The 60,948-nt window shown below is 42.4% G+C and overlaps 1 protein-coding gene across 1 annotated transcript; it reads left to right on the top strand.

Moving 5' to 3' along the window:
• Positions 1-16,552: 16,552 nt before the first annotated feature.
• LOC306919563 (uncharacterized protein) lies at positions 16,553-51,952 on the top strand (the record flags this gene model as incomplete). The annotated part of the gene is made up of 6 exons (XM_079532325.1): positions 16,553-16,789; positions 16,885-17,034; positions 19,054-19,149; positions 20,124-20,459; positions 51,721-51,816; positions 51,945-51,952. The coding sequence occupies exons 1-6, from the start codon at positions 16,609-16,611 to the stop codon at positions 51,950-51,952; spliced, it is 867 nt and encodes a 288-aa protein (XP_079388451.1). The 5' UTR covers positions 16,553-16,608.
• Between the last annotated feature and the right edge of the window lie 8,996 nt (positions 51,953-60,948).

Here is a 60,948-nt window from a genome sequence, read left to right as displayed (position 1 = left end):
ATGGGGCATTCCCGCATAACTTCCAGGTATGAAGATGTCACGCGATACCCTCTAGTCTATATAATGTAATGAAAATGGAATGCCTGAAAACAAACTCCACTCGCCCAAATGTGTTATTTACTTGCCACGGGCAGTGGGGCAACCATTAGTGTCAACCCCCATACAGTGTCCCTTTAGCCATTTTGTGTAAATTAAGCATGCCATTTCTGTTTGCAGGTTGCCTAATCCAGTTTAAATGGTATTTAATGCATGTACAACACTTGAAGATCCGGTCTGTGTGTGTGTGATGATCAGCAGATGTGAATGAGGAATAGGAAGATAAGCTTTTGTGCTTCATTTCATCTGTGTATGTTTAAAGTTATTGTAAAAAAGAGACATTTCATGTTACATTATTTAATTTTTTTGCAGTGAATTGATGTTACATAAATAACTAGTCTCACAGAGAAGCTAGTTCAGGTTTTGTATTTTGCATTGACGTCAGTTCATTAATTGTATATCATATTTGTCAGATAAGATTATGACATGATTATTTTTCTGTATTCACACTTTCAGTTTGTGTTCAAATTAAGAGGATGAGTGTTTGTGCTGTCTGGTGATGCGTACACATACACTTACTCAGGTGCCAGAATGATTATAAATGATCTGCAGCTATTCTTATCACACCATATCACAAGATGCCACTATTATACATATGCTACTGTATAGGCTATTTCTCAGGCATTCCACGTTTCATATTTTTTACTTTCTTTATGTTTAAGTCCTCCAATTCAATTCCTTCATTCCAGACCAGTGTGTGGAGTCCAGCCTGCAGGTGAACATGAGTTCTCCACAACCAGCCTGCACTGTACAGAAACAGGAACCTGACGACCACCTGGAAACCAGTACGTTTTATTTTATTCTGCTATGTTGTAGGCCGAGTGGAATAGTAAGAGAGTGGAAACACTAGCGTTGACTCCCATTGTAACAATGGAATGCGGAAGTGCTCATTCTATCTCAATGGAATACCGGTAGTTCCAATGCGTGGAACTATAGCCAAAAGGCACCCGCTTTGCGGCGAGATCAAAGTGTGTCGCCACTCTCTTACTATTCCACTCGGGTTGTAGGTGTAGGACTAGATCCTTGCCTGGTTCTGCACTTGAAATATGATGTACTTTATAACAAAGGTATTTGTGTTTATAACTATTGGAATGGTGCGTTTAGACAGATAAAGAGTATTTTACTCTTTACAGTTACTGTACTGATTTCTATTGACTGTATTGTATGACAGACAGCTGGAAGTAGTATTCAGATCAGTGCAGTAAAATAAATGTAAATGTGTTGCACCACATTGAAGTACCTCCTTCATTACTTAATATGTGTAACAGATGTAATCAAAGATGACCTCTCTATCTCTATCTGATCATGTAAAGTTAAAATGTTGTTTTTGGTGCCGTGTCCCGCACCGAAAAGAGCCGATCTACAAGGTCACAATGCGTCCGATCACGATGCCTTGTGAGTTTGTAAGTTGGCTCCATATTTTAAATCCTTATCGATTGGATAGTGGCTGCAAAACATGCACATTGCGTTCACATTCAACAGTGTAACTTTAGTCATTTAGAAGCCAGGCTACATTTTCCTAGAGTTTGGCACACAATGTTGGATGTTTGTCGCAGTACCTGTGGACAGACACTGTCTGCAGATCAGCACCTCATCTTTCTATGGTTTTATTACTGTACCCATAATATTTTCACACATCATTTCATCCTTTGTGGGAAGGATATGGCTGCCGCGTTCATTCTATGTCTTCTGACATCTTGATTCATGTTGAAAGCCTGGCTTCACTTTTGTTTTTATCCTGTTGTACGCTGTAATGTGGATGAGTCAACAACTTCATATGAATGTGACTTCACTGAAAATCAGCAGCTCAACATAACAATGTCAACACAGCCCGTTTTTTTGTGATTTCATTTACAGCTTATTTACAGCTTAGCTAAACCATGAATCTGATGGGACTCCTCGGGGTCCCGCCTTGGCTCCCGGGACCCGCGAAGGACCCCCTGGTGGCAAATCAACAAATAGGAGAATACTGTACATGTCATACATTTAGAAAAGCACTTGTAGTTGTGCTGATGCCATAGCTCTTCTCTCCTCCTTGTGTCTGTGTGTAAAGAGGTTTCTTCTCTCCTCCTTGTGTCTGTGTGTAAAGAGGTTTCCCCTGAACATGAGGAGAGGCGGTCCAGTCTGGTCAAGGAGGAACCACAACCCTCACAACATGAGGAGAGGAGGTCCAGTCTGGTCAAGGAGGAACCACAACCCTCACAACATGAGGAGAGGTGGTCCAGTCTGGTCAAGGAGGAACCACAACATGAGGAGAGGAGGTCCAGTCTGGTCAAGGAGGAACCACAACCTACACACATTAAAGACGAGAACATGGAAGAGGAGGCTGATGTGTCAACGTTGACATTACTACATGGGAAGACAAGGTGCCACACTCTCTCAGGTAAAAATAAATACATAAAAATAAGCATCACTAATTAATTTGAGTCTAAGGCCTCAATTACACCTATACATCTAGCATACAACAATGTTGCATGGTAGATGTAAGCAAGTTATGTGTCATGGCCGCCCCAATGCATTTCCAATGGAAGTCACATGGTTTGATACAACATTTTTGCCTACAAGCTGATCTATGTATGTTGTATGTGTTTTGACTGCCCCCCTCCCCCTCATACAACACGTTTGTCTCTTCAAACCACGTGACTCCCATTGGAAATTAATTGCGAGCTTGCAACAGTCAACATGCATCAGCTATACAACATTCTGTTGTGACAGTGTGAGTGAAGCCTTAAAGTCATACTATAGCAGCCCATACATTCTTCTAGGTCAGATGGGGGTAGGCATTCCCGCATAACGACCAGGTATGATGATGATGATGTCACGCGATACCCTCTAGAGCGTCGCAGTCCCGCCCCCTACCATGGCCCAGGAAATGATTCTCCATTCATTTTCCTCATAGACATTTCAAAAAGTATTTATTTAAAGACGGTTACGCCGCGGACAAAGCCACCTCGAGTCGTGACAACTCATGACAACAAACACAATATTTTGGACCAAACAAATAATTACAAAGATGAAAAACAACAAAAAATGAACGGAGAATCATTTCCTGGGCCATGGTAGGGGGCGGGACTGCGACGCTCTATAGCCAATAATGTTTAATGAAGATGGAATGCACTTGCTTTGCAGTCGGGCTACCGGGCAACCTGAAAACAAACTCCACTCGCCCAAATGTGTTATTTACTTGCCACGGGCAGTGGGGCAACCGTAAAGTGTCCCTTTAGCCATTTTGTGTAAATTAAGCATGCCATTTCTGTTTGTAGGTTGCCTAATCCAGTTTAAATGCACAACAAATGTACAACACTTGAAGATCCGATCATCAATACAGAATATGTCATGCATTAACGAGAGACAATACAAGTATTTACAGTAAAATTAGAGGTACTCTGATCAGGTTTTTTGGGACAAAGACGCTTATAATAAGCAGACATGGCATTGGCAACAGATTTAGCACACAGGATTAACTTTAAAGGAGAATTCCAAGCTAGAATGCTTTCTTACCTTTCTTTGTAGTTGTTACGTCCCCACCAAAGAGGTCCAGGTGTGTTTTGTGCAAAAACTCCTTATTGGCTATTTCCCCTACCATAAGCCCTCAATGAATTGCATTGCATTGAATGGGAATTGAATGGGGCTATGGGGTGTTATGCTAATTCGCTTATTTCCATCGAAATAAGTAGTAAAGTGTGCCGCTTGGGATATTATTTACATTATGAATTGAGGATATATACAAAAAAATAATCATTTTGAGCGATGGAAATAAGCGAATTAGCACAACACCCCATAGCTCCATTCAATTCCCATTCAATTCATTGAGGGCTTATGGTAGGGGAAATAGCCAATAAGGAGGTTTTGCACAAAATAACACCTGGACCTCTTTGGTGAGGACGTACCAACTACAAATAAAGGTAAGCAAGCCTTCTAGCATGGAATTCTCCTTTAACTTTAAAAGGATGGCTGTGTTGAAACCATAAGTTTTCACTGTCAGTGGACCAACACCATGCAGATAACATGGCCTAAATCATCACTGTGTTGTTTTGGCTCTGTGGGCAGGTGCCAAGTGCTGCTGGAAAAGGTAAATCAGCATCAACATAAACTTGTCTATGTACGGAGGCACACAGTGCTGTAAAATATCATAACACGGTTGTGTTGAGACTCTGGACATGACAAAACACAGTGATGATTTAGGTCATGTTTAAACATAACCGCAAGCACGGGAGCAGTGCATGTTCGCCAACCTTAATGCATGTTCGGACTAACGGGACTCTGTGGGCAGTTCCCGAAAACTTAACAATGGTTTCAACACAGCCATCTTTTAGAGTACATTGTGCTTCAGTATGTTGACATCATGGGAGATGCTAATTTTCCTTTCCAGCTCGATTTGGCACCTGCCCAGTGCCCACAGAGCCAAAACTACTAGTAACTGGTGTACTGACCATGGTATTACTGTGCTTAACTGACCAGCCAACTTGCCTGACCTGAACCCCACAGAGAATCTAGGTTGTATTGTCAGGAAGGTGTGAGACATGAGACTGAACAATTCAAATTAATTTACGGCTGTTATCAATTATCAAAGCAAACCTGGAACATGAGACTGAACAATTCAAATTAATGTACGGCTGTTATCAATTATCAAAGCAAACCTGGACTTCCATAACACTTCAACAGTGCCACAGGCTGATCACCTCCATGCCACGCCCCATTGATGAAATAATTTGTTCAAAAGTAGCCCAGACCAAGTATTAACTGCATACATTAATATACTTTTCAGATGGTCGACATTAGTCTCGTAAATTATCCTAATTCATTGAGATAGGATTTTCTTGATTTTCATGAGCTGTACGCCATAATCATCAAGATTAAAACAAAAAAAGGTTTTAAATACTTCACTTCATGCACAATGAATTGAGAATATATGAAAGTTTCACTTTTTGAATTATATTACGGAAGAAAATTCATTGAGATGGCGCTGTATATCTATGGAACTCGTGACATGAAATCCACATTGCTTTGTTGAACAGAAGCTGCACTTTGATCGTGGCTGTCGGTGGTAACCTCAAGTTGAACATGAAATGTTTGCAATTGATGGCACATTTGTCTTTTCTGCTTTAAAGTGATAGTTCGGATTTTTGGATTTAATATAGTCTATGAAATACTTACCATTAAATGGAAACTACACCCATTTTGCAAAAAAAATGTTAATGACGTTTAGAAGATTTAGAACACTTTTCTGGGGGTCTTTATGTGTGTAATATGTGGTTTTAGATATTTTAGATTTGAACAGTGAGCCCAGTGTCTGTTGTGGACATGACAGTGTAACTTTAGTCATTTAGAAGCCAGGCTACATTTTCCTGGAGTTTGGCACCCAATGTTGGATGTTTGTCGCAGTACCTGTGGACAGACACTGTCTGTAGATCGGCACCTCATCTTTCTATGTTTTATTTACTGTACCCATAATATTTTCACACACATCATTTCATCCTTTGTGGGAAGGATATGGCTGCCGCGTTAATTGTATGTCTTCTGACATCTTGATTAATGTTTTTAGGCCTAACAAAATAATAGTTTGGTCTCTGGTTGGCTGTCATTTCTGGGCTGAGTCGGTAGGGAATTTATTTTATATATATATTTATTTTTTCGCGGGAAGGATGCGTAGCAAGGATTCTCTCAACATTCCGAGAGACCTGACCCAGCCAGGCAGACATACATGTGGTCTATATAGAAATAATATAACGTATTGACCAATTACCATTAAAGAGAGAGAGAGAGAGAGAGAGAGAGAGAGCCTTCCTGCAGGCTGTGCGCTGCAGTAGTGGGTGAGAGAAAAAAAAGCTCCTACTTTGCTCTCTTCTTTATCCATGTGTGGGGAATGGGATACACAGGAGAGTTGTCATGGTTGCTTTCATTCAAGTCAGCGCAAGACAAACCAGTACACAGTAACATCAACTGAACTTACAGTCAGCAGATGGGATCCACCCGTCGTGCTCTCCGGGACGGAGAAGCTGACTTTTCTCTCTCGTAGTAAGTCGAGTACGTCGTTAAACAACTCCTCCTTTTTGTTCTGGGCTACTTTGGCTTTGGGCAGGTGTACGTTTTGTTGGGCTGCATCCATATATACCTTTTTGGTCTGACTCGGTCGGATTCAGATTTTATTTTTATGTTTTCACCAAATGCCAATAAAATCATCTGGGTCATGCATATTTAATAGAGTCGGTCAGCAACCGGAGACGAAAGTATTATTTTGTTATGCCTTATACTGTTGTACGCTGTAATGTGGATGAGTCAACAACTTCATATGAATGTGACTTCACTGAAAATTAGCAGCTCAACATAAGAACACAACCTGTTTTTTACAGCTTATTTACAGCTTAGCTAAACCGTGAATCTGACGGGACTCCTCGGGGTCCCGCCTCGGCTCCCGGGACCCGCAAAGGACGGTTAGCACAAAACGCTAACATTTCCACTAACCATGTCTTCATCTTGTCTCTGCCGTTTACATCCGTAATCCATTATTCAGCCACTCCAGCAACATTCCTATTTCACTACAGAGCACAGTACAGAGTACAGTCCAATACAGAGTACAGTAGAATACATATCGTGGATGAATGAGTGACGTTACTGTTATGACGCTACTGCAGCCTGTTTTGGGCACCTTGCTACATTTACAACATTTAAATCTACATAAACATTCAGATTTCAAATATAAAGTGCTCACCCCGGGGCCACAGATGTTAGAATTTTGCTCGGGTGGATTTGCATTATGCGTTGTTCAATAAAAATGTTTTTAAGTGACTATGTGGGTGGGTGGCTGGCTGGCTGGGTGGGTGGGTGGCTGCGTCTGAGCACGAAAACAGTATGGTTGTTTTTCACCACCTGTGCGCAACCTAAAGCACACACAAACACACTGTATATATGGTGATTTTGGGTGTGCCAGTGTAGTACAGTACAGTGGAGGGTACTAGAGGGACCCCCACACGGTAACTCTGTCATTTCTGGAACCCCCTCCCCCCCGGGGACCCCCACACGGAGTTGCACTACTTACTTCACACGGGTGTTTTTTTTTATCCCACCGCCAGCCAGTTTCTCAGTCTTTCACCATGCTTTCAACTACGCACCCCTATCGGTTGGGAGGTGTATTGCACAAGCCATCATGCTTGTTAAGAACGAGCATCACCATGGCTAACATCTCCCGTGGTAGTTGGAGGAAATGTTTGTCTGAAGTGTTTACTTCCTTGTAGTACAACAGAGGAAACACTGCATGGAAAATGTTAAGTTCAACATTTAATGGATTTCTTTCATTTTATCTTTTTCCTAAAGAAGAGCTTTCCCCTGAACATCAGGAGAGGAGGTCCAGTCTGGTCCAGGAGGAACCAGAGTCTTTACAGATTAAACGGAAGCTACTTCAAAGATCAGTGGAGGATGACGGGTCAACATTGACATTACTTGCAGTGCAAAGTGATGATGATGATGATGAAGGCAGAGAGACAGAGCCTCTAGCCAGCACTTCAACTAAACACATGAATACACAAGCTGATGTAGAGGACTGTGGAACATCACAACCAACTGGTGATAACCAGCTCCTCTCTTTACACTCTTCTGAATCAGACAATGCATCTGACAGTGATGAGTGGGAGCCAACTAGTGATAACCAGCTCCTGTCTTTAAACTCTTCTGAATCAGACAATAAATCTGACACTGAAGACAGTGATGAGACCAGGGAAGGTCCATCAGATTTAAACACACCGACATCACACAAGACACAAAATGTGAAAGGTCAAGCCTGGTCGTTGAGCAACAAGCTGTCCCAGGATCTGAAAACAACAAAAAAAACTGATTCCATTAGGAGTCACACAGGGAAGAAAAGGTTTAGTTGTACAGAGTGTGGCATAATGTGTAATTCGAATTCACATCTTAACCAGCACATGAGGACTCATACAGGGGAAAAGCCATTTACTTGTAAAGTTTGTAGCAAAAGCTTTGCTGCAGGGAGTACTCTTAAAGGACCACTTCACCACTTTTCAACATCTCTTCATATAATTGGTCCTCACTAATGTTCATGATAAAACACCACCATTTTTTCCTACTCAGTCTGTGTCTCATAGGGCTTTGGGCAGTTCGGACACCCGTCCACCAGTGACATCATCATTAGGCAGATTTTTTTTAAACAAGATTTGTTTTAAAATATATTTAGATTTTTATTATCGTGAGAACGATGGCTTCAACTTTTGCATTGCAACTTTTCAGGAAAAGAAAGCCTGCCGTTTCTATTAGCTTGGATTCACCATCGATGATGTCACTGGTGGACGGGTTTCTGAACTGCCCACAGCCTTCCTATGAGACACAGACTGAGTAGGAAAAAATGGTGGTATTTTATCATGAACATTAGTTAGGACCAATTATAGGAAGAGAAGTTGAAAAGTGGTGAAGTGGTCCTTTAAGAGACACATGCGGATGCATACAGGGGAAAAGCCTTTTGCTTGTAATGTTTGTAGCAAAGGCTTTGGTCTTAAGCATTGTCTAACTTACCACATGACCACTCATACGGGGGGAAAACCACATACCACTCATACAGGAGAAAAGCCCTTTACATGTGATGTTTGTGGGAAAAGTATGTCTCAAATGGGTAGTCTAAAAGCTCACATGAGGACTCATACAGGGGAAAAACCATTTACTTGTAAAGTTTGTAGCAAAGGCTTTAGTCATAATAGTTATCTAAAAATTCACATGAGAAGTCATACAGGGGAAAAGCCCTTTACTTGTAATGTTTGTAGCAAAGTCTTTGGTTTTAAAGCTTCTCTAATGGAGCACATGAGGACTCATACAGGGGAAAAGCCCTTTACTTGTAAAGTTTGTAGCAAAGGCTTTGGTACTAAGCGTGGTCTAACTTACCACATGCCCACTCATATAGGGGACATGGAAAAACCATTTACTTGTAAAGTTTGTAGCAGAGGCTTTGATCGTAAATATTTACTAAAATTGCACTTGAGGACTCATACAGGAGAAAAGCCCTTTACATGTGATGTTTGTGGGAAAAGTATGTCTCAAATGGGTAGTCTAAAAGCTCACATGAGGACTCATACAGGGGAAAAGCCCTTTGCTTGTAAAGTTTGTAGCAAAGGCTTTCGTTATAAGAATAATCTAACTTACCACATGAGGACTCATACAGGGGAAAAGCCCTTTACTTGTAAAGTTTGTAGCAAAGGCTTTGGTACTAAGCGTGGTCTAACTTACCACATGCCCACTCATATAGGGGACATGGAAAAACCATTTACTTGTAAAGTTTGTAGCAGAGGCTTTGATCGTAAATATTTACTAAAATTGCACTTGAGGACTCATACAGGAGAAAAGCCCTTTACATGTGATGTTTGTGGGAAAAGTATGTCTCAAATGGGTAGTCTAAAAGCTCACATGAGGACTCATACAGGGGAAAAGCCATTTACTTGTAAAGTTTGTAGCAAAGGCTTTCGTTTAAAAGCTCATCTATTACAGCACATGAGGACTCATACAGGAGAAAAGCCCTTTACCTGTAAGGTTTGTAGCAAAGGCTATGCTAGTAAGACTGGTCTAAATTACCACATGCCCACTCATATGGAGGAAATGGAAAAAACATTTACTTGTAAAGTTTGTAGCAGTGGCTTTGATCGTAAAAGTTATCTAAAAGTGCACATGAGGACTCATACAGGAGAAAATCCCTTTACATGTGATGTTTGTGGGAAAGCTATGTCTACAATTAGTAGTCTAAACGTTCACATGAGGAGTCATACAGGGGAAACCCCCTTTGCTTGTAAAGTTTTGCAGAAAAAGCTATAGTTATAGGAATAATCTAATTTACCACATGAGGACTCATGCAGGGGCAAAGCCATTTACTTGTGAAGTTTGTAACAAAAGCTTTGCTGCAGTGGGTACTCTTAAAACACACATGAGGATGCATACAGGGGAAGAACCACTTTAGTTAGAGCTTTTTGCAAATGTATTGGTCAATTTCACCTCTGATACGAGGATTTATTTTCCTCTTCCTTTCAAGTAATCCACACATTTATTATTTTCCTTATTCTGGTCACTTCATGTAGGCTGTGTTTTGATTTTCTTTTTTGCAGTGTTATATTGTGTTTGGTTGCAGTAAATCAGTCTTTCTGTACCTCAGTCTGTACCACCTTACCCTTGACTTTTATATATTATAACTTTCTATTCTTGGCTTGACACTACTCAGCCTGACTTCATAGACGTGGTGGGTGTGTCAGTGTAATTATCGTCATTGCAAACAGTGGCTTGTTCAGTGTTAAACTTGCCCCTATCTGTATATAACACGCCTACGTTGTTGTACTCATGCCTGACGAAGACCCATAAGGGGTCAAAACGTCATCCTTAAATAAATACATTTCCTGTGGGAGCTACGAAACCGTGTGCGGACTACTTCTCCTTCTACACATTTATGACAAATCATAGATATAAGCATATAGTCACACAATCACACAATATGACAATTACCACATGTTAAACTTTGTCAATTTACAATTGTAATTTACCAATTAGACTTTTAGCAGACAATCTTACCCAGAGCTAATTAAAATAAGCAAGGTAAATAATCATCAGGCCCAATCCCAATTGCCTCCCTCAAGCCCTGAGTCCTGAACCCTCATTGACTTTAGTGACGTCAGCTGTAAGTACAAATTGTTGTGAAAGGAACTGCACTTTGAAGATGAGTCCGCCATTCATGACACTTTGCATCACTTTATAAGAACTGTCCTTATTCACAGCCAGTGCCTACATGCTTGGCCTATTTATACATGTCTATCATGTCTATTTTAGTATTAGTTTAATAAATACACTGTGATAGGGGTTGTAATAATATTCATATATAATACATTTATATTCATTATAAATTGCATTTACATATTCTTTTACTTTGCTCTTTTACTTTGCTCATTACTCATGTTTCCCTTATTATTATTGTTATTAAATATATATCCTATCCTTCCATTCCGTCTCCCTTTGAGAACAGTGTTTGTTGACATTCTAACCACGATACACTAACTAATTTGCATAGGGTTTTTAGAGGTTTGGGTTGTTTTCTTACCTTATTATGGGCAAACTATTCCATTCCATGAGTTATTTCGCTCCGTTGTGTTGTTTATTAGCAATTTAAGAAGAAAAAATAGGGTCCATTGACTTCCATTGTACCGGATTAACAGCTCTCAAAGTCACTATTTTAGCACATAAATGAACGCAACAAAAGCTGATTCTGACAGTTTATGACATGAGGAAAACTCATGCGGTTTTATTTTTAATAAAAAATGTCAACTTTGTCTTGTTTTGACTAATTTGTGTAGAAAGAAGATCCGGTAGGTATGCCTACGCCGACCGAATCACTGCTGTGAAAAACGATCTGATTGGACCAAAACTGTACACCACTTCCTTATTGGAAATGACGGGGATCCATGTGTTTACACACATGGATTTGATCTCGTCCGCTTGTCACTAAAAACATACACAGTGGACGTGTTTGAGGGAGACACTTTAGAAGACACTTTAGAAGAAGTGTGTAAAGTGTCTGTGTCTGGGACTGCTCATATGCGAGGCTGCAGCTGGATGCATCTCAAACAGCGTGGAGACTTCCGTTTACAAACAACCTCGCAAGACGACCCGCGAGAGTTGGGAACGCCGTAGCACTGCTTCAGTCTATCTCCGACTAAAATAGTAACTTTATAAATCTATCTTAAAAGACGAAAATAAAACCGCATGAGTTTTCCTGGTGTCATAAACTGTCAGAATCAGCTTTTGTTGCGTTGATTCATGTGCTAAAAGACTGACTTTGAGAGCTGTTTCCCCGTTACAATGGAAGTCAATGAGCGACTTTTTTTATTTCTCAAATTTCTAATAAACAACACAACGGAGCGAAATAACTCATGGAATGGACTAGTTTGCCCATAATAAGGTAAGAAAACAACCCAAACCTCTAAAAAAGTGGTCTTACCCTTTAAATGAGTGACGTTCGGAGGATCCCCTCATGAATGCTATGAACTGTGGGTAATTTCTTTGCCAAAGTCAGCCAAATTCGGCATCAATGCTGACTTTCGCAAAGGGCACATAAAGGGGCGGGGCTGAGCCCTTACTGACTTACCGATTTCAAATGGGACATCCCTCAAGCCCTCGCAGATTTCACATGAACGTGCAGCTAAGTCAGTGAGGGCTCATTGAGTCAGCAAGGGAGCGGATTGGGATTGGGGCCTTAGAATGCAGAGAGATGGTGTAGGTAGGGCCTCAATGAACTCGGACACCATGTGAACCATGAACCTGGCATCTGTCTAAATAACACTGTTGGGCCTCAAGAAAATCAGGTAATAGTGGTCCTCCACTGGTGACCTGATCAATGTGCCTAAAAAGTGGCAACTAAAAAACAAGGTGAAGCAGCTTTCTGCTTCTACGGACCGACGGCGTGAAACAAACTCCCACTATACGTTCGACAGGCAGCCTCTGTAGACATTATTGCTCAAGACCTACTTCTACACTCTTGCTTTCAGTTGAGCTTTTAACATTAAAAGTTGTTATTCATGTCCTCACTGTATTGCATAACTGCTATTATTTTAATGTTTTGTCTTTACTTTTCTTTATTTCTCTTGCTTTGTAAAGCACTTTGAGCTGCATTTCATGTCATGAAAAGATGCTCAAATATACAAATAAAGTTTATTATTATCTTTATTTTATTGTTATATTATATTTGTATAATTTGTGGTCAGGACAAAACTATCTAAGAAACAAACATGGCTATGAGTGACGTCTAAGTGAATGTTGGTCAATCACTTGCAACAATGAACTTAAGACCTAATTTAAACTTTAACAGAGTATGCATGGTGGAAATAGCCGATATTAGCTTATTTCCTTCATAAATTCCCATATAACATCAACCTGCTCTGAAGGTGGACTTGGGATGCACGCCAAAACAGCAGACTTAAACTCTGACTGAAATGAGGTCGAGGGAGTGGGACCTGCATGACCAAAATCTGTTGCCAAAATGTTCAGTGAAAGGAGAGGGAGGCGGTCGACGAGATTGTGATCTCAAGGAGATGAGGAATGTACCGACGACATGCATTGTTTTTTTTTTCTGTTACCCATTAACCCCCACCCCTTCAACCTCTCTCAGAACAATTAACTGTTATTAAAGACGTCATGAAATGGCTTCTTCCCCCCAGCGTCCTTTATTGTGAAAATTCCAGTCAAACAGAGGCTGCTTGTATCTCAGCCAATTACAGTCTACCATCCTCCCTCGATACGGTCACGGCCACACAGCCAACTCAAGGTACGGCCACGGAGCCGACTTGGAGACCCAACCAGCTCCTCCAAGGAAAACAAACAAATGAACGGAGCTGAATGTGAATCCCCCCCACCGCCCACCCCTTTTTTCCCTCACTGTATATGTTTCTTTTCCCTTTTTACCTCCATTATGATGAATTCCTGTTCTGTTCTTTGTCTATATAGAAGTGTCTATTTGTACGTCTCTAAATGTTTTTGATGAATTGAACATGGTGGACCCTATTGGAAACAAGTTTAATGCTTAATTGGGTCGTCCACTCACAGTTAACAGCCTTTGTATTGAGTTTGTGCTTGAAATGTACTGTAATTCTGCAAACTGTTAATAAATATTTCAATCAATCAATCAAAAAAAACCTCGGGCTATGGGATGTAAAACGACACTATTGTGCCTCGCGCTCGCTCTGCGAGGCAGAGAGAGAGAGAGAGAGAGGCACTGTTGTCTATGTTACTGCGTTGGCGCCTCAGATTTGTCACCTCAGATGTTACATGACGATTCATATTATAGCTCACGTTCATGTTCCTGTTGTAAACTTAAATAGCACGCTATAAGTGGTTTTCAACCAGTGGTCCAGGTAGTGGGAAAACCAGTGGTCCTTGAGAGGGTTCCAGGTGGTCCCCAGCTGACCGATGAAGAGTTTATAACCAAATGGACTCTTATAGATTTGTAACTCTTGAGAATGTAAAATTAAACCAAATGGTCCATTTTGTGTCACTTTACGCTCTCAAGAGTTACATTACCCCTTTTGGACGACTGGGTCAAATTTGGCACATACCAGTTAATGGCCAAATATAGGCGATGTAGAAAAAGAAGGGTCAGTTTTGGCACATGCCAAGGTAGGACTGGAAGCATTTTGGCGCCATCAAGTGGTTTGGAGAATAAATTACATTCATTTGAAAAAGATGACAGCACATGGCTCTATAGCTGGTGTAAGACTTACTGCCCAAATCTGAGTTTAGTTGTGCTAAAATAAAAATACACACCAGCTAACTCGATGATTCAACTATAGAAATATTGAAGTAGATTACATTTGACCTTACTTTTGTCTGAGATATTTGGCAATGTCTGTTTGGGACAAATTTGACCCATCAGGCACTAGGACTACTGTCTGTTTGGGACAAATTTGACCCATCAGGCACTAGGACATGGCATCACATCATAGAGATAGTAGTAACTGTAATAGTGTAATAAGTGTAATAGTGTAATAAGTGCAATAGTGTAATACATGTAATAGTGTAATGGGGTAATAGTGTAATAGTGCAATAAGTGTAATAGTGTAATACGTATAATAAGTGTAATACGTGTACTAGTGTAATAGGTGTAATAAGAGTAATAGTGTAATTAGTATAATTAGTATAATAGTGTAATTGTGAAAATAGTGTAATAGTATAATAACCCTAATAGCCTAATGTGCCAAATTTGGCACATACCTACATTTATATTATTGTTTGTGCTAAATTCAAATTGAGTATCTCAACTTAATATAGCATCTGATTGATGGCAGAAACACAAATAAATTATTTTTTTCATCATTAGAAATTAATTCAGTCCAAAAGGGGTTAAACATCTGCATTGCTTCATTTACAAGAAGTCTACACAATTGTATATGTAGAATGTAGAAGAATTGTTATTTTGATAAACGTTTGCCAAAAGCATGGAATTGTAGACCAAATCTAATCCAACGACAACAACATATTCTTTAGTTTTGGGTCTGAGAGGCTAAATGTCATCAAATGGTGGGCGGTGGCTCAAAAGCCAAATAAATAATGGCCCTTGAAATGAAACGGGTTGAAAACAACTGACACAGGTGAATGAAACCACGATTGATTCATGAATTTATCCATATAAATGTGGCATCTATTGTTAATTATATCTCCCTGTTAGATATATGCTCTTAAGTCTGCCTGTGCTATTAACTCATTTTGCATTAAACAATCACACCTGTGTGAAGTGAGTGGTGCAACTCCGTGTGGGGGTCCCCCGGGGGTCCGCGGAAGTTCCAGACCCACAGGAACGCGGCCACGGTGCCGGCCCGGTTCCGGCGAGCCGCCACGCGTCCGAAGTGGTCGGTCAAGAACTGACAGAGTTACCATGTGGAGGTCCCTGGGGGTCCCCGGGGGGTACCCGGAACATCCAGACCACCAGGAACATGCCCAGGGGACTGGCCCGGTTCCGCACCGCGTCCGAAACGGTCGAGAAATGACAGATATCATGTGGGGGTCCCCGGGGGGGGGGGGGGGGGGTCCCTGGGGGTCCCTGGGACATCCAGACCACCAGGAACGTGCCTAGGGGGCTGGCCCGGTTCCGGAGAGCCGCCCCGCGTCCGAAATGGTTGAGAAATTACAGAGTTACCGTGTGGGGTCCCTGGGACAAATAAATAGGGTTTATTTGTGACCACCATTGACATCCTATATAAAGGCAAAAATGTCAAAGTTTCATTATTCTGAATCCATTAGTTTTGCACAAAAAACACTCTTGGGCTAAAAACGGCAATGTGGTTATACATACCAACAGTCCTATGCAGTCAAGTCCGAGACCCTACCCAAAACCCTAACCTAACCCTAACCGCACGCTGGCGGCACGGTGATATTTAACCCACCACGGGTTACTTTTAACCCGCAACACATGTCGGGAGCCACGGGTGATTTTAAACCCGCAGCACGGGTTACTTTTAACCTGCAGCGCATGTCGGGGTGCAACATTGTTGTCGGACTAATGACTGTAGGACTGTTGGTATGTCTAATCAACGTATGCACCCCACGGGCAAGTGGCACGCGGGTGTTTAGCTGAGGGGTGATTTCACCCAACACCGGGCAAGCGCCTCTGACACCAGACTGATTAATCAGGCCTACACCTCAAAATACATACATCAATAATAGGATCTATTACATCGCTGTACCCACACTGTACATAATTTGGTGTTCATATATTTGAACGTGTAAGGACTAGTTATCATATTTTTTTAGCAGTGCCACATAACCACGTATTGGTTGGAAGAGGGATTTGATATAGTAGTAAAGGTAGATTTTAGGTTGATCCAAGATTTGGGTCACAAGGTGGCGGTAATGCACCAAAAACTGGTTGCCATGGTTGCCATCTTCCGTAAAGCAAAGAAGACGCTGCTGCTAGTGCGCATGCGTGAACCACGTTGTTGTGCATGTGTGTTGTTTTTCATGGCGGCGAGGAACAAATCAGCGTGGTGAAAAATGTCTTACAAACGAGGTAGAATGCTTGTCGGAGTGTTTGTGTTGGAGCGCCTCAGCACTGCTGCAGGATTCATGTTCAGCCTCTTCCAGAGAGAGATGGAGACACTAGAAACTCTGCTGAAGAGACAAGACAAACTTCTGGACGTCCTTTTACAGCCACAAGTCATATTATACAGACCAGGTTTGTTAAGCTGACAAATCAAATAATAGGAGAATAAATGTCATACATTTAGAAATGCTATAGCTCTTCTCTTCTCCTTGTGTCTGTGTGTAAAGAGGTTTCCGCTGAACATGAGGAGAGGAGGTCCAGTCTGGTCAAGGAGGAACCACAACCTCCACACATTAAAGAGGAGACCATGGAAGAGGAGGCTGATGTGTCAACATTGACATTACTAAATGGGAAGACAATGTGCCACACACTCTCAGGTAAAAAAATAAGTATCACTAATTAATTTGAGTCTAAACGTCATACTATAGCAGCCCATAGCCTCTCTCGGGACCTTCCGTAAAGTTTCTGAAATTTGGATGTTACTTTACGTAGGGTCCCTATGCATTTATTCCACGCGTTATGGTACACAGATGTAGGCTACATACCCTCCGTGCAGGCTGTGCTGCAGCCTTTTGGTGGTGGTGAGATGATTCAAAAGAAGCATAAATCGGCTATAGGAGACAACGGAAATGTGAGAAATTTAATTTGGCGCAGAAGCCGTTAAGTATTTTTTACTTTGTTTGACCGTTTTGGCTGCTCTGAAATTCTCTCTTCCTTCCTTCCTTGACTTCCCATTGTACCGCCTCCAGCTAGCTGCGCGTCCCTACGTTCCTGCCTCTGATCTGCTCTGTCTCAGCTAGCCAGTCCTGGTGCGGGAGGCGGTACAATGGGAAGTCAATAAGGAAGTCAAGGAAGGAAGGACGAGAGAATTTCAGAGCAGCCAAAACGGTCAAAAAAAATACTTTACGGCTTCTGCGCCAAATTTAATTTCTCTCCCGTTGTCTCCTATTAGCCTGGTATCCAGCCTGCTTCGCTACGTTCGGCGGATTTTTTTTTCTCTCTTCGCTTATCAGTCTGGAAAGCCTCCTATCTCCAAGGGAGGCGGGACATGCCAAAAGCTTCGAAACCTAACGTGGCTTCTGATTGGTCTGTGGTGCGGGGCGGGACAAAGCACCAGTGAGACGTCATAGCAAAGCGCAGCTACAACAGTGTGAAAAGCATGGAGGGTGGCGCTGGCTGATGACGTAGGTTGCCTAACGCTACTCTCATTCGTTGGAACAACATCCAATCAGCAACGACGTTGACTACGTAACATATGTAGTTCTAGTGTAGTTCTGCAAAACCTCCCAATGGGAGGCTTTCCAGACTGATAAGCGAAGAGAGAAAAAAAAATCCGCCGAACGTAGCGAAGCAGGCTGGATACCAGGCTAGTCTCCTATAGCCGATTTATGCTTCTTTTGAAACATCTCACCACCACCAAAAGGCCGCAGCACGGCCTGCACGGAGGGTATGTACATCTGTGTACCATAACGCGTGGAATAAATGCATATGGACCCTACGTAAAGTAAGTTTCTGAAACTTTACGGAGGGTCCCAAGAGGGGCTAAGCAGCCCATACATTCTTCTAGGTCAGATGGGGCATTCCCGCATAACTTCCAGGTATGAAGATGTCACGCGATACCCTCTAGTCTATATAATGTAATGAAGATGGAATGCCTGAAAACAAACTCCACTCGCCCAAATGTGTTATTTACTTGCCACGGGCAGTGGGGCAACCATTAGTGTCAACCCCCATACAGTGTCCCTTTAGCCATTTTGTGTAAATTAAGCATGCCATTTCTTTTTGCAGGTTGCCTAATCCAGTTTAAATGGTATTTAATGCATGTACAACACTTGAAGATCCGGTCTGTGTGTGTGTGATGATCAGCAGATGTGAATGAGGAATAGGAAGATAAGCTTTTGTGCTTCATTTCATCTGTGTATGTTTAAAGTTATTGTAAAAAAGAGACATTTCATGTTACATTATTTCATTTTTGCTAGTTGAATTTTTTTGCAGTGAATTGATGTTACATAAATAACTAGTCTCACAGAGAAGCTAGTTCAGGTTTTGTATTTTGCATTGACGTCAGTTCATTAATTGTATATCATATTCGTCAGATACGATTATGACATGATTCTTTTTCTGTATTCACACTTTCACTTTTGATTCTTAATAAATGGATGTAACGGTTTGTGTTCAAATTAAGAGGATGAGTGTTTGTGCTGTCTGGTGATGCGTACTGAGGTGCCAGAATGATTATAAATGATCTGCAGCTATTCTTATCACACCATATCACAAGATGACACTATTATACATATGCTACTGTATAGGCTATTTCTCAGGCATTCCACGTTTCATATTTTTTACTTTCTTTATGTTTAAGTCCTCCAATTCAATTCCTTCATTGTTCATTCCAGACCAGTGTGTGGAGTCCAGCCTGCAGGTGAACATGAGTTCTCCTCAACCAGCCTGCACTGTACAGAAACAGGAACCTGACGACCACCTGGAAACCAGTACGTTTTATTTTATTCTGCTATGTTGTAGGCCGAGTGGAATAGTAAGAGAGTGGCAACACTAGCGTTGACTCCCATTGTAACAATGGAATGCAGAAGTGCTCATTCTATCTCAATGGAATAGTTCCAATGCGTGGAACTATAGCCAAAAGGCACCCGCTTTGCGGCGAGATCAAAGCGTGTCGCCACTCTCTTACTATTCCACTCGGGTTGTAGGTGTAGGACTAGATCCTTGCCTGGTTCTGCACTTGAAATATGATGTACTTTATAACAAAGGTATTTGTGTTTATAACTATTGGAATGGTGCGTTTAGACAGATAAAGAGTATTTTACTCTTTACAGTTTCTATTGACTGTATTGTATGACAGACAGCTGAAAGTATCAGTGTAGTAAAATAAACGTAAATGTATTGCACCAGATTGAAGAACCTCCTTCATTACTTAATATGTGTAACAGATGTAATCAAAGATGACCTCTCTACTTCTTTCGCTATATAGATATCAATCTGATCATGTAAAGTTAAAACGTTGTTTTTGGTGCCGTATCCCGCACCGAAAAGAGCCGATCTACAAGGTCACAATGCGTCAGATCACGATGCCTTGTGAGTTTGTAAGTTGACTCCATATTTTAAATCCTTATCGATTGGATAGTGTCTGCAAAACATGCACATTGCGTTCACATTCAACAGTGTAACTTTAGTCATTTAGAAGCCAGGCTACATTTTCCTGGAGTTTGGCACACAATGTTGGATGTTTGTCGCAGTACCTGTGGAGCAGATCAGCACCTCATCTTGCTATGGTTTTATTACTGTACCCATAATATCTTCACACATCTTTTCATTCGTTGTGGGAAGGATATGGCTGCCGAGTTAATTCTATGTCTTCTTTTGACATCTTGATTAATGTTGAAAGCCTGGCTTCACTTTCTTCTCTGTAAAGAGGTTTCTTCTCTCCTCCTTGTGTCTGTGTGTAAAGAGGTTTCCCCTGAACATGAGGAGAGGAGGTCCAGTCTGGTCAAGGAGGAACCACAACATGAGGAGAGGAGGTCCAGTCTGGTCAAGGAGGAACCACAACATGAGGAGAGGAGGTCCAGTCTGGTCCAGGAGGAACCACAACCCTCACAACATGACGAGAGGAGGTCCAGTCTGGTCAAGGAGGAACCACAACCCTCACAACATGAGGAGAGGAGGTCCAGTCTGGTCAAGGAGGAACCACAACCTACACACATTAAAGACGAGAACATGGAAGAGGAGGTTGATGTGTCAACGTTGACATTACTACATGGGAAGACAAGGTGCCACACTCTCTCAGGTAAAAATAAATAAATAAAAATAAGCATCACTAATTAATTCGAGTCTAAGGCCTCAATCTAGCATCTAGCATCTAGCATACAACAATGTTGCATGGTAGATGTAAGCAAGTTGTAAGTGTCATGGCCGCCCCAATGCATTTCCAATGGAAGTCACATGGTTTGATACAACATTTTTGCCTACAAGCTGATCTATGTATGTTGTATGTGTTTTGACTGCCCCCCCCCCCCCCCCCCCTCATACAACCACGTGACTCCCATTGGAAATTAATTGCGAGCTTGCAACAGTCAACAAGTCTCATTCATCAGCTCTACAACATTCTGTTGTGACAGTGTGAGTGAAGCCTTAAAGTCATACTATAGCAGCCGATACATTCTTCTAGGTCAGATGGGGGTAGGCATTCCCGCATAACTTCCAGGTATGATGATGATGATGTCACGCGATACCCTCTATAGCCAATAATGTTTAATGAAGATGGAATGCACTTGCTTTGCAGTCGGGCTACCGGGCAACCTGAAAACAAACTTCACTCGCCCAAATGTGTTATTTACTTGCCACGGTCAGTGGGGCAACCATTAGTGTCAACCCCCGTACAGTGCCATTTTGTGTAAATTAAGCATGCCATTTCTGTTTGCAGGTTGCCTAATCCAGTTTAAATGCATGTACAACACTTGAAGATCCGATCATTAATACAGGATATGTCATGCATTAACGAGAGACAATAAAAGTATTTACAGTAAAATTAGATGTACTCCGATCAGGTTTTTGGGGACAAAGACGCTTATAATAAGCAGACATGGCATTGGCAACAGATTTAGCACACAGGATTAACTTTAAAGGAGAATTCCATGCTAGAATGCTTTCTTACCTTTCTTTGTAGTTGTTACGTCCCCACCAAAGAGGTCCAGGTGTTTTTTGTGCAAAAACTCCTTATTGGCTATTTCCCCTACCATAAGCCCTCAATTAATTACATTGCATTGAATGGGAATTGAATGGGGCTAAAGGGTGTTATGCTAATTCGCTTATTTCCATCGAAATAAGTAGTAAAGTGTGCCGCTTGGGATATTATTTACATTATGAATTGAGGATATATACAAAAAAATAATCATTTTGAGCGATGGAAATAAGCGAATTAGCACAACACCCCATAGCCCCATTCAATTCCGATTCAATTCATTGAGGGCTTATGGTAGGGGAAATAGCCAATAAGGAGGTTTTGCACTAAATAACACCTGGACCTCTTTGGTGAGGACGTAACAACTACAAATAAAGGTAAGAAAGCCTTCTAGCATGGAATTCTCCTTTAACTTTAAAAGGATGGCTGTGTTGAAACCATAAGTTTTCACTGTCAGTGGACCAACACCATGCAGATAACATGGCCTAAATCATCACTGTGTAGTTTTGGCTCTGTGGGCAGGTGCCAAGTGCTGCTGGAAAAAGAAAATCAGCATCAACATAAAGCTTGTCTATGTACGGAGGCACACAGTGCTGTAAATATCATAACACGGTTGTGTTGAGACTCTGGACATGACAAAACACAGTGATGATTTAGGTCATGTTTAAACATAACCGCAAGCACGGGAGCAGTGCATGTTCGCCAACCTTAATGCATGTTCGGACTAACGGGACTCTGTGGGCAGTTCCCGAAAACGTAATGGTTTCAACACAGCCATCTTTTAGAGTACATTGTGCTTCAGTATGTTGACATCATGGGAGATGCTAATTTTCCTTTCCAGCTCGATTTGGCACCTGCCCACAGAGCCAAAACTACTAGTAACTGGTGTACTGACCATGGTATTACTGTGCTTAACTGACCAGCCAACTTGCCTGACCTGAACCCCACAGAGAATCTAGGTTGTATTGTCAGGAAGGTGTGAGACATGAGACTGAACAATTCAAATTAATTTACGGCTGTTATCAATTATCAAAGCAAACCTGGAACATGAGACTGAACAATTCAAATTAATGTACGGCTGTTATCAATTATCAAAGCAAACCTGGACTTCCATAACACTTCAACAGTGCAACAGGCTGATCACCTCCATGCCACGCCCCATTGATGAAATATTTTTTTCAAAAGTAGCCCAGACCAAGTATTAACTGCATACATTAATATACTTTTCAGATGGTCGACATTTCTCGTTTAAAAAATATTTTTTAAGTAGTCTCGTAAAATATCCTAATTCATTGAGATAGGATTTTTTGATTTTCATGAGCTGTACGCCATAATCATCAAGATTAAAAAAAAAAATAGGTTTTAAATACTTCACTTCATGCACAATGAATTGAGAATATATGAAAGTTTCACTTTTTGAATTATATTACGGAAGAAAATTAACTTACAAAATATTCTAATTCATTGAGATGGAGCTGTATATCTACAGTATGGAACTCGTGACATGAAATCCACATTGCTTTGTTGGCAAACAATTTGCAATTGAACAGTGAACAGAAGCTGCACTTTGATCGTGGCTCTGTCTGTGGTAACCTCAAGTTGAACATGAAATGTTTGCAATTGATGGCGCATTTGTCTTTTCTTCTTTAAAGTGATAGTTCGGATTTTTGAATTTACTATAGTCTATGAAATACTTACCATTAAAGGGAAACTTCACCCATTTTGCAAAAAAAATGTTAATGACGTTTAGAAGATTTAGAACACTTTTCTGCGGGTCTTTGCTGGCTGGCTGGGTGGGTGGGTGGCTGGGTGCGTCTGAGCACGAAAACAGCATGGTTGTTTTTCACCACCTGTGCGCAACCTAACGCACACACAAACACACGCACATATTAACTGTATATAATGGTGATTTTGGGTGTGCCAGTGTAGTACAGTACAGTACAGTGGAGGGTACAGTAGAGGGACCCCCACACGGTAACTCTGCCATTTCTCAACCGTTTCGGACGCGGGGCGGCTCGCCGGAATCGGGCCGGCACCCTGGGTGCGTTCCTGTGGGTCTGGAGCACTTTAGATTTGAGATCTTTTTCTTTTTTTTAAAGATATTTTTTGCGACAGACAGTAGGCTGACAGGAAACGGGAGAGAGATGGGGGAAGACATGCAGTAAAGGCCGTGTCGTGCTCGGGAGTCGAACCCGCGGCACACTGCGACTGGATTACCAGTCGGGTGCCCAGACGGTTACACCACCGCCTGGGCCTAGATTTGAGATCTGAACGTTCATGTACACGTTAGCTTTGTAAATGTAGCAAGGAGCTCAAAACAGTGGGAAGGTGTGCCATCATGCTCGTTAAGAACGAGCATCACCATGGCTAACATTTCCCGTGGTAGTTGGAGGAAATGTTTGTCTGAAGTGTTTACTTCCTTGTAGTACAACAGAGGAAACACTGCATGGAAAATGGTAAGTTCAACATTTAATGGATTTCTTTCATTTTATCTTTTTCCTAAAGAAGAGCTTTCCCCTGAACATCAGGAGAGGAGGTCCAGTCTGGTCCAGGAGGAACCAGAGTCTTTACAGATTAAACGGAAGCTACTTCAAAGATCAGTGAAGGATGACAGGTCAACTTTGACATTACTTGCAGTGCAAAGTGATGATGATGATGATGATGATGAAGGCAGAGAGACAGAGCCTCTAGCCAGCACTTCAACTAAACACATGAATACACAAGCTGATGTAGAGGACTGTGGAACATCACAACCAACTGGTGATAACCAGCTCCTCTCTTTACACTCTTCTGAATCGGACAATGCATCTGACAGTGATGAGTGGGAGCCAACTAGTGATAACCAGCTCCTGTCTTTAAACTCTTCTGAATCAGACACTGAAGACAGTGATGAGACCAGGGAAGGTCCATCAGATTTAAACACACCGACATCACACAAGACACAAAATGTGAAAGGTCAAGCCTGGTCGTTGAGCAACAAGCTGTCCCAGGATCTGAAAACAACACAAAAAACTGATTCCATTAGGAGTCACACAGGGAAGAAAAGGTTTAGTTGTACAGAGTGTGGCATAATGTGTAATTCGAATTCACATCTTAACCAGCACATGAGGACTCATACAGGGGAAAAGCCATTTACTTGTAAAGTTTGTAGCAAAGGCTTTGGTCTTAAGCATGTTCTAACTAACCACATGTCCACTCATACGGGGGGAAAACCATTTACTTGTAAAGTTTGTAGCAAAGGCTTTGGTACTAAGCGTGGTCTAACTTACCACATGCCCACTCATATGGGGGACATGGAAAAACCATTTACTTGTAAAGTTTGTAGCAGAGGCTTTGATCGTAAAGATTTACTAAAATTGCACATCAGGACTCATACAGGAGAAAAGCCCTTTACATGTGATGTTTGTGGGAAAGGTATGACTCAAATGGGTAGCCTAAAAGCTCACATGAGGACTCATACAGGGGAAAAGCCCTTTGCTTGTAAAGTTTGCAGCAAAAGCTATAGTTATAGGAATAATCTAATTTACCACATGAGTACTCATGCAGGGGCAAAGCCATTTACGTGTGAAGTTTGTAACAAAAGCTTTGCTGCAGTGGGTACTCTTAAAACACACATGAGGATGCATACAGGGGAAGAACCACTTTAGTTAGAGCTTTTTGCAAATGTATTGGTCAATTTCACCTCTGATACGAGGATTTATTTTCCTCTTCCTTTCAAGTAATCCACACATGTATTATTTTCCTTATTCTGGTCACTTCATGTAGGCTGTGTTTTGATTTTCTTTTTTGCAGTGTTATATTGTGTTTGGTTGCAGTAAATCAGTCTTTCTGTACCTCAGTCTGTACCACCTTACCCTTGACTTTTATATATTATAACTTTCTATTCTTGGCTTGACACTACTCAGCCTGACTTCATAGACGACGTGGGTGTGTCAGTGTAATTATCGTCATTGAAAACAGTGGCTTGTTCAGTGTTAAACTTGCCCCTATCTGTATATAACACGCCTACTTTGTTGTACTCATGCCTGACGAAGACCCATAAGGGGTCAAAACGTCATCCTTAAATAAATACATTTCCTGTGGGAGCTACGAAACAGTGTGCGGACTACTTCTCCTTCTACACATTTATGACAAATCATAGATATAAGCATATAGTCACACAATCACACAATATGACAATGACCACATGTTACACTTTGTCAATTTACAATTGTAATTTACCAATTAGACATTTAGCAGACAATCTTACCCAGAGCTAATTAAAATAAGCAAGGTAAATAATCATCAGGCCCAATCCCAATTGCCTCCCTCAAGCCCTGAGTCCTGAACCCTCATTGACTTTAGTGACGTCAGCTGTAAGTACAAATTGTTGTGAAAGGAACTGCACTTTGAAGATGAGTCCGCCATTCATGACACTTTGCATCACTTTATAAAAACTGTCCTTATTCACAGCCAGTGCCTACATGCTTGGCCTATTTATACATAGTATTAGTTTAATAAATACACTGTGATAGGGGTTGTAATAATATTCATATATAATACATTTATATTCATTATAAATTGCATTTCCATATTATTTTACTTTGCTCTTTTACTTTGCTCATTACTCATGTTTCCCTTATTATTATTGTTATTAAATATATATCCTATCCTTCCATTCCGTCTCCCTTTGAGAACAGTGTTTGTTGACATTCTAACCACGATACACTAACTAATTTGCATACTTAAAGGGTTTTTAGAGGTTTGGGTTGTTTTCTTACCTTATTATGGGCAAACTATTCCATTCCATGAGTTATTTCGCTCCGTTGTGTTGTTTATTAGCAATTTAAGAAAAAAAAATAGGGTCCATTGACTTCCATTGTACCGGATTAACAGCTCTCAAAGTCACTATTTTAGCACATAAATGAACGCAACAAAAGCTGATTCTGACAGTTTATGACATCAAGAAAACTCATGCGGTTTTATTTTTAATAATAAATGTCAACTTTGTCTTGTTTTGACTAATTTGTGTAGAAAGAAGATCCGGTAGGTATGCCTACGCCGACCGAATCACTGCTGTGAAAAACGATCTGATTGGACCAAAACTGTACACCACTTCCTTATTGGAAATGACGGGGATGTAAACACATGGATTTGATCTCGTCCGCTTGTCACTAAAAACATACACAGTGGACGTGTTTGAGGGAGACACTTTAGAAGACACTTTAGAAGAAGTGTGTAAAGTGTCTGTGTCTGGGACTGCTCATATGCGAGGCTGCAGCTGGATGCATCTCAAACAGCGTGGAGACTTCCGTTTACAAACGAAACCTCGCAAGACAACCCGCGAGAGTAGCACTGCTTCAGTCTATCTCCGACTAAAATAGTAACTTTATAAATCTATCTTAAAAGACGAAAATAAAACCGCATGAGTTTTCCTGGTGTCATAAACTGTCAGAATCAGCTTTTGTTGCGTTGATTCATGTGCTAAAAGACTGACTTTGAGAGCTGTTTCCCCGTTACAATGGAAGTCAATGAGCGACTTTTTTTATTTCTCAAATTTCTAATAAACACAACGGAGCGAAATAACTCATGGAATGGACTAGTTTGCCCATAATAAGGTAAGAAAACAACCCAAACCTCTAAAAAAGTGGTCTTACCCTTTAAATGAGTGACGTTCGGAGGATCCCCTCATGAATGCTATGAACTGTGGGTAATTTCTTTGCCAAAGTCAGCCAAATTCGGCATCAATGCTGACTTTCGCAAAGGGCACATAAAGGGGCGGGGCTGAGCCCTTACTGACTTACCGATTTCAAATGGGACATCCCTCAAGCCCTCGCAGATTTCACATGAACGTGCAGCTAAGTCAGTGAGGGCTCATTGAGTCAGCAAGGGAGCGGATTGGGATTGGGGCCTTAGAATGCAGAGAGATGGTGTAGGTAGGGCCTCAATGAACTCGGACACCATGTGAACCATGAACCTGGCATCTGTCTAAATAACACTGTTGGGCCTCAAGAAAATCAGGTAATAGTGGTCCTCCACTGGTGACCTGATCAATGTGCCTAAAAAGTGGCAACTAAAAAACAAGGTGAAGCAGCTTTCTGCTTCTACGGACCGACGGCGTGAAACAAACTCCCACTATACGTTCGACAGGCAGCCTCTGTAGACATTGCTCAAGACCTACTTCTACACTCTTGCTTTCAGTTGAGCTTTTAACATTAAAAGTTGTTATTCATGTCCTCACTGTATTGCATAACTGCTATTATTTTAATGTTTTGTCTTTACTTTTCTTTATTTCTCTTGCTTTGTAAAGCACTTTGAGCTGCATTTCATGTCATGAAAAGATGCTCAAATATACAAATAAAGTTTATTATTATTATCTTTATTTTATTGTTATATTATATTTGTATAATTTGTGGTCAGGACAAAACTATCTAAGAAACAAACATGGCTATGAGTGACGTCTAAGTGAATGTTACACTCACTCACTCAATCACTTGCAACAATGAACTTAAGACCTAATTTAAACTTTATGGCCCTCATTTATCAACCGTGCGTACGCCAAAATATGGGTGTACGCCGAAATTACCGCAATTTTCGGCATTTACGATTTGCGCCAAAGCTTGAAAATGATATTGTGCCAGGACAAAAATCACGTCTGGTCGGGAGCTGTCGTACGCTTTATCCTCACCTGTTTTTCTGTCGTAGAACAGCGGAGCAGCATTGTTTGACCAGCTGAGAGGCTGTCACAGGCATCGAAACATATGTATTCACTCCTAAAATGTTTATATAAAACTGTATAGGTATGTATATGGGCTAAATGTAAAAAAGAAAAAAAAAGTAAAGGAATACGATGTGTCTTTGCGTCATATGAAATTAGTAGGAGATTTCCAACTTTACAAGCAAGCAATTAAAATCGCGCATTTAAAAACAATGTTGCAAGTTAGATGCGTAAGCCATTTAAACAGTGTTTCGCATGATGAGCCATACATGCGAGGATTTGGGCTGTCTGTGCTGAAATATTTCCATGACGGGACGTTGGAGAGTATAGTGCAGTGCTGCAGTGCGGAGAGTCCCAACATGGGTAGCCTACTGTAGCCTAATCTACAGCAGGCCGATGTCTTTCTGGAGTTACAGTATGTGCAATCTCCTCCTCGTTTAATAAACCTGACGCGTCGCTCGAATGCCAAATGTGCCGTGCCAGCGCAAGTGGGAACGCATCGGAGATAGTATAGGCTAAGCCAGCCTGCAGCCCACCACCACCACTGTCCAGTGCCACATGAGGCTACGGTTTTGGCTGTAATATTCATATATATGACAGTTGACAGCGAGGCAATTTACATAGACTGTCGAACGGTCAATTGGTCACGGTGTCACGGACGGACCACAGTGATAGAGAGAGACAGACAGGACAGGAGATGCACCTTGCAAAACAGCAGCGTGTGTGCGCGCCTATTTTTTATATAATTCATGGTTCACAGGTTCAGGTTTTCGTTCACTAATATATCTTGTTGTATATTAAATGAATAAAGACTTGCGTGCGTGCGGGGGGGTGAGGCGGGCAGTAAGGGAAACGATACGAGAGGAGAAACAGACAGGGTAGTCCTACAGCTTTATTTAATTCATGCAGGTTTATTTATTTAAGATACAACAAGTTGCGTGTGCGTGCGTGCGTCTGTGTGTGTGTATGGGAGGGGGCAGCAAGGCAACTTAGGCAAGCGAGTGAAACTTTTTTTCCCCTGTAACCATGGTTTCCAGGTCGTATTGCAGTTGTTCATGTCGCAAAAACGAGGGCGAGGCTTGATTTCATAGGGCGTGCCAGATTGATTTCAGCCGTCACATTTATCACTGCTAGGAATGAAATTAGGAAGGATCAGCTGTCTGCGATCACTTTATAAATGTCGACCCGACGTGGGTGTACTACGAATCCTACACTCGAATTTGGGGCAGAATTTACACTCAATTGATAAATGAGGGCCTAACAGAGTATGCATGGTGGAAATAGCCGATATTAGCTTATTTCCTTCATAAATACCCATATAACATCAACCTGCTCTGAAGGTGGACTTGGGATGCACGCCAAAACAGCAGACTTAAACTCTGACTGAAATGAGGTCGAGGGAGTGGGACCTGCATGACCAAAATCTGTTGCCAAAATGTTCAGTGAAAGGAGAGGGAGGCGGTCGACGAGATTGTGAACTGAAGGAGATGAGGAATGTACCGACGACATGCATTGTTTTTTTTTTCTGTTACCCATTAACCCCCACCCCCCACCCCTTCAACCTCTCTCAGAACAATTAACTGTTATTAAAGACGTCATGAAATGGCTTCTTCCCCCCAGCGTCCTTTATTGTGAAAATTCCAGTCAAACAGGCTGCTTGTATCTCAGCCAATTACAGTCTACCATCCTCCCTCGATACGGTCACGGCCACACAGCCAACTCAAGGTACGGCCACGGAGCCGACTTGGGGACCCAACGCAGCTCCTCCAAGGAAAACTGTATATGTTTCTTTTCCCTTTTTACCTCCATTATGATGAATTCCTGTTCTGTTCTTTGTCTATATAGAAGTGTCTATTTGTACGTCTCTAAATGTTTTTGATGAATTGAACATGGTGGACCATATTGGAAACAATTTTAATGCTTAATTGGGTCGTCCACTCACAGTTAACAGCCTTTGTATTGAGTTTGTGCTTGAAATGTACTGTAATTCTGCAAACTGTTAATAAATATTTCAATCAATCAATCAAAAAAAACCTCGGGCTATGGGATGTAAAACGACACTGCCTATTGTGTCGCGCTCGCTCTGCGAGGCAGAGCGAGAGAGAGAGAGGCAGTGTTGTCTATGTTACTGCGTTGGCGCCTCAGATTTGTCACCTCAGATGTTACATGACGATTCATATTATAGCTCACGTTCATGTTCCTGTTGTAAACTTAAATAGCACGCTATAAGTGGTTTTTAACCAGTGGTCCAGGTAGTGGTAAAACCAGTGGTCCTTGAGAGGGTTCCAGGTGGTCCCCAGCTGACCGATGAAGAGTTTGTAACCAAATGAACCCTTATAGATTTGTAACTCTTGAGAATGTAAAATTAAACCAAATGGTCCATTTTGTGTCACTTTACGCTCTCAAGAGTTACATTACCCCTTTTGGACGACTGGGTCAAATTTGGCACATACCAGTTAATGGCCAAATATAGGCGATGTAGAAAAAGAAGGGTCAGTTTTGGCACATGCCAAGGTAGGACTGGAAGCATTTTGGCGCCATCAAGTGGTTTGGAGAATAAATTACATTCATTTGAAAAAGATGACAGCACATGGCTCTATAGCTGCTGTGTAAGTCTTACTGCCCAAATCTGAGTTTAGTTGTGCTAAAATAAAAATACACACCAGCTAACTCGATGATTCAACTATAGAAATATTGAAGTAGATTACATTTGACCTTACTTTTGTCTGAGATATTTGGCAATGTCTGTTTGGGACAAATTTGACCCATCAGGCACTAGGACTACTGTCTGTTTGGGACAAATTTGACCCATCAGGCACTAGGACATGGCATCACATCATAGAGATAGTAGTAACTGTAATAGTGTAATAAGTGTAATAGTGTAATAGTGTAATAAGTGCAATAGTGTAATACATGTAATAGTGTAATGGGGTAATAGTGTAATACGTATAATAAGTGTAATACGTGTACTAGTGTAATAGGTGTAATAAGTGTAATAGTGTAATTAGTATAATTAGTATAATAGTGTAATAGTGAAAATAGTGTAATAGTATAATAACCCTAATAGCCTAATGTGCCAAATTTGGCACATACCTACATTTATATATATTGTTTGTGCTAAATTCAAATTGAGTATCTGAACTTAATATAGCATCTGATTGATGGCAGAAACACAAATATATTTTTTTTTCATCATTAGAAATTAATTCAGTCCAAAAGGGGTTAAACATCTGCATTGCTTCATTTACAAGAAGTCTACACAATTGTATATGTAGAATGTAGAAGAATTGTTATTTTGATAAACGTTTGCCGAAAGCATGGAATTGTAGACCAAATCTAATCCAACGACAACAACATATTCTTTAGTTTTGGGTCTGAGAGGCTAAATGTCATCAAATGGTGGGCGGTGGCTCAAAAGCCAAATAAATAATGGCCCTTGAAATGAAACGGGTTGAAAACAACTGACACAGGTGAATGAAACCACGATTGATTCATGAATTTATCCATATAAATGTGGCATCTATTGTTAATTATATCTCCCTGTTAGATATATGCTCTTAAGTCTGCCTGTGCTATTAACTCATTTTGCATTAAACAATCACACCTGTGTGAAGTGAGTGGTGCAACTCCGTGTGGGGGTCCCCCGGGGGTCCGCGGAAGTTCCAGACCCACAGGAACGCGGCCAGGGTGCCGGCCCGGTTCCGGCGAGCCGCCACGCGTCCGAAGCGGTCGGTCAAGAACTGACAGAGTTACCATGTACCATGTACCCGGAACATCCAGACCACCAGGAACATGCCCAGGGGGCTGGCCCGGTTCCGCACCGCGTCCGAAACGGTCGAGAAATGACAGATATCATGTGGGGGTCCCCGGGGGGGGGGGGGTCCCTGGGACATCCAGACCACCAGGAACGTGCCTAGGGGGCTGGCCCGGTTCCGGAGAGCCGCCCGCGTCCGAAATGGTTGAGAAATTACAGAGTTACCGTGTGGGGTCCCTGGGACAAATAAATAGGGTTTATTTGTGACCATACCATTGACATCCTATATAAAGGCAAAAATGTCAAAGTTTCATTATTCTGAATCCATTAGTTTTGCACAAAAAACACTCTTGGGCTAAAAACGGCAATGTGGTTATACATACCAACAGTCCTATGCAGTCAAGTCCGAGACCCTACCCAAAACCCTAACCTAACCCTAACCGCACGCTGACGACACAGTGATATTTAACCCGCCACGGGTTACTTTTAACCTGCAACACATGTCGGGAGCCACGGGTGATTTTAAACCCACAGCACGGGTTACTTTTAACCTGCAGCGCATGTCGGGGTGCAACAGTGTTGTCGGACTAATGACTGTAAGACTGTTGGTATGTCTAATCAACGTATGCACCCCACGGGCAAGTGGCACGCGGGTGTTTAGCTGAGGGGTGATTTCACCCAACACCGGGCAAGCGCCTCTGACACCAGACTGATTAATCAGGCCTACACCTCAAAATACATACATCAATAATAGGATCTATTACATCGCTGTACCCACACTGTACATAATTTGGTGTTCATATATTTGAACGTGTAAGGACTAGTTATCATATTTTTGAGCAGTCCCATAACCACGTAGCCTATTGGTTGGAAGAGGGATTTTATTTGATATAGTAGTAAAGGTAGATTTTAGGTTGATCCAAGATTTGGGTCACAAGGTAATGCACCACAAACTGGTTGCCATGGTTGCCATCTGCCGTAAAGAAAAGAAGAAGCTGCTGCTATTGCGCATGCGTGAACCACGTTATTGCGCATGCGTGAACCACGTTGTTGCGCATGCGTGAACCACGTTGTTGCGCATGCATGTTGTTTTTCATGGCGGCGAGGAACAAATCAGCGTGGTGAAAAATGTCTCAAAAACGAGGTATGTGTCAAACGGACTCTCGGCTGAGGCTGTCGATAAATGAACACCTGACGTCGGTGGGTGTTGAGATGTATTAAAAACGATCATGTCTGTGTATATAAATATATCATTGTCACTGTATGTATATTTATATATGCTTTTATACTGAAACCGGATGCCGGATGTGCCAATTGTGTTGACGGGTATATAATGAGTAAAATAAACACTCGCTTCTCTCAGCCATGGTCTAAGGAAGCAAACCCACATCTGCTCTCTGAGTCTCTTTATTACCCCTCCGTCATGCTTCCGGCTAGCTTTGGTTGTTGTTGAATCTGACGCTATACGCTAGCTTTGTTCAACAGGTCATGGAGCCCAGTGGTAGAGGCAACAACCAATGGAACCGTATTCGCTTTGATGGAGATGAAGGGAACTTTGAATTATGGTTGGTGAATTTCTCGGTTACCTCCGGCTGAAAGGGCTGAAAGACACCATACTGTACGAGCCCGATATCGACGACGAAGAAATACTCGATGGAGATGAGGCCGCAGTAAGAGACGCAGCAGCCGAGGTAAAAGCCGCTGAGGACGCCGAGAAAAATGAAAATGCTTACGCTGAATTGGTTCAAGTGCTCGATGATACGAGTTTGTCGTTAGTTATGCGTGAGGCAGCAGATGACGGAAGAAAGGCGTTACAGATTCTGAAAGATCACTATGCGGGCAAGGGGAAACCGAGGGTGATCAGTTTGTACACAGAGCTGACGTCGCTCCGGAAAACTGCAGATGAAACAACGACAGCATATATTATACGAGCAGAAACAGCTATCACGGCACTGAGAAATGCGGAAGAGACTTTGAGTGATGGCTTGCTAACAGCAATGGTTCTGAAGGGGCTGCCAGAATCTTATAAGCCATTTTCCATCCACATCGCACAAAGTGATGACAGGATCACCTTCGCCGACTTTTAAGTCCAAACTGAGGAGTTACGAGATCACTGAAAGGTTCAGTAGCAGTTCCGGGGATGACAGCGTGATGAGACTAAGAAGCAAGGACAACGACGTGAGACTGTCCTGTTATAACTGCGGCCAGAGAGGGCACAAGTCGTTTGAGTGCGGAGATGCTGCTGGTCAGAAAGAACAGAGACAGTGGTGCAGTCTTTGCAGAAGTCCAACACATAATGATACCAACTGCAGACGAAGAAGACGGAAAGACAACGTCAATGTGACGCAGGATGAAGAGGAGCACACGTTCGCCTTCAAGGTGGGCCAGGTGAACCGCGACTCGGACGGCGCCGGGAGACCGAAGCAGAGACTTTGTCGGAGTAATACTCTGAGCAGAGGGCTGATGGTCGACACCGGGGCTACGTCACATATTGTGACCGACGTGAAGAAGTTCCGAAACTTCTATGAGAATTTCGAGCCACGGAGGAATGTTCTGGAGATGGCTGATGGAGTGAGGGCCTCTGGCGTAGCGCTGAAGAGAGGTACTGCAGTGTTTTACCTGAGAGATACCAAGGGTCGAGAGGTGGAAACGATGCTGAAGGGGGCGCTGTATGTTCCATCCTTTCCCCAAGACATTTTCTCAGTCAACGCAGCAACATCAAATGGAGCCACATTCATCTTCAAAGAGGGACAGAACAAGTTCATCCAGAGAGACGGCACGACATTCGACATTAAGGTACATGACAGGTTGTTTTATGTAAACACCGTTGATGAGAGTATTGATGTTGGTCACCCTTGGGCAAGGTGCATCACCCGTACGCCTCCCCCATCAGGGTTACGAGCCTGCTGCCTTGTAGTAGGGCCCGGAAAGGTCAAAGGCTAAGGGACCTCCCCTGACAAGAAAAGGGTGACTGAAGGAGTTGCGCCCTCAGATCCACTAAAGCAAACGACAAGATTAATGATGTCACGACTCAATAGCACCAGGGTTAAAGCCCCTGTCCCCCCCAGGCCTTCTAAGTCCACTGTGGTCCCTGCCACAATGTATGATGAACTGGTCCGAAATCCGGATGGAAGGATCAGCTCTGATTTGGACAAAGAAGACCTGGAAAGAAGATTCATTCGTCGCATGACCCCCTGCAATATCAGCACCTTCAATGTTCGGACAATCAACCATGTCTCAAAGAAAGAAGAACTCTTCCACCATGCCCTCCAATATAACATCGATGTGATCTGTCTGCAGGAGCACCGAACCCATCATACTGAAGTTCTGATGCAGGAAAAGATTGGCGCCTACTTACTTGTAACAGCCTCAGCAGAGAAGAACACCATCAATGCTACAGTGAGGGGCGTTGGCTTTCTCCTGTCCCCCAGAGCTCAGAAAGCATGCCACAATATTAATAAGATCAATGAGCGCATTGTGGTTCTCACACTATTAGGCAACCCACAAACAACTGTCATCTGTTGCTATAGTCCCACCAATGAGGAGAGGTATACAACTGATACCGAGAACTTCTACAAAGTGCTATCAACTACTGTGGCTGCTGTTCCTGCACACAACTTGCTGATCATAGGAGGTGACTTCAATGCCCAGCTGGGCCCTGAGAAGGCCAGATTCACCTACCATAAAGCCACTAACAAGAATGGCCGATTCCTGACTGACTTCATGGAACAGTGGAATCTCATTGCTGCAAACACAAGGTTTCAGAACCACCTGAACAGACTGTGGACACATAGGTCTCCTCGCGGATACCTATCACAGCTAGACTACATCCTTGTTCGGAGGAAGTGGCAAAACACCATCAAAAACTGTCGTGCCTACACATCATTCACAAGTGTGGGCTCAGATCATAAGATAGTTTCTGGTACTTTTAAAATAAGCTACAGGCAAAGCAAACCACCAACCAAAGACCCCATGAAACAAATAGACTGGAAGAAAGTGTCATCAGTCAACACATTAAACCAGGAATTTACAATAGCAGTCCATAACAGATACTCTGCTCTTATTGACCAACTGGACGACCCAACTGACATCAGCTCAAAGTATGACAAGCTTGTAGATGCAACCCGGGAAATTGCCCTTGACAGCCTTCCCAGACAGAAGAAAAAGTCACATCTGATCTCCAACAGTGGTAAAGTGCTGGAGGCAAGAAGGGTACTGAAGAGTGTGGCCAACTCTCATAGAGCTCGTCCCACAAGGGGATCTGAACTCAGACTAGATGCTGCCAAGACTGCACTCAAAGATGCCTACACCAGAGAGCTTGAAGAACAGCTCCTAGCTAAAACCAAGGAACTGGAAAAGGCTCACAGTGGACGGCGACATGGCGCAGCCTGGGAAGCTCTAAGGGAGATAACAAACAAAAAGGCCTCTCCAATTATAAAGATTAGCGGAGACACCACTCAAGAAAGACTTAACAAATGGTTTGATCACTTCAGCACTCTTCTTGGAACTCCTGACCAACAATCGGTTGACTTGAATGACCCTTTCTACAACAGAAGGGTGAGTGAAAGGTTACCCATTGATACCAACCTGTTTACCATGGAGGAACTCCAATCAGTCCTGAAGAACCTCAACAAGGCCAAAACGCCAGGACCTGATAATATTCCAGCCTTCCTATGGAAGCACGAGCTCTTCCACAATCAGCTGTTGGAATTCTGCAACGGAACACTCAAGGGTAGGAAGCCCAAAGCATTCTCCAAGTCCTGCATTATACCACTACCAAAGACCGGTGATCTACAACAACCAAACAACTACAGGGGCATCACTTTATCTGCCATTGCCTCAAAAGTCTACAACTCTCTTCTTCTGAACAGGATCACTCCACACGTTGACCCGATTCTTCGAAGGAACCAAAATGGGTTCCGGAAGAAAAGATCCACCCTTCCACAGATTCTGGCAATAAGGCGAATCATTGAGGAACTCAAGATTTCAAAGAGGAGAGGCACCATCATATTTGTAGACTTCTCAAAGGCTTTTGACAGTGTGAACAGAGCAGCCATGATGCACATCCTCCATAACTATGGAATTCCTGAGCAGATTGTTGAAGCCATTGCTATAATGTACAAAAATCCCACCAGCTTCGTTCAGAGCCACGATGGTCCAACAAAATAATTCAAGACTACAGCTGGAATTCTCCAAGGTGACACACTTGCACCTTTCCTGTTTGTCATCGTAGTGGACTATGCTCTGCGACAATCAGTGGACAAAATCAGAGACAAAGGCCTCATGGTTGGAAGGAGATCTGGTCGTCGGAGCGAGAAATACCTGACTGACCTCGACTATGCGGATGATGTCGCCCTGACTGCAGAGCACATACAATCTGCTCAGACGCTGCTCATCTCATTTGAAGAAGCCGCTGTCAAAGTAGGACTCAAATTAAATGCCAAGAAAACGGAGTGCATGCTTATGAATGAGGACCCTACCCATCCAAGTATTACATCAATGGATGGATCATACATTAAGGAAGTCGAGGACTTTAAATATCTGGGTTCATATGTGGCTGACAGCAGAAAGGACTTTCTTGCCAGAAAGGGACAAGCCTGGAACGCCTGCAACAAACTCCTCAGAGTCTGGCAGTCCAGCGTTTCAACCTCCACCAAGGTCTCTTTCTTCAGGGCCTGTGTTGAAAGCATCCTATTATATGGTGCTGAGACATGGACTATGAAGAAGGAATTACAAGACCGGCTTGATGGCACATATACAAGACTCCTCATGTGTGTTAAAAACATTTCCTGGAAAACTCATCCAACCAAAGAGCAGATCTATGGTGAACTGCCACCAATAACAACAACCGTAGCATGTCGTAGAGCGATCTTTGCTGGTCACTGCTACCGCTCCAAGGATCAAGTAATATCAGATATCCTGCTATGGCGGCTCCCCCAATCGTCCAGAGGAACCAGGCCTCATACATATCCTGACACAATCTCCAGGGACACAGGACTGACATTCCAAGAACTGGGAGCAGCAATGGCTGACAGGACCCGATGGAAAGACGTGGCATCTACGATCTCGACGACAGTCGAAGGATGATGATGATGATGATGATGTTGATGAATGTAATGGATGCTATGACATCAAGACGTGGCATGAGATTCTGGGACATTGCAACTATGAAGATGTGTTAAAACTGCAGAATGTAACTGATGGTATGGAAATTAAAGGCAAGGTTGATATTTCCAAGTTGTCATGTGTGTATAGAAGGTAAATTTGCTCAGAGCCGAAATAGAGAACCAGACCAAAGAGCTAAAGCAGCATTAGAACTTGTACACACTGATTTATCTGGACCAATTGATCCAACGGCTAAAGAAGGATTCAAATATGCTTTAGCATTTACTGATGACTATTCAGGAGCTACTTTTGTTTATTTCTTGAAATCTAAGAGTGACACAGTCCAAGCTACAGAGAAGTACATTGCCGATGTTTCACCTTATGGGAAAATTAAGTGTATTCGTTCGGATAGTGGTACTGAGTATACTTCTGGTCACTTTCAGGCATTGTTAAGCGGAAAGTCCATTAGACATGAGACCTCAGCTCCATACTCACCCCATCAGAATGGGACAGCTGAAAGAAATTGGCGAACGCTGTTTGAGATGGCCAGATGTATGCTGATTGAGTGCAAATTACCAAGGGAATTGTGGACATATGCGGTAATGACGGCTGCTGTTATTCGAAATAGATGTTTCAATAAGCGTGTAGGACAGACCCCATATTACATGCTGACAGGAAAGAGGCCAAACCTTTCAAGAATGAGAACTTTTGGGTCCCCATGCTATGCATATAAACAAAATAGGAAAAAGTTGGATTCACGATGTGAAAAAGGGATATTTGTGGGATATGATAAGAATAGCCCAGCCTATTTAGTGTTTTGTCCCGACACTGGGAAGGTAACTAAGCACAGATTGGTAAAGTTCATTCAAAGGAATGTCATTGAGATTCAGACCCAAACAGAGTGGGATGATGATTGCAGTGGGGGAAGGACTGTAAACCACCTCCCTGAAGATAGGGAAACTAACGAGACACAAGAACAAGAGGTGGTTGTTGAAATGAGTGATTTGGCAAATGTTCAGGCAGGTGAAGATGGCCAAACCAGTGAGATACAGGAACAAGAAGCAGGGGAGATGGATGATTTGGTCAGTGCTCAGGCAGGTGACAGTGGCCAGAGTGCAACATATCCCAGAAGAAAAGTGAAACCACCTCAGTATTTGGAGGATTATGAGTGTCAAGTAAAATCTGATGACCTAGATGACCTTGAGGCTTAATCAAGAGTCGTAGTAGCCACAAGATAATCTAAGCGGTGGATATTGCTCTTGTCTTCATGTCTTTATGTATGTAAATTGTCTTGTTCTTTGTTTTATGTCAAATGTGTGTACGTATATGTGTTCTGCATACTTGGCTGCTGTGTCGCAAGACAAATTTCAGTGTGAACTGACAATAAAGTACTATATCATATCATATATCATAACCTTTGATTATTGTTATTGAGTCATTTGTGATGTGCCACACACAGTAAAGCAGGCAATGGCATCACCTGACTCTAAGTTATGGGCAAGAGCTATGGATGAGGAAATTGAATCACTAAAGGAAAATGACACGTTTACCCTGACTAAACTGCCAGAAGGCAAAGAAATAGTGGGGGGTAGATGGGTGTATGCTTTAAAAACAAATGCAGATGAATCTAAACAATTCAAGGCATGTTATGTAGCCAAAGGTTTCAATCAAAAACCAGGTGTGGATTATGAAGAGACTTTTTCACCAACGGCAAACCAGACTAGTGTGAGGGTATTGATGCAAAAGGCAGCACAAGAGAATATGATCTTACACCAAATGGACGTCAAAACGGCCTATTTGCATGCACCAATAGATTTTGAGATTTACATGAGACAACCAGAGGGATATGAAGTTACATCTGAGAATGGGGACATGCTGGTGTGTAAACTAAATAAATCTTTGTATGGTTTGAAACAATCAGGGAGAAATTGGAACAAGATGTTGCATGATTTTTTAACTAAAAATCAATTTATTCAGAACCCAGTTGATTATTGTGTTTACACAAGGGAAATGAAGGATCAAAAGGTATTCATTTTATTTTGGGTCGATGATATAATAATTGCAGCAAGTGATGACAATGTGATGATTGATGTCAAATAAATGCTTACAGCAAAATTCAGAATGAAAGACTTAGGCAAATTGAAACATTTCATTGGTATTGATTTTGAACAAGGTGAACATTATGTGACTATGTCACAAAGGAAATATGTTGACAAAATATTCACTAGATTTGACATGCAGGACTGCAAGCCAAGAACAACACCCTGAGGCAAAATTGAACTACACTGACAGCAGTGAGTCATTGGGGGATGTGAGAAAGTACAGGGAAGTTGTGGGTAGTCTAATATACTTGACTACTTGTACCAGGCCAGATCTGAGTTTTGTAGTGGGAAAACTTTCACAATATTTTTCTAAACCAACAGAAGAGCAGTGGATCACAGTGAAACATGTGCTGAGATATCTGAAGGGAACCAGGGAAAAATCCTTATGCTATAGGAAATGTGAGGAACTAGGCTTGATAGCATATAGTGATGCAAACTGGGCAGAGGATGCAAGTGACAGACGTAGCACTAGTGGTTATTGTGTCAGCCTAAACCCAGAGGGCCCTTTGATTTCATGGAGGTCTAAAAAGCAATACACCGTAGCACTTTCAACTTGTGAAGCTGAGTACATGGCTTTAGTGGCAACTCTACAAGAGTGTTTGTATTTGATTCAATTGTTACAATGTATTGATGAATTTCATTACATGCAGCCAAAGATTTACGAGGACAATCAAGGTACAATAGCGTTAGCTAAAAATCCTGTACAGAGACAGAGGTCAAAACATATTGACATAAGATACCACTTTGTAAGATCAACTGTCAATGATGGTAAAGTGATTCTCGAGTATTGTCCAACTGAACAAATGGTTGCCGATGTTATGACAAAACCAGCCAGGCTGTGTCAATTGAGAAATTTTGAGGGTTTCATGTTTGGAGAATAACACACAGTCCAAAGTTTTTTTTTCAAGGGTTCTTTGTTTTTTTGTTTGGTTATTTATCTTTATGTTTACCAATTCACGATCAAGTGGGGGTGTTGAGATGTATTAAAAACGATCATTAATTGTCTGTGTATATAAATATATCATTGTCACTGTATGTATATTTATATATGCTTTTATACTGAAACCGGATGCCGGATGTGCCAATTGTGTTGACGGGTATATAATGAGTAAAATAAACACTCGCTTCTCTCAGCCATGGTCTAAGGAAGCAAACCCACATCTGCTCTCTGAGTCTCCTTATTGTCCCTCCGTAATGCTTCCGGCTAGCTTTGGTTGTTGTTGAATCTGACGCGATACGCTAGCTTTGTTCAACAGTGGGAGAGGAGATATTGTGTGTTTTGGAAAAACAGCAGAGTGATGCTGGTCAGCTGAAGCTTGTCAGAGTGTTTGTGTTGGAGCGCCTCAGCACTGCTGCAGGATTCATGTTCAGCCTCTTCCAGAGAGAGATGGAGACACTAGAAACTCTGCTGAAGAGACGAGACAAACTTCTGGACGTCCTTTTACAGCCACAAGTCATATTATACAGACCAGGTTTGTTAAGCCGACAAATCAACAAATAGGAGAATACATGTCATACGTTTAGAAAAGCACTTTGAGTAGTTGTGCTGATGCTATAGCTCTTCTCTCCTCCTTGTGTCTGTGTGTAAAGAGGTTTCTTCTCCTCCTTGTGTATGTGTGTAAATAGCCCTGGTCCAGTGCTTACAGCGAGTCTCTCACTGATGCGCTGTGGAAGATTGATTGATTGATTGATTGAAAAATGTATTAACAGTTTGCAGAATTACAGTACATTTCAAGCACAAACTCAATACAAAGGCTGTTAACTGTGAGTGGACGACCCAATTAAGCATTACACTTGTTTCCAAAAGGGTCCACAATGTTCAATTCATCAAAACATTTAGAGACGTACAAATAGACACTTCTATATAGACAAAGGACATAACAGGAATTCATCATAAAGGAGGTAAAAAGGGAAAAGAAACATATACAGTGAGGGAAAAAAAGGGGTGGGCGGTGGGGGGGATTCACGTTCAGCTCCGTTCATTTGTTTGTTTTCCTTGGAGGAGCTGCGTTGGGTCCCCAAGTCGGCTCCGTGGCCGTACCTTGAGTTGGCTGTGTGGCCGTGACCATCTCTTGTGTTGTCCTTGTGTTGGGTCCCCAAGTCGGCTCAGTGGCCGTACCTTGAGTTGGCTGTGTGGCCGTGACCGTCTCTTGTGTTGTCCTTGCGTTGGGTCCCCAAGTCGGCTCAGTGGCCATACCTTGAGTTGGCTGTGTGGCCGCGACCGTCTCTTGTGTTGTCCTTGCGTCCGTGTTTGAGGGATTCCGATTTTACAGGGGCCAGTTTCGAATTGCAGCTGTCCGTAGGTGCCCTTTGAGAGCGGTTTTGAAGGAGTCAAGGGATTCGCATGTCTTAATGACTGTTGGTAGGGCGTTCCACATTTTGGTGGCATAGGAGCGGAAAGAATTTAGTCCCTTGTTTGTGCCGAATCTGGGTTGTACATGGTTCGTTGCACTCCCTCTGGTGTTGTGGGTGTGGACGTTAACATTAAGGAAGTATCTAGACAGGTACATGGGTATCTTGGTGGTGTATCGAATCTTGTGGACCAGACCCATTGCAAGATGCTGTACTCTGTCGTCGACCCTAAGCCATTCCAGCTTGTCGTAGTGGGCAGGGGTGAGGTGGGTTCGGGGGGCGAGGTCAAGTAGGAGCCTGACCAGTTTGTTTTGGGAAGTCTGGAGCCTGGTTTTAAGGGCCTTTGAGGTGCTGTGGTACCAGGAGGTGCATGCATAGTCAAAGAAACCCTGTACAAGGGCTCCTGTTAAGGTCTTCAAGGTGTTTTTGTCGACCAGTGAGGAGATCCTGTAAAGGAATCTTGTTCTATGGTTGACCTTTTTGATTACGTTGGTGGCCATCTTATCACCGGAAAGATTAGCCTCCAGGATGGAACCTAGGTAGGTAATTTCATCTTTACGTGTGATAACATTGTCACCCACTCCAACCAAGAAGCCATTTGCCTTGCTGAGATTACTATTAGAGCCAAAGAGAATGGATTCAGTTTTTCCCAGGTGTAAAGATAGTTTGTTATCAGCGAGCCAGGTGCAGATTCTACCGACACTTCCACTTCCACAGCCCTCTAGCAATTTTCACACTCCCGTGCGAGGGTTTACAATTCCCAGCAAATAAAGACCTTGGTAAAAATCTATTCTCGAAGCTGGGAAGCGTCTCACGGTCTCAGCTTCTCTCTAAAATGCACTTTGAGCCATTTTAATACAGCAATGTACCGGACCGCCAACGCCAAGAGTCATTTTTTTCTACTACGGCATTTCCGGGTTTTGCCTGCGCCGATCTGGTTGGATTCATTTTATTTAATGACTAAAATAGTGCATTTTAGAGAAGCTGGGGGGACCTGAGACGCTTCCCAGCTTCGAGAATAGACTTTTACCAATAGCTGGGGGCCAACTCGTAAGAAATCAGCACGATTTGGCATTTGGTGACTAGTTTTTGAATTTTGGCGTGGTGTATGGGTATAAGGATTTCAAAAAGCTGTGCAAACGCGTTGGGAGCGCCCCCTAGTGGGCTGTTTGCACAGACTCAAATATTAGATACGTATAGCCAGGCCCGGCGCCACGAGGGGTCAAAGGGGATACTTGACCCCTCAACCCGACCTCCTTGACACCTCATTTTTTAATAATGTCAATAATAAAATATAAAACTACCCTTTGTGCTGGATTGGTTTTCTAGTGATATTTGGCAGTGATATTCACTAGCAGCACTGGTTATAACATTACATTACATTACATTACAGTCATTTAGCAGACGCTTTTATCCAAAGCGACTTACAATAAGTGTATTCAACATAGGTAGGGAACAAAAACTACTAATCACCAGAAGTCTTTAGTGCATTTTCTGCAAAAACAAGCAACCAAGAGTATACCTAGCGCTAAGGTAAAAGTGCAATATATCAGCTACCTATTTCCTTAAACAGATGAGACAAAATAGCTAAATCAAATGAGCATGAGCTAAAACAATTAAGTGTATCGACTAAACAAGATCCAATAAACAATACAACAATAGAAAACAAGCGTTCGTACAACTAGTTAACAACAAGTAGGTCAGGCAGAGAGGAAGGGTAGTGTTTCCTGAAGAGGTGGGTTTTCAACCTGCGGCGAAATATGGGCAACTCGAAACATGCTGCTACAAACAAAAACATGTATTGTACAGGCATGCAAGGAACATCTAACATGCGTCATGGCCATCTCCCATCTGGAAAGAACAGGAAGTACGACATTCCTGAGGCACAGGAATTTAACACATGTTAATTCGGATCAACTGAATGTATGTGTCTGACGATTGTCTGACATTGGGGGGGAGGGGTGCTATTGATGCAGTGGATCAGAGCAAGTGGCAAAGTGGGCTGTGGACTATTGTGGACACGCTGAATAATGTATTCTCTGAGCACAGACTCAGTTCACTTAATGCGGTCTGCAGGTTAAAGGTATATTCAGTGATTTGACTTAATTCAAATATCACTTATTTTTCCTTTTTTTCTGGATAATCCTCCCTACTATAGAGTGTGCTGACCATATAAGGAGTTCCTCCCTGTCCCCAGTGAGCCCCTGGGGTCAAAAAACCCTAGTTTCAGTTTTGGTGGCGGGTGGCAAAACTGTCATCCAATCAGGATGAGAGGGGCCTTCCTCCAATCATGATCGAGTGGGGGCGGGCCTTGGTGCACATGCTGTTGGCCTGTTGCACTTCACCCCACTGTAGAGCGTGCATGTGCATATTTTGTTACCGGGCGGACTGGGTGGTTTTCCAAATCACCCAAATCACTGAATGCTCCTTTAATATCAGAATACTGATATGTTATTGATTTCAGCTGTTACAATTCCAAACATGCAAACATGACTTTAATTACTTCAGTCTATATTAGTAGCTTAATGACTAGTACTAGCCTTTTTTATGTCCAATATTTGCATTTCAGTTCATAATCATAAAGTTAACATAACATATAAATGTATTTGAAATTAAATAAAATATATTACTTTTCCGGATTCCAATAAAAAAATAGGTGAAAATAATTCAGGATTCCAATTAAAAAAAAGCAAAAAAGCAGATCTACAAGCTCAAAATGCATCGCACTGCGACACGTTTTGAGCTTGTAGATCAGCTACTTTTGACTATATGCATTGTGGCCCTCTGGAGTGAGTTTTAAATATAGTGGCCCTCTCCATCATCAAAGTTGCCCACCCCTGCCCTATCCAATGTTGTTTTGTAGCCTACTGTGATGTTGGCAAATGGCAATAATAGCACAGTAAAGATGATAATAATCTAATATGAGTTCTTTATAGATCTAGCCTCTTCATTTTTTATCTCAAAGTGCACGAGATTGAAGCATTTTCATCGCAAATTAAAAAATAATAATCTGGAGCCCAGGGGGGGAAGCCCCCTGGGCTTTTTTTGCCCCCTCAAAAATCTCAATTGACCCCTCAGTAATTTCATCCTGGCGCCGGGCCTGCGTATAGCTATGGTTGTAAACCAAAATAATTGATAAAATAGATTTTCAATGGATTCTGTTACTATTGGTTGTGCTAAATAACAGAAAGACATAGTTTTCAAGATGTCGTCCACGGTGGCTAAAATTAGCTAAAATGCCTATACACTGGGATTTAATATGTAAAAAGTCATAACAATTATGCACTTTGTAACTACTTTTTGAATTTTGGCATGGTGTTAGGTATAAGCATAAAGTTTTCAAAAACCATTGCAAACTAATTTGGCTCGCCCCACTATTAGAAACCACTATTAGATATTAGATATGTCAGTATATGGTTGGAACCCCAAATAATTGATAGATATTTTTCAATGGATTCTGTTACCATTGGGTGTGCTAAATAACAATAATATTTTTTACGGAAAACGAACAACTTGAAAGGCATCGTTTTCAAGATGGCGTCCACGATGGCTGCCGGGAGCTTAAAATCCCTGTTTAATTCCAAAGTTGCAAACCGACCACTAAGGGGCCAAATTAGTTTGCGATGGTTTTTGAAAACCTTATGACCATACCCAACAGCATGTCAAAATTTAAAGAGCAGTTACCAAGTGCATAATTGTTACAATTTTTTACATTAATCACAGTTTATACAGTTTCTAGGCATTTTAGCTCCCGGCAGCGTCACGTAAAAAATCATAACAATTATGCACTTGGTAACTGCTTTTTGAATTTTGGCATGCTGTTAGGTATGGTCATAAGGTTTTCAAAAACCATTGCAGACTAATTTTGCTCGCCCCCTAGTGGTCGGTTTGCAATGAAACCATAGGCATTTTAAGCTCCCGGCAGCTCCATCGTGGACGCCATCTTGAAAACGATGCTTTTCTATATGTTTGTTAATTCTATCAATTATTTGGGTTTTCAACCATATACTGACATATCTAATAGTGGTTTCATTGCAAACCGACCACTAGGGGGCGAGCCAAATTAGTTTGCGATGGTTTTTGAAAACCTTATGCCCATACCTAACACCATGCCAAAATTAAAAAAGTAGTTACCAAGTGCATAATTGTTATGATATTTTACATATTAAATCCCAGTTTATAGGCATTTTAGCTCATTTTAGCTACCATGGACACCATCTTGAAAACGATGCCTTTCTGGTTGTTCGTTTTTCCTAAGATTTTAGTATGTTATTTAGCACACCCAATAGTAACAGAATCCATTACATACAATCTCTTTTTATCAATTATTTTGGTTTTCAACCATACCTGTAAGTGTCTAATATTTGAGTCTGTGTAAACAGACCACTAGGGGGCGCTCCCAATACGTTTGCACAGCTTTTTGAAATCATTATACCCATACCTAACGCCACGCCAAAATTCAACAACTAGTCACCAAAAGCCAAATCTTTTCAAGTGTGCCCCCAGCTACAAGGTCTAGCAGGCTTTGTGTCGGTGAGTAGTTACGTTGTTTTGTTTATTTGCTGGGAATTGTAAACCCTCGCACGGGAGTGAGAAAATTGCTGTGGAAGGGCGTCAGTGAGAGACTCGCTGTAAGCACTGGACCAGGGCTAGTATGTAAAGAGGTTTCTTCTCTCCTCCTTGTGTCTGTGTGTAAAGAGGTTTCCCCTGAACATGAGGAGAGGAGGTCCAGTCTGGTCAAGGAGGAACCACAGCCCTCACAACATGAGGAGAGGAGGTCCAGTCTGGTCAAGGAGGAACCACAACCCTCACAACATGAGGAGAGGAGGTCCAGTCTGGTCAAGGAGGAACCACAACCCTCACAACATGATGAGAGGAGGTCCAGTCTGGTCCAGGAGGAACAACAGCCCTCACAACATGAGGAGAGGAGGTCCAGTCTGGTCAAGGAGGAACCACAACCCTCACAACATGATGAGAGGAGGTCCAGTCTGGTCCAGGACCAGGAGGAACCACAGCCCTCACAACATGAGGAGAGGAGGTCCAGTCTGGTCAAGGAGGAACCACAACCTACACACATTAAAGAGGAAAACATGGAAGAGGAGGTTGATGTGTCAACATTGACATTACTACATGGGAAGACAAGGTGCCACACACTCTCAGGTAAAAACAATAAAAATCACACCTGTGTGAAGTGAGGGGTGCTAATATTATTAAAGTCTAACTCATGTTGATTAGGTGATGTAATGGTGATGTAAAACAAAAGGTGCCAACACAAGCATTAAATGCCATTAACAAGAGACAATATGATGTAATGAGGGACATTTTCAATGGCCTTTTTAAAACAAACATTTAACTAAAAACAAACATTAAACCTGTATATAGCGCCCCTCAAAAATAAGCATCACTAATTTATTCAAGTCTAAAAGTCATACTATAGCAGCCCATACATTATTCTAGGTCAGATGAGGGTGGGTTCAGAAACAAAACAACATGTTTTGGAGTGAGTGAGTGGCAATGTGAGTTTAATGCAATCCGATGGGACTTTTCTTTTTGGATGTATGGGCTGTCAAGGCCAGAACGTTGTTTTTTTTGTGCCACTTCAGTAGGCGTGCTCTGATCAGGTTTATTTGGGACCGATCCCAATCACAGATTGTTTCTTCTCACGATCGACCGATACCGATCTTATGCGTAAGGGGAACATTTGAATATTTTTTAAAATGATTATGTCAAAACCCACGTCCAAACGGTTCCTGTGTGTGTGGGGAGTTGTGTTTAGGCCTGTCACAAATATGCAAATCGATATTATTGTGACTGCAGGTCGCATTTACTAATGAAAAAGTAGCTTGTCACCCCAGGCATGACCATTACTAGAATTTCGCGGGCGTCATCCTAGCGCCCCACGCGTCGCAAATGGGAAGAAGGCAATAACGGGAGGGCGATATGTTTTTACTTGGAAAGGCAAATGGCAACCCATGATGTTTTCATATACCAAGTTGCATGAAAGCAAGCATGGCAAGTGGCAATGTTTCTATATACCAAGTTGCTTGGATGTCGCAAATGTGGCAACCTAGCGGGAATACTGTGCTGTGCTGTGTTGTACTGTACTGTACAGTGTTGGGACGTAACGTAACGTAACGTAACACGTTACAGTAATGTCGTTACTTTCGGCAGTAACGGTTGCTGTAACGCGTTATTTTTTAAATTCAGTAACGTTACTTCCGTTATTCCGTTATTCTTCCGTTATTTTTCATGTAGTCTCGGGGGAGAATGAGAAGAACTGTCAGTCTGCTTGCCTTGCGGGAGAGAAGGGGGAGGAAGAGGAGTGTGCGTTTGTGTGTACTACACGTGGTGACGCGCGGAGTTTGTTTACTGTCTGACTAGTGTCATGGCAGAGCCCATATCGCGTTTCAAATGGATTATTATTTCCTTAAGCTGCTCCAATCCAGCACAAAGAACAGTCAAAGTAAGTTGTTGAGTCCCATGCAGATTATGATCCCATTCCCACCGCCGCCACCGGCTATACCTCCTCCTCCCCTGCTCTGCCTGCTGGCACTGCGACGGGGTGTGTGTGTGTGTGTGTGTGTGTGTGTGTGTGTGTGTGTGTGTGTGTGTGTGTGGTGTGCATGCACATCATGTGAGCGAGAGACAGACAGACACTGAAAGAGGCTGTGTGTGTGCGCCGTGCGCATGCACATCATGCGAGCGAGAGAGAGATAGACAGACACTGAAAGAGGGTGTGTGTGACAGTGTGCGTAGCCTACTTTTGAGCGAGAGAGAGACTGAAAGGGACTTTGCGTGCTCGTGTGTTTGATAATCAAATATTAATTCTGGTTTTGGTCTTACTTTGTTTATAAATCCAGACTCAAATTAGTATTGCCACCACCACCAATAAGAGCAGCTATGAGCTATCTCAGCCTATCTGCACATACAACATTCACTGGAGCAGTGGAACTGGAACCCCAATGTTGTGTTGGTTGTAGCCTACTTGTGGTGTTGTTTGCTATAAATATGTATTGATAGGCCTACATAGCATCATCAAAATCACCACCAGTCCCCCCCTGGTGTTGGTATTATTATCACTAACTCTACTGAAATGAAGGCATGAATGAATGGCCTGGAAGTGGGAGCCCGTTTTTATTTTTGAGTGGTGCAACCACTCCTATATAGACGACTATGTGTGTCCCTGGCTGGCTGGCTGTGTCCCTGGGTCTGAGCACGGAAATCACTCGCCATTTTGAATTATATGAAATACAGTTCAAATGTATCTCCTCCCAGGATCTTTGATCAAAATGCACAAAAACGTCTACACGTGAACTTTGGACCTATACGGACAATAAATCGTAGTACATTTTGTTTAAGTGAAAAAATTAAGTTTTTATGAGCCAATGAAAATTGCTGGTTTGTGAAAATTCTTCTTCTGCCTCTAATACATACATGCAGCGTCATATGCTTATGTCACTTTACAGTATAGTAGAGGGTCATGCCAAATTAGCCTGGTTAATAAACCAGACCGAATCAGCCGTTGGCAAAAAAAAGTTGCCTACCAGCGGATTACGGTCTGGCGAGGCTCAGTAGCACGCCTCTTTCCTACAGCAGAGAACAGGTCGGACCAATCGGGACACGGTATGCAATATAGGCGGGCTTTGGTACAGTGACGTTCAATGCTTGAGACCTTTGACTGACAGTAGCTCTGACCAATTGCGTCAAAGAGAAAATGTTCCCCGGGAAATGAAATCCAAGTGGAGCCAGCCCAGACTGATATACCGCGACAGTGTTGTGTGATATTAGTCTGGCTTATTAGCCAGGCTAATGCCAAATAGCACTGGAAGCAGTCTTACTCCAATTGGCCAATTGTTTTGGAAAATGAAACCTTTGAGCAGTCATAACTCATGCCTCGTTTGGTCAAAATTCATGGCACTTGTTTCCACATGTTCCTTGACTCATGGGGAACACATCTGTCACTTTGACAAGTAAGCTCCGCCCTCAGATTGCCGCCATTTTGAGCAGTAGAACATGCTAGAACATGCTACTAAACATCAAAGTAGAGAGCCACACTCACCGCAGGAGATACCCGGATCCCATCGCCTTGTTCCCCGAACTACAGCGGAGGAAAAGAGGCAGGAGAGCCGGCGTCCTGGTTCGGTTGAGACGGTGTGCACACCACGCTCCACTTCCTAGCATGTTACTGGCTAACGTGCAGTCCTTGGAAAACAAACTGCATGACCTACGCGGATATACTTCCAGCCTGACATCCAGAACTGTAATGTCATTTGCCTTACGGAAACCTGGCTGTCAGCTAAAGTACCGGAGCAGGAGCATGCCATTGATGTCCCGGGCTTCTCTGTCCACCGGGCGGATCGAGACCCGGTTCTCTCCGGGAAGAAGACGGGAGGAGGTGTTTGTCTCTTGGTCAACCGGGCCTGGTGTGACCAGGGGAACATCGTAACAGTTGGAAAAGCCTGTACCCGCGATCATGCTGCAGTGTCGTCCTGTTTGGCTCCCAAGGGAATTTACTTCGGTCACCATCGCCGCTGTTTACATCCCGCCACACGCCAACACAAACACAGCGCTTGAGGAACTCCACGACGCGATCAGCAGGCAGGAGACACATCAGCCAGATACAGCGCTTGTCGTGGCTGGAGTGTTTGAGTGTGATGAGTGTTTGTGCTGGATGAGTGTTTGTGCTGTCTGGTGATACGTACACATACACGTGCTCAGGTGCCAGAATGATTATAAATGATCTGCAGCTATTCTTATCACGCTGTAGCACAAGCTGACACTATAGAGTGTATGCGTGTGACATCATCGTACCTGGAAGTTATGCGGGAACGCTCACTGAGTGGCAAAAACTACTTTCTGGCATTGACAGCCCATTCATCCAAACAGAAAAGTCCTGTCTGATTGCATTAAACAATGTTAAACTCACCAACATTGCAGCTGTATGAAAAGCTTGAATTATCCTCTTTCTATCTGCAAAGTTTTTGTTTCATAAAAATCCACCATAGAAACGTTATGAGCTACTTTCTGTCAAGAAATGACCTGCATTTGATTATTTTTCTAATATCAGAGTTTGGAAGTGCTTGTTTTTAATAACACAACATTTTGCTACCTCCTGCATTATGTGACATTTAGAAACGGGTGGTACGCAGGATGGTTGAGTGATTTCCAACGAGCGCTTCCAAACTCCAACGCTCCAAGCTGCTCAATGCCACTCAGTCTAGATGAGGGGGGCGTGTCCTGATGGGAAAATCATGCATGTGCATACTCTCTATTATACATATAGGCTATTTCTCAGGCATTCCACGTTTCATATTGTTACTTTCTTTATGTTTAAGTCCTTCAATTCCTTCATTCCAGACCAGTGTGTGGAGTCCAGCCTTCAGGTGAACATGAGTTCTCCACAACCAGCCTGCACTGTACAGAAACAGGAACCTGACGACCACCTGGAAACCAGTACGTTTTCTTTTATTCTGCTATGTTGTAGGTGTAGGATTAGATCCTTGCCCGGTTTGGCACTTGAAATATTATGTACTTAATAACAAAGGTGTTTGTGTTTATAACCATTGTAATGTTGCGTTTAGACAGATAAAGAGTATTTTACTCTTTACAGTTACTGTACTGATTTATATTGACTGTATTGTATGACAGACAGCTGGAAGTAGTATTCAGATCAGTGCAGTAAAATAAATGTCATGCTCGTTAAGAACGAGCATGACCATGGCTAACATTTCCTCTGGTAGTTGGAGGAAATGTTTACTTCCTTGTAGTACAACAGAGGAAACACTGCATGGAAAATGTCAAGTTCAACATTTAATGGATTTCTTTCATTTTATCTTTTGCCTAAAGAAGAGCTGAACATCAGGAGAGGAGGTCCAGTCTGGTCCAGGAGGAACCAGAGTCTTTACAGATTAAACAGAAGCTACTTCAAAGATCAGTGGAGGATGACGGGTCAACATTGACATTACTTGCAGTGCAAAGTGATGATGATGATGATGGCAGAGAGACGGAGCCTCTAGCCAGCACTTCAACTCAACACATGAATACACAAGCTGATGTAGAGGACTGTGGAACATCACAACCAACTAGTGATAACCAGCTCCTGTCTTTAAACTCTTCTGAATCAGACAAATATGACAATGAAGACGGTGATGAGTTAGAGGAGAACAGGGAAGGTCCATCAGATTTAAACACACCGACATCACACAAGACACACAATGTGAAAGGTCAAGCCTGGTCGTTGAGCAACAAGCTGTCCCAGGACCTGAAAACAACAAAACAAACTGATTCCATTAGGAGTCACACAGGGAAGAAAAGGTTTAGTTGTACAGAGTGTGGCAAAATGTGTAATACGAAGGCACATCTTAACCAGCACATGAGGACTCATATGGGGGAAAAACCATTTACTTGTGAAGTTTGTAGCAAAGGCTTTAGTCAAAAGGGTCCTCTAACTTACCACATGAGGACTCATACAGGGGAAAAACCATTTACTTGTAAAGTTTGTAGCAAAGGCTTTAATCAAAAAAGTTATCTAAAAATTCACATGAGAAGTCATACAGGGGAAAAGCCCTTTACTTGTAATGTTTGTAGCAAAGTCTTTGGTTTTAAAGCTTCTCTAATGGAGCACATGAGGACTCATACAGGGGAAAAGCCCTTTACTTGTAATGTTTGTAGCAAAGGCTTTGGAAGTAAAAATGGTCTAACTTACCACATGCTCACTCATATGGGGGAAATGGAAAAACCATTTACTTGTAAAGTTTGTAGCAAAGGCTTTGGTAGTAAAAGTTATCTAAAAGTGCACATGATGACTCATACAGGAGAAAAGCCCTTTACATGTGATGTTTGTGGGAAAGGTATGTCTCAAATAAGTAGTCTAAAAGTTCACATGAGGACTCATACAGGGGAAAAGCCCTTTACTTGTAAAGTTTGTAGCAAAGGCTTTAGTCTAAAGAATAATCTAATTTACCACATGAGGACTCATGCAGGGGCAAAGCCATTTACTTGTAACGTTTGTAACAAAAGCTTTGCTGCAGTGTGGACTCTTAAGACACACATGAGGATGCATACAGGGGACAATGCCTTTCCTTGTACAGTTTGTGGCAAATGCTTTAGTTAAACTGTCATCTAAAAGAGCACATGGGGACTCATACGGGGGAAAAACCCTTTACTTGTAAAGTTTGTAGCAAAGGCTTTATGTTAAAGAGCCGTCTAACTTACCACATGAGGACTCATACAGGGGATGGGGAATAGCCATTTACTTGTACAGTTTGTGGCAAATGCTTTAGAAAAATAAAAACACTTAAAACACACGAGGAGTCACACAGGGGAAGAACCACTTTAGTTAGAGCTTTTGGCAAATGCATTGGTCAATTTCACCTCTGATACGAGGATTTATTTTCCTCTCCCTTTCAAGTAATCCACACATTTATTATTTTCCTTATTCTGGTCACTTCATGTAGGCTGTGTTTTGATTTTCTTTTTTCCAGTGTTATATTGTTTGGTTGCAGTAAATCAGTTTTTCTGTACCTCAGTCTGTACCACCTTACCCTTGACTTTTATATATTATAACTAACAGTTGGCCTTAGTGCCTCTAGTAGTTTTACTGTGTTCTTGGCTTGATACTACTCAGCCTGACTTCATAGACGTGGTGGGTGTGTCAGTGTAATTATCGTCATTGCAAACAGTGGCTTGTTCATTGTTAAACTTGCCCCTATAACACGCCTACTTTGTTGTTGTACTCATAAGCCAAATTCCAATACCCAAAATCTCGGCCACTCGCTCACTCCCACTCGATCACTCAGGGTCATTCCAGCTTGACCCGGAAATGGATAACGTTCCGATTGTTAAAGTGCTCCATCGAGGAGGCGAGTGGAGGAGCCGAGTGGGCTCTCCGAGACCGCATAGAGCGAGTGTACATCAGGTGCAGGCTCGGTGGGGTATGTTGTCTCCTCGCGGCGGATTTCCGCATCACGTGTACATGTTTTTATAAGTCTGCCTCCTCCACATGTGGCACAGAAAACACTGCTTGAACGCAGCAGTATACCTTCCCAGAAGTGGAGTCAACCCTGGAACAAGGACTGACAGATATGTCCACATACTATCTGGAAAACCACCTATGTCCTAACCCCGGGAAGACACAAATCTGCAGCTTCCACCTTAAAAACAAGGAGGCCAAACGGGAGCTCAATGTAATCTGGGACGGAATAAGGCTTGAGAACCACCAGCACCCGGTCTACCTGGGAGTGACCTTAGACCGTACCCTCAGCTACAAAGAGCACATCCAGAAGACGAGAGCCAAGGTGTCCACCAGGAACAACCTCCTGCGCCAATTAACCAACTCAAAGTGGGGAGCTCACCCAAGCACGCTGCGCACAACGGCACTAGCCCTGTGCTTTTCTACCGCCGAATATGCCTGCCCTGCATTGTATAAATCAAGTCACGCACGCAAACTAGACCCTATCCTCAACGAGACCTGCAGGATAATGACTGGGTGCATCAAAACCACCCTGTCATCCGCAGAGCAGTCACCGCCAAAGCCGAGCGCACAAAGCAGGCCCATGACAACCGGCACTCACTGCATGAACACTTTGCCCCCCAAAAACGGCTCAGGTCCAGAAGCAGCTTCCTGGATACCACTGCAGAACTGGAGACCACACCATCTGTCGCCAGGACCGCGGAGTGGCACAGCCAGTGGAGCAGCATGGGTAGCCAGAAAACCCAGTGGACAGAGAGAGGCATCAACCCAGATGAATGTCTAGCGACTGGCCATGATCAATCTTGGGCCGTCTGGAAAACCCTGAACCGTCTGCGGTTCGGCGAGCGACGCTGCAAGGCATCCATGAAGAAGTGGACCACATCATGGGATGTATCTCCGCTCCTATGACCTATGACCTGGCCGAACCAAATGCCGCTGCACTCGCCTGCGCCAACCACTGGAAAGATGTGATATAGAGGATGGCCAGACACGACGAAGAACAAGCCACTGGCTTTATTGCGTTGTGTGATATAAGCATAATAAAAGTAGGCTATATTGTGCGCACCTCAAAAGCTATAGTTAATTTCTCTCTGTGGGGGGGGGGGGTGATTTATACGAGCAAAAAGGAACGCGGGCTGCGGGCAGGTCAGGAATTCCCTTCACAATCATATAATATAAAAGTGTGCGCATCCTGGCGCTTATTCACTATTTCAGGAATAAATAGCCTTGCACATGTTACCAATACATACACATTGGCCTCGGTTACATGCACAAAATGATGAATTGTCTATTCTGTAGACTGTACGGCTCTGGGTTCAGAGTTCCAGTGATCCAGCTGTGTGACACTATATTGTTCCACCGCTTTTGCTTTGGCAATGTAAACGTATGTTTTTCCATGCCAATAAAGCCCTTTGAATTGAATTGAATTGATACACGTCATAAGTGAAATGACAGCGTAGTACATTCCGATTCTAGAGGCAAATCCACTCCACCACTCTGTCCTCGCATCGAATCCTCTCCTCGCTGGGGGCGGAGCAGAGGAGCGAGTGGAGGACGCGAGGGGAGTGAGCGAGTGTGAAAGTTGCGGTATTGGAATTTGGCTCTAGAGACACACGCGGAATACAAATATCACGCCCCCAAATGAGTCTGTTAGAACGGTGTACTGCAGGCCAGCCCATAGAAGTCCATTGAAATTCAACTGTAGTTAAATAATATGAAATGGACTGAAGACTATATTGATTTGAATACAAATATGTTTCCAAATGTATGAAGTGTCTTTGTCAACATATATTGTTGTTTTCTCAATAGAGGATGTATTTCACATTTAATTTACCACTTGAATGAGTTACCCATAATGTTAACAGAGCAGAGGGGAGACGGCAGACAGAAAACCTGACGCTTTTAAGGGACGTCACTGCCGCTACGAGTGCCGACTTTGAAGAGTGGAATTCTCAATAATACATCCCGATCCCGACTGACTTTGTTATTCATGTCTATATTTTGAACATGTTTTAAATTATTAAGTTAAGAATTAGCTTTAACAGGAATACTTTTTAGGAGAATGATCAATATCTAAATAATACCTTAAGTAGGAAATACTTTTTAGAAAAATACCTTTTAAATACCCAAAAGATGAATAATTGAATCCACAAGAAGGAATGGAATGTCCAGTCAGAAGCTTCAATGATTTAGCCAGTTCATTTTAGTTCGGAGAGCACAGAGAATGAGTCCACATACAGCCAAATTACAAAATGTCTCTCCCTGTGTCGCCAAATGGACACGGTTTATATATCATTTTAATCAAGATTGGGAAAGCACAGAGCTACGTGTCATTGTCAGAACAATGTTGGGGCCGGTCATATCCCGGGAAAACCAGGAAGCATAATGCACATAGGCTACAGTGGACGAATATAACGTTTAAGACGTAATTAATGTTTAGGGGGAGACATGAAGTCTGCAGCGCGGTCAAACAACAGTTCTCACAGATACACTGGGTGATCTGTGGCAAACGGGAGAAAACAATGTCGTCTAAATGCTGGCTGGGGGAAAAGTGAGATGTAAAATCAGTGGGGCAGTGTGACATGAAAACTCATTCACAAAGACACAGGAATTATCCAGCAGTGACATATCCTGACATTCTCAACTACCTAGTGAATTCTCCAGATGAGTATTAATAATTAGTCTTGCAAAATGCTGTTTAGATCATTTTCAACAAATACATAGCATATAAAACGAAATACAACAAATATATGGGTATTGAAAACCTCAAGGGATGCAACCGTGACGTATATACCGTGCGACCACTTTGACTTGAGATTTACAATGCTAGGACTTTTCACAAACTGATGTATAGTACATTGTGGGTTGTATATTAAGATGGCAGGTATGTGACATTGAAAAGGACAAATCAAACACATGGGACACTTTATTGGAACAAAAAAAAAAATCGCTACAGCCTCAGTAATGAACCAGTGAAATTAGGGTAGCCTATTTTATGATGCCTCTCATAGGGATTGCATTGGCAGCTGCAGTACACCGTTGAAACAGACCAGAAGTGGGGCCGCTGTCTCATTTGGGGGCGTGAAATTTGTAGTCCCCGTGTGTGTCTATACCTGACGAAGACCCATAAGGGGTTGAAACGTTCCTGTGGGAGCTACGAAACAGTGTGCGGACTACTTCTCCTTCTCCTACACATTTATGACAAATCAATGTGTAAGCAATTCCATGCCATGTTGGTGATACTACAAACGTAAACAAACCAGAGCGACCACTGAGTGTGAGTGATAGTGTGCGTTAGCATTATAATACCGGGTAATCGTGTTTGAAAAATGGTTAATTATTGCTGTGTTTTTGGTTGCACTAATCTGTCAGACCGAGAAAAGCATTTGGAGTTTTACCGATTACCCAAAGTTATAACAAACCAGGGAGATGCTTGTCAAGCCTTATCAGAAGAAAGGAGACGTCTGTGGCTTTCCAAACTGAAACAAGGGCAAGAAGCTAGCTTTTTCCAACTAAGGCTGCTGGCCAAGATCAAGGCCTATCTACCTCCCTCAGACCTAGAGAAAGTTGTCCATGCCTTCATTTCCTCGCGGATTGACTACTGCAATGCCCTGTACTTTGGAATCGATCAATCTGCTATCAGACGCCTACAACTCGTCCAAAATGCTGCTGCCCGCCTCCTTACCGGAAAGAAAAAGCGCGATCATATTACACCTGTCCTTGCTTCCCTACACTGGCTCCCAGTTCGCTTTAGAATAGATTTTAAATTATTATTGTTTGTCTTCAAAGCCCAAAATGGGCATGCCCCCCCTTACCTCTGCGAGCTCATTAAACCATACGTCCCAGCCAGACCCTTGAGGTCAGCTGACCAACTGCGTTTGATTGTGCCTGGAACCTCATGTGTCACTAGAGGTGACCGAGCCTTCTCTGTGGCCGGTCCCACACTGTGGAATGCCCTGCCCCTTCCCATTCGTTCTGCCCAGTCCCTGGGTGTTTTTAAATCTCTCCTAAAGACCCACTTTTTCTCCCTGGCTTTTAATGTTGCCTGAAAACTCGTACCCTTCTTATACCATGTCTGGTTATACTTCCGGTCTCACTTGTTGCTTTGTTTTTGTTTTTGTTTTGTTTTAGTTTTTTCTTTATATGCTCTTGTTGTTGCTCTGTTCTTGTTTTTACATGCTCTTGTTCAGCACTTTGGTTTGTCTTCGGTCAATGTAAATGTGCTATACAAATAAACTTTGATTTGATTTGATTTGAACATCCGAGTTTGTTCTGCACATTTCTTGTCAGGTAGGTGAAATATAATTACAATAAAATAATAATCTACATAGGCTATCTGGCGTTATTGTTCATGATCTAATTGCATACTACACTGCCAACAAAGCCAACATGCAATAACGTTTTTGCCATTAAGTTTCAGTTAAATGATTTGGGTAGTTACAGGGCAGTACAGTCTCAAGACATTTAATATCATTTTGTGTCTCCCATTTTTTGTCTCCCAATACAGCACTGCTGCCCCACGTATACAAAATATCATCAGATCCAACTGGTCTATTATAGAAAGTGACCCATCCCTCCGCAGTGTGTTTCCTGAACCTCCCATCTTTTCCTTTAGGAGAGCTCCCACAATAAGGGACAAATTGGTTCACAGTTACCTTCCTCCTGACAAAAAGACATCTTGGCTTCACAAACCCATAGGGACTATATAAATGTATGAATTGTCCTCATTGCTCTAATGTACTTCAGGCAAAAACCTTTTCAGACCTCAAAACACAGAAGATATATAAAATCAATGATTTTATTAATTGTAGTACCACACATGTGGTCTATCGTCTCACATGTCCTTGTCCTGATGTGTTTTATATAGGCAGAACCAAGCGCCGCCTAAGAGACCGCCTGGCTGAGCATAAATATGCCATTCGAATTAATAATGCTAATTACCCTATAGCCAGACATTTTAGTCAGTGTCATGACAATAATGATACTTTGTTGAGAATCACAGGAATTGAATATATCAAACCTCTCACCAGGGGGGGGGGGGGGGGGGGGGGTGATCGCATCAGGAGACTGAACCAGAGAGAAACATTCTGGATTCACACCCTGGATGCAATTACCCCGTCTGGCCTGAATGAGGACATAGACTTCATGTGCTTTTTATAGGTTAATTTGGGCTCTATATTAACCTAACCTGCTACTATTACTATTGTCTGTGTTCTCCGATATACATGTTTTTTCCTATAGATTATTTTGCATTTATATCTGTTTTTAATGGTGTAGCCTTCCAATGTATTTGTATAGCTTTAAGTGTACTTTTTCATTTGATGGGTCCTTTTTTTCACACGTTTCCTTTTTTCCTTTTTTCTACTTAATGATTGCCTGATTGTTCTTATGTAATAACTATGTAATGAGTTGAACCACGTGATCTGCTTCTAAGTGGTTAATTGCAATTGCTGGACTGGTTCCCACCTGTCTCCAGCCCTATTTAATTAGTTTGTTGCTCTGTGTTTTGTTAGCCCTGATGAAGACCGTATAGGTCGAAACATGTCGGTTCAATAAAGTTTTCCTCCTTTTAATATTAAGTGTGCCCGGATCTCCTCTTTGTTCTATATCGACATTTAATATCATATTTAAGGTGTGCTATTATCTCATCACATGCAGGTAAAAGGGCAGGGCTGCAGTACAAAGATGACCCAGATTGGGTCCCATCAGTTGGTATGACACGACAGCAGGATGCTTCTCTTCAGCCACCTAAAGAAACTGGAACATCATCACGCTACCAACGTCGTGTGAATAGAACCCAGACAAGTATCCAGGTGGCAGCATCTGCTGATGCTGCTTCTGCCCCTGATGAGGATGAAATGTCAGTGAAAATGTGTACAGTATTGGGACTCAGACCGAAATGACTGGTGATTTGATCGACTCAATGAACATTGAACTTCAAAATTTAAGAACAGAAAACATTCAGTTTCGTTCTGATGTGGAACGCTTGTCTTCCTACTGTGACCAAAATGCATGTGTGGACAAAGATGAAAAGGTAAACTTCATTTTTCACTGGTCTACCTACATGGCAGCAGCTAGCTATTATTAGTTTTATATAGGCCTACATACCTTTGTCCCCACCTCCCTGTGAAAAAGTCACTTGACCCATTCAAACAGCTTATGCTAACATTAATGGGACTAAGGCTTAATGTTTCAACAACCGTCCTTCCTGGCTTATCTTTTCAATGTGTCATTATCCACTGCTTCTAGGGTATTCACTGATGTTACTGATGTCATGTTTATTCGCATGAAACCTCTCATTATATGGCCAGAAAGAGAAGATTTGCAAAAAACCATGCCAATTTCATTTTGGGAAGAAATGTGTTGTTATTATTGACTGCTTTGAGGTTTTTATTGAACGTCCATCTAACCTTATAGCCAGAGCAGAAACATGGTCTTCCTACAAGCACCATAACACAGTCATTTTTTAAATTGGTATTACACCACAAGGCACAGTCTCTTACATATCAAATGCATGGGGAGGAAGAGTTACACCAGGGCTCCACCGGGCGCGTCAGCGTCGCGTCAGCGTCGCGTCTCCGTCACCGTCAGGGAATGTTCCCTTTTTAATCAAT

Source organism: Electrona antarctica, assembly GCF_951216825.1.
Source record: "Electrona antarctica genome assembly, contig: scaffold_26, whole genome shotgun sequence".
NCBI lineage: Eukaryota > Metazoa > Chordata > Actinopteri > Myctophiformes > Myctophidae > Electrona > Electrona antarctica.
This window is presented reverse-complemented; position numbering and strand designations above follow the sequence as displayed.